Raw genomic sequence first — 51,141 nt, 5'->3', positions numbered from 1 at the left:
TAGGTTAGGTTAAGTAAGGTTAGACTAGATCAAATCTCTCTCTCTCTCTCTCTCTCTCTCTCTCTCTCTCTCTCTCTCTCTCTCTCTCTCTCTCTCTCTCTCTCTCTCTCTTAAGTTAAGTTAGGTTAGGTGAGACTGGATCAGATTGGGTTTGTTTAGGTTAAGTTAGGTAAAAGTTAGGTTAGGTTAGGTTAAGTAAGGTTAGACTAGATCAGATCTCTCTCTCTCTCTCTCTCTCTCTCTCTCTCTCTCTCTCTCTCTCTCTCTCTCTCAAGTGGGCATAAATCATCGGTAACATCAACAAAAGATACCTAACTACCTTCTCCTTTCTTCCTTCTCTAACCTCTCTCTTTCCCTCCCTCCCTCACTCCCTCACTCCCCAGCTAGTTAGGTTAGGTCAGGTTAGGAGAGGAGAGAATAAGGAGACAAAGTTTGAGAAAAATGAAATAAGTGAGAGGAAAGGGAGAAGAGGGAAAGAGATTTTTTTTTTTACATCTAAGGAGACAGTTCAAGGGCTCAAATAAAAAAATAAAAAAAAGGCCCGCTACTCACTGCTCCCGAACAGAGGTCAAAGGAGTGTTCAAAAAGAAAGAATGAAGGAAGTGTGAAAAAACAAAGAAGGAAGAGGAATTGAGGGTTAAGGTTAAGTTACATCAGGTTAAACTCAATAAGATTAATGTAAAGGTTAAGTTTGAAGCATACGCTATAGCTGCGCGTGGCGGCGGTGCTCACATCCGTCCCTTTGGTCCTTACAGCCTGTTTTGGGAAAGAGTTCAACCCGACACAGGGCCAGGGCAACATCCGGGTACAGGGCCAGGGCAACATCCGGCTACAGGGCCAGGGCAACATCCAGGTACGGGGCCAGGGCAACATCCGGGTACAGGGCCAGGGCAACATCCGGGTACAGGGCCAGGGCAACATCCGGGTACAGGGCCAGGGCAACATCCGGGTACAGGGCCAGGGCAACATCCGGGTACAGGGCCAGGGCAACATCCGGGTACAGGGCCAGGGCAACATCCGGGTACAGGGTCAGGGCAACATCCGGGTACAGGGCCAGGGCAACATCCGGGTACAGGGCCAGGGCAACATCCGGGTACAGGGCCAGGGCAACATCCGGGTACAGGGCCAGGGCAACATCCAGGTACGGGGCCAGGGCAACATCCGGGTACAGGGTCAGGGCAACATCCGGGTACAGGGCCAGGGCAACATCCGGGTACAGGGCCAGGGCAACATCCGGGCTACCACAGTTTACCTTCTCCAGGTTTCCCCAGGTACCGTACCCAGTTATCGACTAGCCCAAAAGGAAGGATGAAAAGGTGAATGGGCTGCGCGCCGACTACTCAGACCGGGCTTCGAACCAAGGCCAGCAGATTCGCAGTTAAGCATGCCAACCACTGCACCACGGAGACGCATGATCACATTAGGTCAGGTCAAGCTAGGATAGGTTAAATTAGGTAAGGTCAGGTTGATTTAGGTTAGGTTAACTTAGCACCCATACGATAAGTGGTCAAACGCATCATGATCAGATTAGGTCAGGTCATATAAGGTCAGGTCAGGCTAGGATAGGTTAAAGTAGGTAAGGTCAGGTTGATTTAGGTTAGGTTAGCTTAGTCCCCATAAGATGAGTGGTCACACACATAATTTATATATAATAATAAATAATGAGACCATACACTGTCCCTCATGGCCCCCAGCATCGACACACACACACACACACACACACACACACACACACACACACACACACACACACACACACACACAGAGGGGGGGGGGGGGGAAGGGGGGAGGATCTACATAACAACAGCAGGAAAGGAAACCCAACACATGTGGTTCCTCGCTAACACTAACGGGAAGAAAGAAGGAAATGAGACAAAGATCGAGACGCGGCGATGAGAGGGGCAGGTGAAGAGGAGGAGGAGCAGGCGTTAAAGAGGAGGAGTGGGAGGAGGGAGAAACTGCGGTTAGTAACGAAAGTCGAGAGGTCGTGGGGTCCATCGGAGAGAGAGAGAGAGAGAGAGAGAGAGAGAGAGAGAGAGAGAGAGAGAGAGAGAGAGAAGGGATAATGAGGGGAGGAGGAGGCAAGGCTGAGGGAAGAAAGGGAGGAAGGGAGGGAGGGAGAAAGGAGAGGAAGACAGGGAGAGGGTTTTAGGGGCTGAGGAAGAGAAGGAGGAGGAGGAGGAGGAGGAGGAAGAGGGGGAGGAAATATTACCTGGGTGGAGGTAACAAGCTCCCATTTTGTCACCGGCTGCCTCCTCCTCCTTCTCCTCCTCCTCCTCCTCCTCGTCCTCCTCCTCTTCCTAATCCTCTAAGTCCTACTCTTCCTTCCTCTTCTTTCAACATCATCCTTTCCCTACTTTTTCCAACGCTTTTTCCTCCTCCTCCTCCTCCTCCCTCTCTTCTTCTTCTCCTCCTCTTCTTTCACCATCATCTCTTCCCTACTTTTTCCAACGTTTTTTCTTCCTCCTCCTCTCTCTCTCCTCCTCCTCCTCCTTCTTCTTCTTCGCCTCTTCCTCCGTCACCTTTCACCTCATACCTATCTTCTATTCTTCCTCATCTATCATCACGTTCTTCCTTCTTCTTCTTCTTCTCCTCCTCCTCCTCCTCCTCCTTTACAACCTAACGAGAGTGGAAAATACCCGCGCACGCCTCTTACGCTATCGAGAGAGAGAGAGAGAGAGAGAGAGTTAAAGGACGCCTCACAAGCCTCCCTCAAGAGGTGCTTAGGACTCCTCTCACCTCCATATTCTCTCTCTCTCTCTCTCTCTCTGTTTTCCTCTTCCCTTCCTTCCTCTCTTATCTCCCCTTTTCCTTCATTCCCCATCTTTATTTCCTCCCTTCCTTCCTTCTCTCTCTCTTCTTTTCTTTCTTTCTCTCTCTCTCCCTTCATTCTTCTTCTCTTCATCTTCTTTTTATTCCAGTCCTCCTTTCTAACCTTCTTCTTTAACCCTCAACTTTATTTTTTACTCTTCAACAATCTCTCTCTCTCTCTCTCTCTCTCTCTCTCTCTCTCTCTCTCTCTCTCTCTCTCTCTCTCTCTCTCTCTCTCTTTTCTTTTCTTTTTTTTCATGCTTTCTCTTCTTATTCTCTCCTTCTCTCCACCCTTCCCTTTCACTTCCTTCATTCTCACATTTTCTCTCTTCATTCAATCCTCCTCCTCTCCTTTTTCTCTCCTCTCCTCTCTTACAGCAGTCCCCCTCCCTCCAACCCCTCCCCCCATAACAATCCTAAAGGGCGTTGTCAGCAGGGTGGCAGGGGAGGATGTGCCTGGCAAGGGTGTGTATCTACTATTACGGGCCATTACCAGAGTGCCAGCCGCGTCAGCCGTGCCCATGTACCCTGGCCGCCATCTCTGTCCCAGCCGGGGAAAGACTTGCCTGGCCTACACTTTTTCCCGGCGTTGTTATTGTTGTTGGTGGTGGTGGTGGTGCTGATGATGATGATGGTGGCATTCAAGGGGACGGGCAGGTGGCCACGCCGCGAGCCACGTGCCGCCGCCCACCGCCAAGGACCTTATGCTTCCCAGGGGCCGCACGCAACGCCCGCCAAGGCCTCGCTCCCTGTACTCCTATCATCATCATTATCATCATCAGGAGCAGCAACAGCAAGCATTACGGGTCTATTTCAGGACACAGGCCCTTCCCAAGTGTTTTGTTTCTTTCCGTGTTGTTAGAGTGCTTCCTCTGCCCTGGCGAAGGTCACGCGTCCATCCCTCCACCTGGCTCTCCCTCCGCCCTGCCCTTGATACCCAGGCCGCCCAGCCCGCCATGCCCGGCACTGTGGCTCCCCGCGACGACCCGCCAAATGTCTCCTCATGGTTTCCGTGCCGGGCTGGGGCAGAGCAGGCCGGGCAGGGGCAGGCTGGGGCTGGCAGGGACGGGCTGCGTCTGAGCGGCAGGGTGGAGGGGCAGGGGCCGCGGGCCTCGACGCACCCGAACATAACTTAAATTTTTATTCCCCGGCGACGGTACTCCGCGGCACGCCCGTCCTCGCCCACCACAATATTCAAATTTCTCGGGTAATCTTGGAGGCGAAATTCTTCAGCCCGCGAACTGCCGCGCGAGCGTCCCTCCCGGCTGCGTGGCAGCTCGGGCCATTTGCTCCAAGGTTACGGGGACAGAAATCTTCAGACTTTTCTTGCAACGAATCAACGTTGAGCATCGCCCCAACCATACATTCTGACGTCTCGCCACAGCCTGCGCCGCGCCCCCCGCAGCCTGCTGTCTGGTTGTCTGTGACAGGGCGGCACAGAGTTGTCCATCGCTGGACGTGACCTGTGCTATGAAGAACTGTGCTGGAAACCGACGGGCGGCGCCTCGCGAGGGCTGGGCCACAACGAGCTCCGCTGTGAGGCAGACCTGCCCCCGAGGGCCTGCACGGAGCTATGCCTGCTGCTGCCCCGCCTCGCCATCTCGGGGTGGAGGCAAAGCCCCGCCTGTACATTTCCATGCTGCGGACACTCAGAGCCGCTGCCCAGACTTACAGCGCCGCGCCCACCACCGCCGCCGCCTCAGGTGAGCCAGGACCCCCTTTCCCCGGAGTTATGTCATCGCGATGCACGGTGTCCTGCGCCTGAGACACACGCCCTCGCCACGTCCACGTCCGTCCCTGAGGCTGAGGCTGCCGACACGTGTGCCCCCCACCCCCCACCGAGGCTACCGAGACCCCTATGTGGCGACTCATCGTGGCGACTCAGACAAAGACAAGGCGTTACGTGCCTCAAGACTGTCCCAGAAAGCACACACACACACACACACACACACACACACACACACACACTCACACACTACGCAGTGCTAGGGCCTGCACAGTGCATGGAGCAGGCACGGTCAGGCCGGTACGTGGGGGGGGGGGGTTAGTCATGTACTCACCACCACAGGAACACACCTGTCGCCGAGTACTTACCTGGAACAAAGGAGAAACACATTAGTGACTTGTACATAAATATTCCGATACATAATAAAAGAGCGTGAGGCAAACTGTACCCAGACAAAGTAACCGCCCGCCAATAACGGGCCGGGCTGACCCGCGGCCGCCAGCAAGACCTAGCGGGGCTGTGTGCGGGTATAATGAGCGTTGCCTACACTGACGACTGTCGCCGTGCATACACAAGCAAGGAAAACCACACACACACACACACACACACACACACACACACACACACACACACACACACACACACACATCCAGTGGTGAAGGTACATTTTTGTGGTGACCGGATATCGGATATCCGGTCTGGCGAAAGAACCGGATGTGCGGGCCATCTCGCGAGGCAGGAAGGAACCCCCGCCAAGGGCCGCAGGCTTCGGCGGCGGCCTAGTGTGCCGCGCCCCACATGTCGGTGCAGCGCTGCGTCACTAGGCGCCTTGGTCACTGCAGGTAACTAAAACACGCAGCGATGAGGAAGAATGAGGCTGAGGCGAGCGTGCAGGTGTAGCTACGTGGAGGATGATGGGAAGAGCCGCCGTGGACTGGTAATGGCTGCTGCTGTGACGATGACGGTAACTATAAGCAGGGCACCGATCACCGGCCTGCTTCGCTCGGCGTGGAGGGAGTCTCCGCAGCAGACCCACGGCCCCACCCTTCACACCGCCCACCACCCACCTACCATCTGCCCACCACCCACCACACTCTACCATCCCCCGCGACCTGCAACCCACCAACCACCCCGCACCCCCCCCCCTCACCCTCCGCCTCCTCCAGATGTCCAGAGACTCCGTGCGCGGTGTGAAGTGTGTGACGGTGAAACCCGGTGAGAGAGAGAGAGAGAGAGAGAGAGAGAGAGAGAGAGAGAGAGAGAGAGAATTAGCCACACATGCAGGCCACATAGACGGCTAATGGGCCCCCGTGTATGGCCTCAGCGACATGTTCTGTACGTGAATTTATAAACGATCCAATTAAATGACCGACTCAAGGACACACACACACACACACACACACACACTAGCCATGTATACGTAAACTCTCTCTCTCTCTCTCTCTCTCTCTCTCTCTCTCTCTCTACGAACCTGATTTTATTTTGCCAACTTTTTATTATTATTATTATTATTGTTATTGTTATTGTTATTATTATTATCATTATCTTCACTGCCAGCATGTTCTTCTCCCAAGGTAGTGTAGTGGAGGAGATGGGAGGGAGAGAAGGGGAAGAGGGGAGAAGGAGGGGAGGGGAGAAAAGGGGGAGGAGGAGGAGCTGAGTGAGATAACGACGATGGAGCATAAGAGGGGAAAGGGAGGAAGGGAGGAGAGGAGGAGAGGGGGAGGTGGAGCTGTGAGATAAGGAAGGTGGAGGATAAGGAAGGAGTATAGGGGGGGAAGGAAAGGGGGGAGGGGGGACAGGGGGGGAGGGGGGGAGCATGAGGTGAAGGTGACTCATGCTCCTTCTCACCTGTGTTAACTAAATCAGCTGGCCACACACACACACACACACACACACACACACACACACACACACACACACACACACACACACATCTTACCCCCTTTTTCATATCCCTCCTCTAGCCATAACCTTACACACACACACACACACACACACACACACATCTTACCCCCTTTTTCATATCCCTCCTCTAGCCCTGACCATACACACACACACACACACACACACACACACACACACACACACACACACACGGTCTGACACAAATATTTTAATAGCGCAATGACCAAAAAAAAAATATATATAGAAGTACTTGATAAAACTAATAAACACACACACCAAAAAAATAAGGTTAGTGAGAAAAAAAAAAAAAAAATTCCACCTACGCAGTTGACGTCTTTCACACACACACACACACACACACACACACACACACACACACACACACACACAATCATCCTCTCAGTCATTTTCTATATTTTATTTTTTGATTTTCTTTCATTTAGTTCAGTTTAATATTTCAGTTTTATTATATTTTTTTAACTTTTATTTTTTTGTTATTATTGTATTTTTTTCCTTTATTTTTTATCTTTTACCTTTTTTTCGTCTTTATATTTCACCCTTCTCTCTCTCTCTCTCTCTCTCTCTCTCTCTCTCTCTCTCTCTCTCGCGTCCGCCATAATTTCCCCGTTTTTTCAGTTCATTTCTTTCCTTCTTTCTTTTTGTAGTTTTGCATTGACGTCCTTCCTTCCTCAATGATGATATTTCCGTATCTATTAGCTTATAAACTGAGTCGCCATTTCTTATTAATCTAAGCTGTTTACACTCATTTCTTTGCTTTAAAATGCGTGGGTCTCAGATTCGTGAAGTTCCATAGCAGTCCCGATTATGTAATATATATGATTTTTGTTTTAAAGTCATGTCTGATTCGTCCTTCATTCCTCAGTCTCGCGAATTCTTTGATTGCCTTGTTAACCCGTCTGCTGCGATTGGCACGGATTTGGCCTTCACTGGTAGCCTGGTAACACATACTCCCAGGTCTTTCTCTGCCTCTGTGATGGATAGTGGAGTGTTCCCCATGTGGTATTGGTATGCTGGATATCCCTTCACTGGTAGCCTGGTAACATATAGTCCCAGGTCTTTCTCTGTCTCTGTGGTGGATAGTGGAGTGTTCCCCATGTGGTATTGGTATGCTGGATATCCCTTCACTGGTGGCCTGGTAACATATAGTCCCAGGTCTTTCTCTGTCTCTGTGATGGATAGTGGAGTGTTTCCCATGTGGTATTGGTATGCTGGATATCCCTTCACTGGTAGCCTGGTAACATACAGTCCCAGGTCTTTCTCTGTCTCTGTGATGGATAGTGCTCTGTGGTGGATAGTGGAGTGTTCCCCATGTGGTATTGGTATGCTGGATATCCCTTCACTGGTAGCCTGGTAACATATAGTCCCAGGTCTTTCTCTGTCTCTGTGGTGGATAGTGGAGTGTTCCCCATGTGGTATTGGTATGCTGGATATCCCTTCACTGGTAGCCTGGTAACATATAGTCCCAGGTCTTTCTCTGTCTCTGTGATGGATAGTGGAGTGTTCCCCATGTGGTATTGGTATGCTGGATATCCCTTCACTGGTAGCCTGGTAACGTATACTCCCAGGTCTTTCTCTGTCTCTGTGGGTCTCTGTGGTGGATAGTGGAGTGTTCCCCATGTGGTATTGGTGTGCTGGATATCCCCTCACTGGTAGCCTGGTAACATATAGTCTCAGGTCTTTCTCTGCCTCTGTGGTGGATAGTGGAGTGTTCCCCATGTGGTATTGGTGTGCTGGATATCCCCTCCCAAGGTGCATGACTCTACATTTTCCTTCACTGAATTGTAGCAGCCACTTTTTGTTCCATTCCTGTAGCTTGGTGATGTCTTCTTGCAGGAAATTCGCAGTCATGGGATTAAACTCAAAATACCTGTCATCATTACATTGTTTCTGATTCATCCACTTTATTACGTGTTTTTACATGTTTTATCTTTGGGTTTGTGGCGTCATTCATTCCTTACTCTCGTGCCGTCTTTGTCTCTTAAGGTCATATTACAAAACATATCGCTGCCCAAGAACACATATTTGACAAGGCTTTCGTAGGAGTTGTGGGCATTTCCAGGGGTAGTTTTATGACCCTGGTGGTAGTCTGACCCTTCTTATGTACCGTGAACCTGAAGAAACACTCATTAGAACCCGACTGATCCCCTCTTTGACCTTTAGAAATAGCTGATGTGATATAGCCCGAAACTGACCTATCTTTCGGCCACCTCTTTGGATTCTTTTTAGGAGCAGTGAGTAGCGGGCTTTTTTTTTTATTAATGTTTGCTTTTTGTGTGCCCTTGAACTGTCTCCTTTGCTGTAAAAAAAAAAAAAAAAAAAAAAAAAAAAAGTGTCTTGTAAAACCAGCCAAAGTTTAGCCTCAGAACTTAAGTCTCAGTTTCGTTAAGTTCTATATTCGTTTCGTTTATTTCATTACGTTATTTTCTTATTTTACATTCTCTGTCTGATTCGCCATTCACTGCTCAGTCTTGTGGCTTCACTGGTCCACTTCTCAGCCTTTAAAATAAACCTAATACGTCTCAGTTCCATTAAGTTCTATGTCTGTTTCGTTCATTTAATTACGTCATTTTCTTATTTTACATTCTCTGTCTGATTCGTCATTCACTCAGCCTTTAATCTTCTTTTCTTTATTTATTTGTACATTTTCTTGTCATATTTTTTTAACAGTTCTTCTCCTTCTTCTTTCGTCTTTCTTTCATCATCTCTTCACATTTTCTTTTTTATGAGTCTCAGTTTCGTTAATTTATATATCCGTTTCGATTATCTTATTACGTCATTTTCTTATTTTACATTTCCTGTTTGGTGAGTCATTCACTGCTCTCTCGTACCCCCTTTGGTTCGCTTCTTAGCCTGTTCGTTTTTTTCATTTCTTTTTATATTTCATCTTTTTCTCCTTTTTCCTTTTTCTCTGTACATTTTCTTTATATATTTCTTTTTACAGTTCTTTTCTTCTTTTTCATTTTTCTTTCTTCTTTGTATATTTTCTTTTCATATTTCTTTTTACAGTTCTTTTCTTCTTTTTCATTTTTCTTTCTTTTTTTGTATATTTTCTTTTAATATTTCTTTTTACAGTTCTTTTCTTCTTTTTCCTTTTCTTTCTTTTTTGTATATTTTCTTTTCATATTTCTTTTTACAGTTCTTTTCTTCTTTTTCCTTTTTCTTTCTTTTTTTTGTATATTTTCTTTTCATATTTCTTTTCACAGTTCTTCCTTTTCTTTAATCTTTTTTTAGATTTTCTTTTTTATAGTCATTCAGTCCTCAGTCACGTAAGTCTTTTTCGTTTATTTCCTTTTTTTCACATTTCATCTTTTCTTTTTCCTTTCAATTTGTCCATTTTCTTTTTACAGTTCTTCTTCTTTCCTCTTTCTTTCATCACCTCTTCGCAATTTCTTTTTATAGTCCTTTTTACAAGTCCTGTCCGATGCGTCATTCATTCCTCAGTCACGTAGGTTATTAGATTCCCCTTCTTCATGCTTAAAACGCTTCCAACGTCAGCTATTCATGCGGCCGCCGCGTGATCCAGCCCGCACCTGCCAGACTCTTTATCAGTCACCTTAGTCACCGTGGCTCAAGTGTCCACAATTACCCAGGGGCGTCAATGACCTAGATCAACACCTAGGAGGGTACCCGTGGCTCCCCCGGCCGCGTGTGTCCTTGATTACCGCCGGATCAAAGGCGCTGACTGATACGTGTGGGGGAGAGCTTCGCGAACTCTTGCATTGGGAAATTGGACGATACGACGATATGGTGAGTTTGAGGAATAGAAAAACGCCTTCAAACAGTTATTTAAAGGAGGAAGAGTGGAATTGTGTCACAGAACGATCGCATAACAGGGATAAGTAAGTAAAGTAAGGATAAGTAAGATAAGCAAGTAAGTTCGGTAAGGATAAGTAAAGTAAGCAAGTAATGTAAGGGTGAGTAAGGTGAGTAAGTTAGGTCAGGACAAGTAGAGCAAAAAAGAATACAGGAAAGAAAGGACAGAGAGGAAGAGGAAGAAGGAAGGAAGGAAGGAAAGAAGAAAGAAAGAAAGGAAGGAAGAAAAAAAGAAAAAAGAAAGAAAGAAAGAAAGAAAGGAAAGAAGAAAGAAAGAAAGAAAGAAAGAAAGAAAGGAAGAAAGGACACGAGGCAAAAACAAAACAAAAAACAAAAAAAAACCATAAACAACCAACAAAGGCGAAGCAAGTTAATTAAGTAAGGACAGATAAGTAAGACGAGTAAGTAAGTTAAGTAAGAAGTAAGCTCCCCACGGCCACTTAAGAGACACATTGAAACAGGCTCACCTTACACTACCAAAACAAACACAGATGGATATTAAGGTCGGTATTATAAAACTTTCATTTCTCACATCAGCTATTTCTAAAGGTCAAAGAGGGGGTCAGTCAGGTTCTAGTGAGTGTTTCTTTAGCTTCACGGCACAGAGGAAGGGTCACACTACCACCAGGGTCATAAAACTACTCCTGGAAATGCCCACAACTCCTACGAAAGCCTTGTCAAATGGGTTTTCTTGGGAGGCGGAATGTCTTTTAATACGACTCTTAGAACCTTCATCAACCTCAAGTCCAATCTACAACGCCTCTTTGCCTCACCGTTGCCAAGTTATCGTACTGAACATTGCAATGACCATTTTTATGCCCCAAAACTCCCGTACCTACACAAACAATGGTAGTCTATTAAAGTTATCGTTGAAACTGTTAATACTGATGAGTTTTCCTTTTTTTTTGCAAGTTATCGGTCAGAAATTACGAAAGTACAATACGCTGAGTACGATAGTATGGCAACGCTGATGTTTGACGGGTACTAAACACACACACACACACACACACACACACACACACAAAGCTGCCTCTTCAAGTTAAGTTTCTTTTTTCTGTTCAAAGTTCTTCAAGTCTTCCTTTCCTCTTCCCCTTCCCCAGCACCACCACCGCCACCTCGCATGGAGTCTCGTCTGTCTGTCTGTCTCTGTTTGCTCGGGTTTCGCCTCAGCCCTCTCAATCAGGCGGTGTCAAGAGGCTCTCTGGCCCTCCTCCACGGGGGTGTTCACTTGTGTGTTTATACCTCTGAAGCGTTTGCCCTGCGCCTGCTGCTGGAGGAGGAGGAGGAGGAGGAGGAGGAGGAGGAGGAGGAGGAGGAGGAGAGATATAATGGAAGAACAAGAAGAAAAAGTAGAAAAAGAGTTAGTGTTAGAAGATGGCAAAGACTAGAAAGAGAAAGAGAAAGAGGAGGAGGAGGAGGAGGAGGAGGAAGAGGAGGAGGAGGAGGAGGAGGAGGAGATATAATGGAAGAACAAGAAGAAAAAGTATAAAAAGAGATAGTGTTAGAAGATGGCAAAGATTAGAAAGAGAAAGAGGAGGAGGAGGAGGAGGAAATTTAATGGAAGAACAAGAAGAAAAAGTAGAAAAAGAGTTAGTGTTAGAAGATGGCAAAGACTAGAAAGAGAAAGAGGAGGAGGAGGAGGAGGAGAAAATATAATGAAAGAAGAAAGAAGATCGGAAAACACGAGCCGAAGGTCCGTATTTTTAAACGTATCGGGGTCCCATTACGAATATATTTTAAGGCCACAGAGAAGATTAACCGGGCTCTCAAGGGTGATTTTATAGTTCAAGGTGAAGAAATCGTATAAAACTATCACTAACATCACAAAACAGTCCATGAAAAGCCGAGCAATTTATACAAGGGGCTTCTCACACAGGCGAACTTAGGCGCCGGTACTCTTAGGGGCGATTACACTGGGCAAATTTTCCGTGGATCTTCAGTCAAACCACGATTTCCGTTAGCGTGGTTTTCATTTGTTTCTTGTTATTGCTGATGATGATGATGGTGAGTACTACCGTCGTCCTTCAAGGAACTCTACCGTAGCCTTGGAAGATCGTGGACGCGTCAGAAAACCACGGAAATCTGAGAACCACGCCAGCGGAAATCGTGGTTTGACTGAAGATCGACGGAAAATTTGCCCAGTGTAATAGAGTCGTATTTTAAAACATTGCGTCGCCCAAGTTCACATATTTGACATGGCTTTCGTAGGAGCTGTAGGCCTTTCCAGGGGTAGTTTTATGACCCTGGTGGTAGTTTGACCCTTCTTCTGTGCCATGAACCTTAAAAAACACTCATGAAAAATAGATTGATCCCCTCTTTGACTTTTAGAAATAGTTGATATGAGAAGCGATGGTGTCTTAAGATACAGCCCATAGCCCCTTAAGAATACTCAGACGAAGGGGTAAGGAATTTAGTCCCCGTTGCAAGGAGGTAAACACGCAGTCATCATCATCATCATCAGGCTTAAGTTCTTCCAGCCAACGCCCTCCATCGACCATCTTCTTTAGGCTCAAATTAAAGCTTCGACTATTTTGCTCAACACTCGACTTCCGGGTTTGGCTGGAATGGGCTTACTCTCTCTCTCTCTCTCTCTCTCTCTCTCTCTCTCTCTCTCTCTCTCTCTCTCTCTCTCTCTCTCTCTCTCTCTCTCTCTCTCTCTCTCTCTCTCTCTCTCTTTACTTCCCTTCCCTTCCTTCCTCCTTCGTCTCTCCCTTATTCTTCCTCTCCCTTCCATTCTCTCTCCCTTCCTTTCTATCCCTTTCCTTCCCTTCCATTCTCTCTCCCTTCCCTTTCTATCTCTTTCCTTCCCTTCCATTCTTTATTCTCTCTCTCCCTATTTTCATTTCTCTCCCCCTTTGTTTCCTATCCATATCCTCCCTTCCATTCCCTTTCCTTGCTCTCTCCCTTCCTTCCTTCCTTCCACCCTCCCTTCCATTCCCTTTCCTTTCTCTCTCCCTTCCTTCCTTTCTTTCTTCCTTCCTTCCTTCCTTTCTTTCTTTCTTTCCTTCTTCCTTCCTTCCTTCCTCCCTTCCCTCCTCTTCTTCCTTCCTTCCTTCCTCCCTTCCCTCCTTCCTTCCTTCCTTCCTTTCTTTCCTTCTTTCTTTCTTCCTTCCTTCCTTCCTCTCATCCCTCCACACAATCTTCATCACATCCTCCTTCACACACACACACACACACACACTCACACTCACACACACACACACACACAAACACTTATCACTCTCATCACACCTTGCTCCCCCCTCCCCACCCCTTCCCATCCCTCCCCACGCCCCCATACATACCTCCCCATCCACCATTACCTTCTCCCCAATCACCCCTAACGTTCCCCTTCACCCCTTCACTCCTCTCCCCGTCCCCTTCCTTAAGTCTCCCCAAGGCCTTGTATGCTTCCTCCTTTTACCCCACTTTCTCCCCAGCCTGTTATGTCTTTCCTTCACCCCACACACCCCTTTACAGTTCTCCCCTCTCACCTTAAACGTCACCCCATCACCCTCTTCGTTTCCCCTTCACCCCAAACGCCTTAAATCTTCTCTCCCCATCACCACAGAATGCCTCCCTGTCTCCCCTCCTCCCCTCTTCACCCCACTCGTTTCTGTAAGTTGTCACCCCACTTGTCTCCCCCTCCTCTTTCTTCTTCTTCTTCCTTCTCCTCCTCCTCTTTCTTCTTCTTCTTCCTTCTCCTCCTCCCCCTCCTCCTCCTCCTCCTTCTACTCTTTGCCATTCCACTACCACCTCTTCTTTCTTCTTCTTCTTCTTCTTCTTCTTCTTCTTCTTCTTCTTCTTCTTCTCCTCCTCCTCCTCCTCGTCCTCCTCCTCCTCGTAAATTAAGTTCACGCGGCATCAAGAAAATTGGAAACCACCTCGATGAGTCTTCCGAGGAGGAGGAGGAGGAGGAAGAAGAAGAAGAGGAAGAAGAAGAAGAAGAAAAAGAAGAAGAAGAAATAGAAGAGAGAAAGAATGAAAAAGAACAAAAACAAGAAAGAAAGAAGGAAAGAAAGAAAGAAAGAAAGAAGAAAATAAAAAACAAGAAGAAGAAGAAGAAGAAGAAGAGAATAAAGAAAATAATGAAATAAAAAAATGATAATGGAATAGAAGAAAAAGTAGAAGAGAAGAGGTACCAGTGGAAGATGGAGAGGAGTGGAAAGAGGAGGAGGAGGAGGAGGAGGAAGAAGAAGAGGAGGAGGAGGAAGAGGAGGTATGTAGCAGCCTTCCTTATCCTGTTTCCAATACTACTAAGGAAGAGGAAGAGTCCCTTGAGGTACACTTGTTTGGTCGTGCTGGGAAGAGGAAGGAAGGAAGGAAGGAAGGAAGGAAGGAAGGGAGGAAGGAAGAAAGGATAAGAAGGGATGGAAAGAAGGAGAAGGAACCAGAGAAAGAAAGGAAGAAGGAATGAAGGAAGGAAGGAAGAAGAGAAGGAAGGGAGGAAGGAAGAAAGGATAAGAAGGGATGGAAAGAAGGAGAAGGAACCAGAGAAAGAAAGGAAGAAGGAATGAAGGAAAGAGGAATGGTGGAAGGATGTTATTAAGGAAGAATTAAAGAAGGAAGGAAGGAAGGAAGGAAGGGTGAAAAGGGAAAAGAAGGAAGGAAGGAACAATGAAAGGAAGGGAAGGACAGAATGAATGAATGAATGAAGGAAGGAAGGAAGGAAGGGTGAAAAAGGAAAAGAAGGAAGGGAAGGAACAATGGAAGGAAGGGAAGAAGGACAGAATGAAGGAAGGATGGAAAGATGGAAGGAAAGGAAGGAAGCATAAACAAGGAACGGAAAGGAAGGGAAGAAAAGAAATAAAGGAAGGAAGGAAGGAAGGAAGGAAGACAGAAGGAAAAGAAGGAAGGAAGGAAGAAAGCAAGATAGAAGAAAAACAGTAAGAAACAAGGAAAGGAAGGAAGGAAGGAGAGGAAGGAAAGAAAGAGCGAAAGAGGGCAAGAAGGAAGAATTGAAGGAAAGAAGGAAAAGACTGAAGGGAAGGAAATAGACAAAGATGCAAGAAAATAAGAGGAAAACAGGCATCTAGGAAGGAGGAAAAGAAGGAAAGAAATAACAGCAACAAATGAAGGAAAATAAAATAAATAATAACAAACAAACAAACAAATAAACAAACGAGAAAACACGAAAGCAAATACAATAAGACGACAAAATGAAAATGAAAAAAATAAATAAATAAAATACCGCACCCCCCAAAATTATCCCTTAAAAATAAAATACCCCAAAAATTTATCCCTTAAAAATTCTCCCTTAAAAAAGTGACCCCCTTCAAAAATTATCCCTTAAAAATAAAATACCCCAAAAATTTATCCCTTAAAAAATGACCCCCCTAAAAAATTCTCCCTTAAAATATAACTCCCCCAAATCATATAATAACCCCCCCAAAAAAATATTCTCCCTTAAAATTTAATAACCCCCCAAAAAAATCTCCCTTAAAATTTAATGACCCCAAAAATTCTCCCTTAAAATTTAATGACTCCCCCAAAATTCTCCCTTAAAATTTAATAACCCCCAAAATTCTCCCTTAAAATTTAATAACTCCCCCAAAAATCTCCCTTAAAATATAATAACTCCCCCCATAATAACTCCCTTAAAAAATACAACCCCAAAAAATTCTCCCTTAAAAACAACAACCTCCCCAAAATTTATCCCTTAAAAAAACCCCAGCCTCCTAAAACCCTCCTCCTCCTCCTCCTCCTCCTTTTCCGCTCACCTGCGCCACGAACCTTCATTTCCTGACCCTCCGTGAGCCAATAGGAAGCTGTAGGCCTTTCCTCCCCCCTCTCCCCCTCCCTTCATCCTCCCCCCCTTCACCTGCCTCGACCCCCTCTGAACGAGAAAAAAATCATCACTCACACAAACCATTTCATAATATATAAAAGCATTTGTGATTAGTTTATGTATCATCTATTTGTGGGGGGTTATATCATGGCACAAATTTGGCCCGTCGCTGCTACACGGTAAAGCCACAAATTTGGCCCGTCGCTGCTACACGGTAAAGCCACAAATTTGGCCAGTCGCTGGTACACGGTAAAGCCACAAATTTGGCCAGTCGCTGGTACACGGTAAAGCCACAAATTTGGCCCGTCGCTGCTACACGGTAAAGCCACAAATTTGGCCCGTCGCTGCTACACGGTAAAGCCACAAATTTGGCCTGTCGCTGCTACACGGTAAAGCCACAAATTTGGCCCGTCGCTGCTACACGGTAAAGCCACAAATTTGGCCCGTCGCTGTATTACTTTGGTTGTCCAGGTTTTGTCAGATCCATAACCCTCACTCATCCAATTTCACCTCTTTCAACCATTAAACCGAAGACCCTTAACCATGGCTCCTGTGTTCCATTCTAAAAACTCTGGCTAACTCTTCCTCGCCCTTCACTGCCAACACCTCCAGTACTCTCTGATCCATAACCCTCACTCATCCATTCTCACCTCCTTCAACCATTAAACAGAAGACCCTTAACCATGGCTCCTGTGTCCATTCTAAAAACTCTGGCTAACTCTTCCTCGCCCTTCACTGCCATCACCTCCAGTACTCAAATTCATTCAACGACAGCCCCCGCCCATGCTTCCCCTGTTCCCTCGCCGATATCTCAGAGGGACTAACTTTTCCACGCCCTTCACCTCACGCCAGGAACTTCAGAGCTCCCGTAGAGGCTCCACAACGCGGCCAACTCTTTAACCTCTCTATTATTTCTGAATGGCGCCGAGGAAACTTTGTGGCGTTTGCTGCCCCGGTAACTTTATTTCTCCTCCAGATGCAGCCTCGCCAGTTAACTAACTAACTAACTAACTAACTCCTCCTCCTCCTCCTCCTCCTCCTCCTCCTCCTCCTCCTCTTCGTTCTTCTTCTCCTTCTCCGGGTTCCTGTAGTTCTCATCTCCCTATCTCCTCCTCCTCCTCCTCTTCTTCTTTTTCTTCCTCCTCCTTCTCCTTCTCTTCCTCCGGTTTCTCTTTCTAGTCTTTGCCATCTTCAAACATTGCTTCTTCTTTTTAGTTTTTCTTCTTTTTTGTTCCTCCATATTTTTTTCTTCTTCTTGTTCTTCTTCTTCTTCTTGTTGTCCTCATTTATCTTCTCTTTTTCTTCTTGTTCTTCTTTCTTCTTCTTTCGTTATATTCTTCATCTTCTTTTTCTTCTCCTTCAAATTCTTCTTCTTTCATTACATTTTTTTCCTTCTTTCTCTTCTTCTTCATCTTCTTTTCCTTCTCTTCCTCCTCTTTCACCTTGCTCTTGTTCTTCTTCTTACTCTTCTTCTTCTTCTTCTTCTTCTTTTCTTCTGTCCTCAGCCCGCAGCATAAGGAGTCGGGTGGGCAGGTCCTTTCTCCGCCTTCTTCATTCTCTATAATAAAGGTTATCAGAGTGACCATTTGGGCTGAGTGGGCCTAGGCTTAGAGGCAGGCCAGTAACCCGGAAATGTCCCTCCCCTCACCCCCCACCCCCCGCACATATGGGTAGGATCGAACCTGGCTCACTGGTATCGTACGGTCAGTCGCGTTGCCAAGGGAAGAAGAATTGAGGGGATATTTAGATGAGGGGAAGGAAGGAAGGAAGGAAGGGAAGAAAAAGAAGGGGAGAGGGAGAAGAAAGGAGAAAGGAGAATCATTGGTGTGTCTGGAGGAGGAGGAGGAGAAGGAGGAGGAGGATGAAGCAGGTTAGGTAAGGCTGAGAAAGGGGGATGGAAGGGCAAGGAGAGTTCTGTTGTATGAACGGTTAACCAGCGAAAGGGGTGAAAGACTATTGACCCTTGCTCTTAATTCTTGCACTAGAAAGTTGGATAGGATATAGGGATGAGTAGAAAGTCCTGTGCAGCGGGGCCATGGGTGGAGGGGGGGGAGGGGCCTTGTGGTTGGTAGGTTCATGCGGTCCAAGGCGTGAGTGGCCAAGGAGGGAGCAATGGTAGGTGCTTCGAGGGGTAACATTCGTAAAAAATTCAGCGCCCAGACACACACATTTGACAAGGCATTCGTCGGAGTTATGAGCATTTCCAGGGGTACTTTTATGACCCTGGTGGTAGTTTGACCCTTCTTCTGTACCGTGAACCTATAGAAACACTCATGAGAAATCGATTGATCTTCTTTTTGGCCTTTGGGAATAGTTGATGTGAGACCAGAGCGTCTGAGAATATCAACCCGGCGTCCCATATCGAGTGTGTGGGCCGAGTGCTCGACGCGCCCAGGCTGCTCCCGGGGATAAGATCTACTAGGGCTGGTATTTTAAGACACTTTGGCCTCTCACATCAGCTATTCCTTAAGGTCAAAGAAGGGGTCAATCGGGTTCTAATGGGTGTTTCTTTAGGTTCAAGGTACAGAAGAAGACTCACACTACCACCAGGGTCATAAAACTACCCCTGGAAATGCCCACAACTCCTACGAAAGCCTTGTCAAATATGTGTTCTTGGGCGGCGATATGTCTTGTAGGACGACCCCTAGTGTGTGTGTGTGTGTGTGTGTGTGTGTGTGTGTGTGTGTGTGTGTGTGTGTGTGTGTGTGTGTGTGTGTGTGACCCTCGACCCAAGGACTGCCTGGAGGGGCCGTCAAGTGTTCATCATGCCAGCCCATCCTGGACCTTCCCCCCGTGGACATTTTCTCCCAGACTTGTTCCCGTCTGGACACTTCCCTCCAGACGTGTCTCCCGATTCTTATCTGTTTATCACAAATTTTCAGACAGATCAACCCCGGCCAGATGCTATCACCTTTACGAGACAGCGCGTGTGTCTCGTCATCACGGCGCAGCGGTGGTGAACATATATTTTTTTTACAGCTAAGGAGACAGTTCAAGGGCGTAAAGAAAAATGTTAAATGAAAGAAAACACCCTCGGGAGTGAATATCCAGAAGGAAATCCATCGGGGGAATCTGTACAGGGAAAAAATGTTACGGGAAAATATTAACCAGAAATTGTCCTTCCTTTTGACCACTTCTCTCTACTTTTTTTTTATATGAGCAGTGTTTGGCGGGCTTGTCTTTGTTTTCATTTCATAGGGGCTGCTTCCTTAACTGTAAAAAAGTAAAAAAATAAAAAAATCAGAGTACTACGACTGGTCCTCGCTCACTCCCCCTGGTGGAGCATCAACACATGTGGCCACCGCAGGAGTGGTGGACGAAGGCGCCGGCGGAAGAGCCTCAGCGGGCAGGGCGGGCGGCGGGCGTGGGGCCGTGGAGGAAGTGCGGAGTCAGTGCACGGCGTGACCCCGGCACGCGGCGGGTTGCTACGGGCCGAAGCTGCCGCGCGGAGGGGAAGGAAGGGAAGGGAGGGGGCAGGCAGGTACCACGGACCCTTCACCAATCACACCTCTCTCTTTGCTCCCCCACCACCATACACCTCCCCTCCTCCCCCCCTCAAACCCTCAAGTCCCCCCCCGCCTTGCCAGACCCGCCCGGCCTGGCGTGGTAACCTGGCACTGCCACAGGAACGGCAAACGACTAACATTAGTTCAGATTCTCCTAGGCCTAGCCCGCCGCGCCGCGCCCCGCCTCCACGCCCTGGCAACACGCCCCCGCCACGCCCTGCACCGCCCCGCGCCCACGCCCCGCCGTCACACGCCCCCCGCTCCGAGGACAACACGGCCGCGGTGCCCTCGACACGCCAATTAGTAAGGTAATGAGGTAGATTTAGAGTAGCGGGGCGGAGGCTTCAGCGCGGCGCCCCTCCCCGCCCCTCCCGCCTCCCCGGCCGCCGCTGCTGCTCCTCGGCCGAGCTCGAGTCGTACTTAAGTTTCTTTTATGTGTTCAGGACGGAAGACATCTGCCCGCGACCTGAGTGACGCGATGCACCGCCGACACGCCGCCGCCGATACGCGAACCACAGCACCGACTCTGACACACACACACACACACACACACACACACACAAAGGAATACTGTACCAACTTAAAGCGTAACAGTATACACAACAAACCCGAGGAACCGACTCGATAAATTATAATAAACTATGAGACATTACGAGCGTCCATTCGGCCCCACTAGAAACAAACAAACAAATAAACAAACACACAGAGAGAGAGAGAGAGAGAGAGAGAGAGAGAGAGAGAGAGAGAGAGAGAGAGAGAGAGAGAGAGAGAGAGAGAGGAAGGGAGAGGAGGATAGGGTGAAGTAAGGGAGAGAAAGAAGGGGAGAGGGAGAATAAAGAAGAGAATCCATTGGTGTGTCAGGAGGAGGAGGAGGAGGAGGAGGGAAGCTGTCGGTAGGTAAGGCTGAGAAAGGGAGGAAGGGAGGGAGCTCTGATGTATGATTGGAGAGAGAGAGAGAGAGAGAGAGAGAGAGAGAGGAAGAGACAACCCCTCCATACATCACAGAGAGAGAAGAAGGGAGGAGAAGGGAAAGGAGGAGGAGGGATGAGCCATATGTGTGGGAGGAAGAGAGAGAGAGAGAGAGAGAGAGAGAGAGAGGATGGAGAAGAACTGGGAGGAAATGGAGGCAGATGGAGGAATATTCTCTCTCTCTCTCTCTCTCTCTCTCTCTCTCTCTCTCTCTCACGAGAAGCAAGTGACAAATGATTTAAACAACAGATATGAGAGAGAGAGAGAGAGAGAGAGAGAGAGAGAGAGAGAGAGAGAGAGAGAGAGAGAGAGAGAATAAATGGGAGAATGAGTGAGTGAATGAGGAAATATTGACACAACTTATATTTTTATTTTTATTACTATCATTATTATTATTATTATTATTATTATTATTATTATTATTATTATTATTATTTTCATCAATTTTCCTCATCCCACCTGACCCGCTCTCAAGGCGATAGAGAACACACCTTGCTTGGCCCCAACGACACGAGAGAGAGAGAGAGAGAGAGAGAGAGAGAGAGAGAGAGGTGTGTGTGTGTGTGTGTGTGTGTGTGTGTGTGTGTGTGTAATGAATGCCTCAGAAACTTAACCCATGTCACTTATACTTACTACCACTACTACTACTACTACTACTACTACTACTACTACTACTACTACTACTATTACTACTACAGGAAAAACGACCCCATCTAAAGGCCATTAGCAAACACACACAAAAATAACATAAGAAAGATACTGCAGAAAGCGAAGAAGGAGAGAAGGAGAAGGAGGAGGAGGAGGTAGAGGAGGAGGAAGAGGAGGAGGAGGTGGAGGTCACTCTTGTTATGCTCCCTTTGTGTTTCCTGAGGTGCTGGTCCTTACACTAACCTCCTCTGGCAACCCTTGATTCCCTATTCCTATCCCTTTGTCTTCAGGAATAAGCAGGTCCTCATCCTTCAGACCTCAGCCATCAGGTCCTATCCGTGTAATCCTATTCCTAGTTCCCTGTTACAAGTCTTACGGCCGTATTTTAAGACACCACCGCTTCTCATATCAACTATTTCTAAAGGTCAAAGAGGGGGTCAGTCTGGTTTTCATGAGTGTTTTTTAAGGTTCATGGCACAGAAGAAGGGTCAAACTACCACCAGGGTCATAAAACTACCCCTGGAAAGGCCTACAGCTCCTACGGAAGCCTATGTGAACTTGGGCGACGAAATGTTTTAAAATACGACCCTCCCTATGCACGAGGCCCTAAAATGAGGAACTACCCATCTGTTCCTATTCCTAGTCCCTGTTACAAGCCTCCACTGATTCCATTCTCCACTTCTTTGTCTCCAGGAATCAGCCCCCAGCCCTCAGTTCTTGGCCACCTGTTCCCATTCCTAGTCCCCTATTCCAAGCATCGTCCGTTAGTCATGAGCCCCCAAATCCTAGTTCCATTTCTCTATCCTCCGTCACTAGCTTCTATGTAGTCCCCAGTCCGGAGATTAGCGCTATATCGGCCCTTAGTCCTCGGTTCCATGTCTCAGGGCCATATTTTTAAACATTTCTGCGCCCACGAACACGTAATTTACTAGTCTTTCATGGGAGTTTAGGGCCTTTCCTTGGGTACTTTTATGACCCTGGTGGTAGTCTGAGCCTTCTTCTGTACCGTGAACCTAAAAGAACACTCATTAGAACTCGATTAACCTGCTTTTTGGCCCTTGGGAATAGTTGGTGTGAGTCTCAGTCTCTAGCCCAATATCACAAAGCCCCAAAGGTCTCGTCTACTCCCTTCATTGGTATGTGTCCCCAGTTCGAACCCTTCTCCTATAGCCGCCATCACCTCTCGTCTTTCAGCCCCTCAGCGTTCAACTCCTAGCCTTGTATTGTCTCCAGGCCCCGTTCCGCCCCGCCAGGCCCCAAAACTTTCTCTTGACTCCTGACAACACAGACTCAGCGACGCCACACACACACACACACACACACACACACACAGTAATAGGGCGAGAGGGGGGAGGGCAGGAGGGGGGTATAAATGTGCATATAAATCAAGGTACTTCATGTAAGGGGTCTTGGAATGTGTGTGTGTGTGTGTGTGTGTGTGTGTGTGTGTGTGTGTGTGTGTGTGTGTGTGTGTGTGTGTGTGTTTGCTGCAGACCTTGTGTGAAGCGCCTGGCAACATGCCCCTCCCTACGACACACACACACACACACACACACACACACACACACACACACACATTCTGGATTCGTGTTACATCGACATATAGAAAGTAGCGGGATGTGAGGTGAATTTATTATTATTATTATTATTATTATTATTATTATTATTATTATTATTATTATTATCATCTATTGTTTCCATTATTATAAGCTCTTTTCTTATCTCTGCTACTACTACTACTACTACTACTACTACTACTACTACTACTACCACCACCCACTACTTCTACCTCTAATACCGTCCTTTCTTTCACTGTTCCTTTCTGTTACTTTCAGATATACAAATCATCTACTTTGGAAAGACCTCACAATTCTAACAACACATAACACTCAACACAGTAACACGAACACAAAGAAAGTCAATACCAACACTTTTTATTCTGTTTCTGAGTAGCTCCCTTCACCCAAGTCCTTTGTCCTAAGTTCTCCTTCCTACGACTTGAACGCTTGTCGTGGGCGAGTCTCCAAGCACCTCTAGAACTGATATATTTGGCTGTTCTTCAATTGGCATTTTTTAGGGGTAAAGTTGGAAAGTTTCGTTTAGTCGGCGCAACATCTGTGGTCATATGCCGGAAAGAGACAGAAGGGGGAGGAATTATAGGAGAAGGTAACAGACCCCAGGAGACGGGACACAACCCCCGATTAATACCTGGTACCCATTCACTGCTGGGTGGACAGGGGCGTAGGGTATCGGAAAAGCCGCACAAATTTTTCCACTCCGCCCGGGAATCGAACCCGGGCTCTCTCGATTGTGAGCCGAGTGTGCTAACCACTGCACCACGAAGCCCCCATTTGATTTTTTTTAGGGGTGGGTGGGAGAGTGTTTGGGGGGTCCTTTTCTCCTTATAAATTTGCTTTTTCTTTGGTCTTTGTTTTCTGAGTCGTAAAAATGGGAGATAGGAAAGAGTTAAAGACAGACAGGTAAACAGACAGACAGACGAGGACGAGGAAGAGGAGCCGTAGACAGACAGACAAACAGACACAAGACACACAGATGAAAAGACAGACAAACAGACAGAAAGAGAGAGAGAGAGAGAGAGAGAGAGAGTAGCGGCGACCTTGTGACACTCGCTGCTATAGGAAAGGAGACGAAAGAGGAAGGGCGCGGGGCTCGAACCCTTGACCCCAGAAGCCGCTAGTCACGGGTCAGAAGAAGAAGAAGAAGAAGAAGAAGAAGAAAGAAAATGAAGAAGAGGAAAAAGAAGAAAAAAGTAAAGATGAAAAAGAAGAGGAAAAGGAGAATAAAGAAAGAAAGAAGAGAAGAAGAAGAAGAAGAAGAAAGAAAATGAAGAAGAGGAAAAAAAGAATAAAGAAACAAAGAAGATAAAGAAGAAAAAAAGAAAAAGAAGAGGAAAAATGAGATGAATGACCAAGTGAAGAAGAAGAAGAAAAAGAGGAAGAAGAAGAAGAAGAAGAAAAAGAAGAAGAAAAAGAAATGACTAAAGAAGATAAAAAAACAAGTGAAGAAGAAAAAGAGGAAGAATAAAAAGAAGAAAAAGAAGAAGTAAAGATGTTACTAAAAATGGATAAAAGCCAAGTGAAGAAGGAGAAGAAGAAGGAGAAGAAAAGGAAGAAGAAGATTAAGAAGAAGGAGAAAGAAGGAGATGCATAACTTAAAAATAAATAAAGGCCAAGTAAAGAAAATGACAACAACAACAACAACAACAACAACAGCAACAACAACAACAACAACAACAACAAGAGACAAGTGGCAGGCGGGCGGGCGGTGGGCGGGGCTCGAACCCTTGACAAACTCTTGACCCCTGGAACCACAAGTCGCCGGAGCCAGTCACTACACCTAGCGGCCCCACGGGAAGGAGGAGGAGGAGGAGGAGGAAGAAGATGAAGAACATAACAGAAACAAAAGGAAACGGAAAAAGAAGAAGAAAAGGAGGAGGAGGAGGAGGAGGAGGAGGAGAAAGAAGAAGAAGAAGAAGAAGAAGAAGAAGAAGAAGAAGAAGAAGAAAAAGAAGTAGAAGTTCAATAACAGAAACAAGGCGAAACGGAAAAAAAGAAGAAGAAGAAGAAGAAGAGGAGGAGGAGGAGGAGGAAGAGAAGAAGAAAAAAAGAAGAAAAGGAAGAAGAAAGAGGGGAATAAGGATAAAAACTAAAAGAGGAGGAAGAAGAAAACATACAGGAAGAGAAAGAAGATGATGATGATGATGAGGAGGAGGAGGAGGAGGAGGAGGAGGCCTTATTCTAGCTATTTCTAGGTCTGTTCTCGCGCAAAACACAGCCACAAAAACGGTTCACAAAAGCCATATAGCTCCTCTATACGCCGAAATCTTGCTACTGATGATGATGATGATGATGATGAGGAGGAGGAGGAGGAGGAGGAGGAGGAGGAGGAGGAGGCCTTATTCTAGCTATTTCTAGGTCTGTTCTCGCGCAAAACACAGCCACAAAAACGGTTCACAAAAGCCATATAGCTCCTCTATACGCCGAAATCTTGCTACTGATGATGATGATGATGATGAGGATGATGATGATGAGGAGGAGGAGGAGGAGGCCTTATTCTAGCTATTTCTAGGTCTGTTCTTCCCACACCAAGACCCCGGATTAAAAGACCAACCTGCCGGACGTCTCCTTTGGGATCACAGCAGCTATTCTATCTTTGTTGGATCTCCTGTCTTGCTTTGAGGAGGGAGAGAGCAGCACTGTCGCCCATATCACATTTCTATCTTAGAGTTTAAGCATTCCCGTCTCTGGAGCTCCATTCACGTGACCTCAGCTGCTGTCTCTATTTCGAAAGCACAAGTATTCGTTTCTCTCGTATATTCTTTCACGTGTTCTTTCTGTCTATCTATCTATCCATCTCCAAAGCAACTCTTCTCCCTTCCTCTCAAACAGTTCCATACGTTCACCTCAATAGAACTCTCCTCCTCCTCCTCCTCCTCCTCCACTGTCGCCCACTTCACTCTACTTAGCCCTGGAGTCTCATTCACCTTTCAGCCGCTCTCCTTCGTATGATTTGTCCTCTAATAAGGTGTGTCTGGCGTACCTCAGGGCCAGGCTGCCACACACTTCACTGTTACTTATGGCGTTGGTGTATTCGTAACCCTGAAGTCCCGTACGAGTCCCATTCACCATTAAACAAGCCTAACTTTTTGTATTTTTTTGTTTTTTCATCATTATTTGTTCACTAGATATGTGTGGTGTTCCTGTAAGGGTATTTTTGGTAACACGGTTTATGTATTCTCAGTCCTGGAGTTACATGGTAGTTCTATCCACCCTGAAGACTGCCTACCCTCTCTGCTCTTAGGATCTCATAACAATCATCTGTTCACTGTTCATAAGCCTTTTTCCTGCAAGTTATTTCTTCATTTACTTTCTACGATTAAGTATTCCAGTCCTGAAGTTACATGGTAGTTCTATCCACCATGAAGACTGCCTAACTTCTCTGCTCTTAGGATCTCATAACTATCATCTGTTCACTGTTCATAAGCCTTTTTCCTGCAAGCTATTTCTTCTCTTACTTACTACGATTAAGTATTCCCAGTCCTGAAGTCCCATGGTAGTTCTATCCACCCTGAAGACTGTCTAACCTCTCTGCTCTTAGGATCTCATCACTGTCATCTGTTCACTGTTCATAAGCCTCTTTTCTGCAAGTTTTTTCTTCTCTTTCTTACTACGATCATGTATTCTCAGTTCTGAAGTTACATGGTAGTTCTATCCACCCTGAAGACTGTCTAACCTCTCTGCTCTTCGGCTCTCATAACCCTTAGAGCAGGGAATGAAGTTAAGTGGGTGGCAGAAAAGACCCTCAGGAACACCACCCAAACGTTTCTTGTAAATAAATAGTGTTGAGGCAAAATGTAGAGAAGTTAGATTGAAGGGAATGGGGATGAAATAGATCTTGGTATTAAGGAGAAGTAGGTGACAGAAAAGACTAACTTAGGAACTCCTCACATTCATAATTAGTAAACAACAATGTGGGACGACAGGCAGAGAAGTTAGACCATCTTAAGTCCTATTGCAACCATATACACACTTAATTTGGCAAAACGTTTCTGTCTTTTTCCTTTTCTATCACAATTTGTCCACTAAAACGTGTGTGCTGTTTCTAAGGGTTTCTACTTTCACTCACTTCTCTGTTATCTATTAAGCTTATGTGTTCCCGTGCAAATTTTAAGTCCTATTGCAACCATATACACACTTAATTTGGCAAAACGTTTCTGTCTTTTTCCTTTTCTATCACAATTTGTCCACTAAAACGTGTGTGCTGTTTCTTAGGGTTTCTGCTTTCAGCCACTTCTCTGTTATCTATTAAGCTTATGTGTTCCCGTGCAAATTTTAAGTCCTATTGCAACCATATACACACTTAATTTGGCAAAACGTTTCTGTCTTTTTCCTTTTCTATCACAATTTGTCCACTAAAACGTGTGTGTGTGTGTGTGTGTGTGTGTGTGTGTGTGTGTGTGTGTGTTCCTAAGAGCCTCCGCAGTCACCCACTTCACTCTTTGCTTTTTATGTTTACCTGGAGTCTACGTTCAAGCCCCGTTCACCATTAGTCTGGTATAACGTTTCCTTTATCCGTCTTTCATCGCTCTACTAAAACGTTTGTGATGTTCCTAAGGGGCTTCGCTGCCACCCACTTCACCATTTACTCTCTGTGTTTATATATAACGCGCCCTGGAGTCCTATTCTAGTTCTATATACCCATAATCTATTGTTTTTTTCTTCTTTCATTACTGTGTGTCTACTACAAACGCGTGTGTGTGTGTGGTGTTCCTAAGGGGCCTTCGCTGCCACCCACTTCACAATCTACTTTCTCTCTTTATATATTACACGCCCTGACGCCCCATTATAATTCCATTCACCCATAATCTACTCTTACGGTTTTGGAAAGTTGGAAAGTTTCGTTTAGTCGGCGCAACATCTGTGGTCATATGCCGGAGAGAGACAGAAGGGGAGGGAGTTATGGGAGAAGGGAACAGACCCCAGGAGACGGGACACATCCCCCGATTAATACCTGGTGGACGGGGGCGTAGGGTATCGGAAAAGCCGCCCAGATTTTTCCACTCCGCCACGAAGCCCATCTCTTACGGTTTTCCTTTTTCGCCCTTTATTACTGTGTGTCTACAAAAAACGCATGAGTGTGAGGTGCTCCTAAGGGCCTCCACTGCCATACACTTCACCATTACTTATTGTGCTTACCTGGAGCCCCCACGTTCGAGCCCCGTTCACCATTAATCTGGTATAACGTTTCTTTTTTCAGTCTTTCATCACTTTACTAAAACCGTGTGTGAGGTGTTCCTGAGGGCCTCGCTGCCACCCACTTCACCAATACTTATTGTGTTTACCTGGAGCCCGCCGTTCGAGCCCCGTTCACCCTCAAGTCGGCGCGTAACTCTACTCCACTTTCCTCGGCGCCAGTTGGCAGACGCTCCACTCGGCACCCCTGCAGGTACTTCAATTATCTCCGAGGGCAACGACGGGAGGCTGCCTGGCTTACGTGCTACCCCCTCCCTTCCTCTCTCTCTCTCTCTCTCTCTTTCTCCCTCCCTTTGCCCGGCTGGAGAGGCCTTGGAGTGGCTTTGTTCCGTGCGTGCGTGCGTGTGTGTGGGGGGTTGGGTGGTGGGGGGGAAGAGAGGGGGGGTAAGGAGGTTGTGTGTGGGGGTGGGGTGCTAAGGGTTGTATGTATGTGGGGTGGGGGTTGTGTGTGTGTGTGTGTGTGTGTGTGTGTATCTCGACGGCCTCTCTTTCTTCTTTCTTTCTTTCTTTCTTTCTATCTTTTCTTCCTTCCTTCCTCAGCGTTTTTTTTTTTCTTTCTTTCCGCGTGTTACAAGATTTTTCCACTTTTTTTTGTTATCTCGTTTTTATAATATTTTTTTTTCCTTCCTTTTGTCTTTTGTTGACGTATTCCGACTTTCTCTCTCTCTCTCTCTCTCTCTCTCTCTCTCTCTCTCTCTCTCTCTCACGTGACCCTCCATGGATTCACCTCATCTTCAATAACCCTCCGTCCTTCCCCCTCCTCTTCCTCTTCCTCTTCCTCTTCCTCCTCCTCCTCCTCCTCCCCCCCTCTTGCTGACCCTTCACTAAGACGCCTCTCGCAACGCTGAAGGGGAGGAAGAGGAAGGGAGGAGGAGGAGGAGGAGGAGGAGGAGGAGGAGGGAGGGAGGGAGGGAGAGTTAAGGGGGAAAACATGATGAAAAGACTTGTAAATGACTTGTCCTTCCCTGCAACACACACACACACACACACACACACACACACACACACACTGCCCTTCTATCTCGCCATCCTTTCCTTTCCTCTTTCCTTTCCACACATACACACACATAGACTGAAGGAAGAAGAAGAAGAAGAAGAAGAAGAAGAAGAAGAAGAAGAAGGAGTAGAGGAAGAAGAAGAAGAACTGGAGGAGGAGGAGGAAAAAGAAGAAGAGGGGGTCATGGGTGGTTCCTTCAACTCTCTTTTACAACCTCTACTTCCAAAGGGCTGAGAGGAGGCGCCGATCACTCGTCCCTCGCTTCTACGCAATCTCTTCACGTCCACCGCATCACTTTTATTCGCCTGTAATTACCGACACCATTCCCTTGACCCGCCTCGCTAAACGCTTCGTCCCGCGCGGCACGGACTGAACGGCTACCATGTCTTTTTGGCCCACCAGAGACACGAGGCAAGGCTACTCCACGGCTAACATGTCTTCTTGGCCCACCAGAGACACAGGCTACTACTCCACGGCTAACATGTCTTCTTGGCCCACCAGAGACACAGGGAAGGCTAAGTCTGGTTCATATTCTTTAACGAGTCGCGGTCCAATTAAGACAACTTCCCAAGGCCACAGAGCTCCTTCATCATGCCCAAGCCGATGCCCTGGTATTTAAAAGTTGTGTATAGTATTCCGTGCATGTCTGATCCTTAACTCGGTGAATACTTGGTCCACGCTAACAGAACTCACAAGCTGATCTCTCCACGTCTCACCCTGACATTTTAACTCACTCCGGGGACACGAAACTAAGTTGAGGCTCTCTGGGAAACCACGCGGAGATAGTACAGGCTTAAAACTCCCTGCTCGGTAACTATTTCGTCCATACTGACAGAACTTATTTTTTATGGGTAAGGCTGATGTCACCCCCTTAAGAGTAGACATATTGAAGGCGGTCCTAATACATTTTTTTAGCCTTTTCCCTGACTCTCCCGCTCTCCATTCTAAGGCATGAGTTAAGGGTAAGGCTCCAAGGTCAGCCCCTCAGGAATATAAGTGTTTCAATAGCAGTCCTTTCGCTCTTTGTAGGCAGCCCCTTCGTAGGACCCTCCACCCCTCCCTCCCCAGCACCCCCGACCCCTCAATTTTTTTTTTCTTTTTTATATATCAAATTTCTTTCCTTCTCTAGTCTTTTGTTGATGCATTCTGACTCTCTCTCTCTCTCTCTCTCTCTCTCTCTCTCTCTCTCTCTCTCTCTCTCTCTCTCTCTCTCTCTCTCTCATCATCATCATCACCTTTCCTCATTTCCTGCATTCCATGCAGTTTTTCCATGCTGCATGGTTCTTTCCTTTCCTGCCAGCTTTGGCTGGAGGGATGGGTGGGAGGAGCCTTCGCCTTTGCTGTCCTTCATCTTCCGTTAGTGTAGCTTGTCAGCTCGTAAGGACCAGCAGGTCTGCTGTCTGTTCTCTCTCTCTCTCTCTCTCTCTCTCTCTCTCTCTCTCACGTGACCCTCCATGGATTCACCTCATCATCTTCAATAGACCCGTCCGTCCTTACCCTTCCTTCCCTCTCCTTCACCCCCTCCCCCACCCCTCCCCTCGGTCCCTCAAGTGTGTGTCCGCCGCTCGAGACCCGGCAAGTCGTTTCCCCTTCGTAAGCACAGCCGGCGGTTCGGAATCACCCACATGTTGCCCATTACCATTCGTCTTCCTTTATGGCGCCGCGTCAGAGTAAGTGGCGGGCAGCAGGGAACCCAAGACGTGATATACTATGGGTCATATTATAAAACATTTCACTGCCCAAGAACACCTATTTGACAAGGCTTTCGTCGGAGTTGTGGGCATTTCCAGGGGTAGTTTTATGACCCCGGTGGTAGTTTGACCTTTCTTCTTTACCGTGAACCTGAAGAAGCACTCATTAGAACGCGACTGACCCCCTCTTTGACCTTTAGAAATAGTTGATGTGAGAAGCGAAAGTGACTTAAAATGCCGACCATAAAGACGCGGCCAGCTAAGTATACCTGTGTGTGTGTGTGTGTGTGTGTGTGTGTGTGTGTGTGTGTGTCCGCTCTGATAATTGACTTCGGGCTATTTTCGGACACCTTTTTTTCCTCTCCCCAAAAAAAGAGAGAGAGAAAGAGATCGCCCCCAAAATGTCATAAAGCTTCGGTCAATGCCAACCTCCTTCGGCGCCTTCCTCGGGGTGTGGGTATGTGGGTTTGACTCTCTCTCTCTCTCTCTCTCTCTCTCTCTCTCTCTCTCTCTCTCTCTCTCTCTCTCTCTCTCTCTCTCTCTCTCTCCCCCTAGGCTCGCCCTGGACGCCCTTCACCCCCAATAATCTCTACTTGGACACTTTAACGACCACCCTTGGACCCCTTATAACCTCCCTTTCCCCAGTTTATGTACCACCTCCCTCCCCCGGCCCTCCCTACCTCTCCCCCCCTTCACCCCTCTCCTCCTCTCCCTCGTCAGTGCCCCTCCTCCTCTAAACCTCCACCTTTATGCTCCCTCCCCTCCTCCTCTCGCGTTCTCTCCTTCTCTTCTATTCAGTCTAAGCGTTCTATACCCAGCCTATGTCCTTCCCTCCTCCCTCTTTTCCTTCTCCTTCCCCACCTTCCCCACCCCCTCCCCCTCACCCCCCCTTCTTCCCTTCCCTTCTCTTACCTTCCCATCACACACGTCCCTTCCCTCTTCCTCTTCCTCTCTCTCCCGTCGTATACCTCTTCCTCTCCCTTCTTCAACTCCCCTTCTCCCTTCCCTCTTCGTCTCCCTCCTCCTCTTCCCGTCCCGTCAGCCGCCCTCGCCCCCGGCCTGGCTAGCGGGACTGAGCGGTGAGGAAACAAAAACAGGAGGGAGGGAGAGCGGTCGGGAAGGAGCGGTCGCCCGGGTACATGACGCTGCAAGAGAGAGCCATTACGAGCGGCATCCCAGAACGCAGCCGCCGCCCCCGCCGACCACGCAGCCGTGTACTGGAGTTCGCCCGGCCAGGCCACGCCAGCCCGCCGCGGGAACACCTTCTCTGCCGCCGCTGTCTCCCCGCCAGAGTGAACAAGGACCAATACGGGGTTTACGCTATTGTGGTTTTCATTGCTAAACTTTGCAATGACCTTTTTTCTCCTGTTTTTTTCCTTCTCAATGCCCTTTCTTTTCTTGTGTTCCTTCCTTAGCAAGATTCAAAGGCTTTCGTCGCTTGAGTTGACCAGTAGCTTCGTTCTCTCATCCATCCTTCACTGATGAACTTTGCAACAGGCTTTTTTGAGTGTTCCTTCTCTTTTTCTTGCGTTTCTTCCTTCCCTCCTAAGATTCAATGCCCTTCCGCCGCCACTACGCTAAAGTTAACAAGTAGCTTCATTCTCTCATCCATCCTTCACTGATGAACTTTGCAACAGGCTTTTTTGAGTGTTCCTTCTCTTTTTCTTGCGTTTCTTCCTTCCCTCCTAAGATTCAATGCCTTTCCGCCGCCACTACGCTAAAGTTAACAAGTAGCTTCATTCTCTCCTGTGGCTTTCATTGATAAACTCTGCTTCGACCTTTTCCTTTTCCTCTTGTTTCTTGTGCTTCTTCCTTCCTTCCTAAGATTCAAAGCCCTCTCGCCGTCACCAGTACATTCATGCTCTTTGCTACAGACATTTTTTCTTCCTTCCTTTCTTTCTTTCCTTCCTTCCTTCCGTCCTGCTATCTCGCCGCAATCAGTCAGCCAGTAGCTTCTTCATTCTCTCCTCCTTTCACTGATAAACTTTGCAATAGCCTACTTTTCCTGTTTTTTTCTTCCTTTCTTTTTTCTTTCCTTCCTTCCTTCCTTCCGTCCTGCCATCTCGCCGCTATCAGTCAACCAGTAGCTTCATTCTCTCATCCCTTCACTGATAAACTTTTCAATAGCCTACTTTTCTTGTTTCTTTTTCCCTCCCTTTCTTCCTTCCTTCGTCCTGCCAACACAACAACTCAATGGTATCTTCTCCTACTTCCTCGTTCCTACACACTGCCATCCTCCTCACAAGTTGCAGGCGTTTTTATATCCCTTTGTTTTGCCCATCTTCTGTACAGCATCCAGAACCCCGCATCCCTCTAACGTCTTGTCAACTCAATGGCATCTTCTTCCTCTTATCTGAACTTCACCAACCTCCTTTTCGGGTAGCAGGCATGTTCATATCCTTTGTTCTGGGCATTTTCTTAACAGCATCCAGTATTAACCAACCCCTGAACACCTTGTCAACTCAATGGCATCTTCTTCCTCTTATCTGAACTTCACCAATCTCCTACCAGGCATTTTCATATCCCTTTGTTCTGGGCATTTTCTTAACAGCATCCAGTACTAACCAACCCCAGAACACCCAACCAACTCAATGGCATCTTCTCTCCTCTTTATCAGCACACCATCCTCCTCCTTCTCCTCCTTATCCTGCACGTTAAACAAATATAATGACAAGACGCAGAGGGAGCAAGGACGAAAACAGATTCCAACGGACTAACCAAGGAGGCGAAGCACACACGGAAGACATAAACATTGACAGTGGTGGTGGTGGTGGTGGTGGTAGGGGGAAGGGATGGAGGCGGCGGCAGGGGTCACAGTAGCGGCCAAGGATCAAGTATACCCGCAAGAAAAAGGTTCGAGGAGCGGCACAGCTTTTGGCCACATGTCAGGATTCTCGTCTCGTCTCGTCTTCTCTTCGCGTGCGTCTTGCCAGCGTGATCCGAAGCTCTCAAACACTTAGCGCCGTTAGTTCGACTCTTTCTCTGTACTGTGAACGTAAAAAATCACTCGTGGGAAGCCAATTCATCTCCTTTTCGGCCTTTGGGAAGAGTTGAGTGTCTGGGAAGGGAGGGTTTTGGGCATAGGGATATAAATATATATTCTTCAACATTTCGGCACCCAAGTACACGTATTTGACAAGGCTTTCGTAGGCGTTTTGGGCATTTCCAGGGGTAGTTTTATGATCCTGGTGGTAGTCTGACCCTTCCTCTGTACCATGGACGTGACAGAACAATCATTAAAACACGATTAATCTAATTTTCGGCTTCTGGGATTAGTTGATGTGAGAGGCGACCTTATACCACATCATCATCATCATCATCATCATCATCATTATTTTCATTACCATCATCATCTCCTTCCGAAATTGACCTCTCTTTCGGCGACCTCTTTTGATTTTTTTTTTTTTTAGGAGCAGCGAGTAGCGGGCTTTTTTTATTATTATTATTGTTTCCTTTTTTGTGTGCCCTTGAGCTGTCTCCTTTGTTGTAAAAAAAAAAAAAAAATCATTACTATCCATTATTAGTTCACTGCCGGTCAAACGCTTTCTCAACACCCTCTCCCTCTCTCTGTCTGGCGTTAGTGTTCTTCCTCTTAATAACAGCAAGGGAGGCGGCTCAAGGGCAAACAACAAAACCAGCAACATAAAAAGCCTATTAGCCGCTGTTCTGACTAATGAGAAGCAGAACGAGAGAGCAGAAGAGATGACAATTCCGAGGCTGGTGTTAGTGTTCTTCCTTTTAATAACAGCAAGGGAGGCGGCTCAAGGGCAAAAAACTAAACCAGCAACATAAAAAGCCTATTAGCCGCTGTTCTGACTAATGAGAAGCAGAACGAGAGAGCAGAAGAGATGACAATTCCGAGGTTGGTGTTTGTGTTCTTCCTCTTAATAACAGCAAGGGAGGCGGCTCAAGGGCAAAAAACTAAACCAGCAACATAAAAAGCCTATTAGCCGCTGTTCTGACTAATGAGAAACAGAACGAGGGACCAGAAGGGATGTCAATTCCGAGTGGGGCAGCGGTAAAGGCTCCAATCTTATATCCTTGCTTCTCTGTCTCTCCTCCCTTCTCTCATATTCCCGGGCGCCACTCCGCTACTGTGGGCATCCGTCTGTTATCAGTGCCACGCAAAAGATGTAAATTCTGAGTGGAGCGGCGGTAGGCTCCGATCTTATATCCCTGCTTCTCTGTCTTTCCTCCCTTCTCTCATATTCCCGGGCGCCACTCCGCTACTCAGGGCATCCGTCTGTTATCAGTGCCACGCAAAAGGAGATGTAAATTCCGAGTGGAGAGCGGTAAAGGCTCCAATCTTATATCCCTGCTTCTCTGTCTTTCCTCCCTTCTCTCATATTCCCGGGCGCCACTCCGCTACTCAGGGCATCCGTCTGTTATCAGTGCCACGCAAGATACGGCCGCCTAGGTTCACTTAGCACAAATCCTCCCAAATCGCCGTTAGCTGTCAGGCCGCGGCGTGCCGGGCGTGGCTGCGGGGAGAGCGTTACATGACTCGCCTTTGCGCCTCACCGTCAAACGAGAGTTCTTCACACTACGGTTCACGATACAGGACATTAAGCCCTTATTTAAAGAGTTAATTACCGAGAAGTCATTACATCCGCAGGTACTAACAGGGAACACGGTCCTGCACTAAACAAATGTATAATATATTGTTTACTTTAGTTAATACTGGTCTATCGAATGTAAGTGTAAATCACTGCTAATAAAAAAAGTTGAATCAAATAATAGGAAGCCATCAGGCCCCTAAGGAAAGACCACCGGAGCTATTGGCCAGAACGTAAATAAAGAAGAAAAGAAGTTATATGAAATAGGTTCGCTAGGTTTGTACAATTCAATAAACCTAACTTATTTTCGATCAACCCAGGTTCACTAAGCAATGGGTTTAGTGTGCTTGGTAAATAAAGAAAAAAGTTACATATAAAATAGGTTCGCTAGGTTTATACAATTCAATAAACCTAACTTATTTTCGATCAACCCAGGCTCACTAAGCAATGGGTTTAGTGTGCTGGGTAAATAAAGAAGAAAAAAATTACAAATAAAATAGGTTCGCTAGGTTTATACAATTCAATAAACCTAACTTATTTTCGATCAACCCAGGCTCACTAAGCAATGGGTTTGGTGTGCTGGGTGGCGACACACTACTCTCTGGGTCGCCATTTCACAAGCAGAGCCTAGACACCCCGCGGCGGGAGGCACGCGCCCCGCAGCATCGCTATGAAGGAGCTTTGCAGTACCGAGGGTGAGGCTCACAACACACCTGGCTCCATATTCGTAATCGTACCGGGCCCCCATTGTGACCACTTTCCAAGGTCACAGTGAAGATTACCCTGTTTTTCATGGGTGGTTTTTCCGTTCAAGTCGCATAAGTCGTGTAAATCTATCACCCCCATCACAAAACAGTTCATGGAAATCCCGATAGCGTCTAGGGGCCGGTTTCACAGTCATTGTTTGTATTGATCGTTACCAATGGCGGGGATCGACGCTATAATTTTCCACGTGAAACTGGCCCTAGGAGAGGGTTTTCAAAGAGGCGAACTGAAGCGCCGAGACGTTTGAGAATACGGGTCTTGGGCAGCAGGAAGAAGAGTCTGAACAACGCCTATAGGGGGTGGGCAGGGGGCCGCTTCCCGTTTTAAGAGGCCAGGGAAGGGGAGGGTGGCGTGGTGTCCGACAAGGCGGCGGTAACACCTGCCGCTTGCTCCTCGGGTGTGTTTCCCGCTACACTTTCCTTCCCTGCCCACCAAGGCCTCGGCTCGTCTGCTTCCGCCCTGCTGCCTGACGCAACACACCGCTGGCTCCGGCCTGTATTTCCTCCTTCATGCCAACGCAACTCTGAATAGCGGGGCATCAAGGCACCTCCGAGGCAGTCTGATAATCTCTTCCGCAATCTTCCGTTATTGCCTTTACATAAGTTGCTATTTGGTAGACTTTTTTTGCTCAGTCATCGGCGAGGACCAGCAATGCGGTGCTCTAAATAATTATGGTAATGAAAAATCTTCTGGCCTGTGAAATAAATAAATAGTTAAGAAAAAAAAAAGAATAATTCACTGCTCGGAAAATAGCAACTCCAGGCCCATTCTCAAACACACCCACATTTGGTAAGACTTTCATGGAGGTTGTGTGCATATAGTACATGGGTAGTTTAATAAGCCTAAGAATACTGTGCGACAAGTTCTTCCCTTACCATGAAGGAGTTACGGGTGTCCGACTAACCTAACCGAACTTAACTGCATGCTCATTTTTCCTACGCAGGGACGCATCAGTGGTGTCCGCCTAACCTAACCTAACCAAACCTAACCGAACTTAACTGCATGCTCATTTTTCCTACGCAGGGACGCATCAGTGGTGTCCGCCTAACCTAACCTAACCTAACCTAACCTAACCTAACCAAACCTCACCTAACCGAACTTAACTGCATGCTCATTTTTCGTACACAGGAATGCATCAGTGGTGTCTGCCTATAACCTAACCTCACCTAACCTACCCTACCATACCATAACATTCTCTACCCTAACCTCACCTAACCTACCCTACCCTACCCTACCATACCATACCATGCTCTACCCTAACCTGACCTAACCACACCTACCCTACCATAACATGCTCTACCCTAACCTGACCTAACCTAACCTACCATGCTCTACCCTAACCTGACCTAACCTAACCTCACCTAACCTACCCGACCATGCTCTACCCTAACCTGACCTAACCTAACCTAACTATACGATCCTTGCTCTCCTCCCTTGAACGCGTCGCAGCTGGCAGACTCCCGCGTTGGAAGGGCCGAAAGGTCAAGGACACGCCCTGTCCACTCTATTATACATGACGAGCGAAATGTTATGATGGAACGCTACACGGCTAATCCATGAACGCTCTCTCTCTCTCTCTCTCTCTCTCTCTCTCTCTCTCTCTCTCTCTCTCTCTCTCTCTCTCTCTCTCTCTTCTTTTCCGTCCCATCCTTTCTTTCCTCCTTTTTCCTCTCTCCTGCTGCTCCTTCATCTCTCTCTCTCTCTCTCTCTCTCTCTCTCTCTCTCTCTCTCTCTCTCTCTCTCTCTCTCTCTCTCTCTCTCTCTCTCTCTTCCGTCCCATCCTTTCTTTCTTTCTTTTTCCTCTCTCCTGCTCCTCCTTCATCTCTCTCTCTCTCTCTCTCTCTCTCTCTCTCTCTCTCTCTCTCTCTCTCTCTCTCTCGCTCATTTTCACACATTCGTCACAATCTTCTCCGCGCCGCAGCTAACACACACACGCTGCCACGCCGCCCCCCCCTGCCCCCCCCCCCCCACCCGCTCCCTTCCCCCCCCTACCCCCCCCCCGTCTGTGGCTTTGTTTCCGCCACCTCCCTCAGTTTCCCGTAAATCATACCGTCGCCTCACCACCACCACCACCACCATCAACACCACCACCACCATCAACACCACCACCACCACACCCATTCCTCCTCCTCCTCCTCTTCCTCTTTTTTCCACAGTTGGTTATATTTCTCTTCCTCCCCCCCCCCTCCCCCTCTTCTGCTCATCCCCATTATCTTTCTTCTTCTTCTTCTTTATTTTCTTCTCTTACATATATTAATTCTTCTTCTTTTTCTTTTTCTTAATTTTCTTATTCTCCTACATATATTAAGTCTTCTTCTTCTTCTTTTTCTTAATTTTTTTCTTCTCCTACATATATTTCTTCTTCTTCTTCCACCTCCTTCTCCAACTCCTCTTCCTCTTCCTCCTCCTCCTCCTCTTTCTCTTCCCTCCTTCTCCTTCTTGATTCATCTTCTCTATTCTTCCTCTTCCTCTTTCCCTCTTTACATTTTCGTTCTCCTACTACATATAATTCTTCTTCTTCTTCTTCTTCTTCCTGCTCCTCCACCTCCTCCTCCTATTTTTTATCTCCTTTCTGTATTCTTCCTTTATTTCTCTACGTCCTCTTCTTCCCCCTCCTTCTTTTTATTCTCCTCTCCCTCCTCCTCCTCCACAACGACCAGCAACCACCATGACCTCCTTACCTCACACACACACACACCCAGCTCTGACTCACCAACCCACTCCCTCCTCACACCATGTCTAGGCCTACGGGTAAGCTTGCTCGCTGGCCGGCTCCCTCGCTCGCTCGCTCTGCCGTGACTGGAGAAATTTACGATATAGCCTTTACTGACACACCTCCCCACAGTCTCATGTTCCCAGGTCTATATACGCACACCTGTCCCATAAGCAGAGTCGAGGTATGTTATTTATAGTTAATTATATTGGACGCCTCGGTAAGGAATGATATAGGGGGGATACTAACAGAGCTCGCCATGATGGGTTGGTTAGTAAGCTCCCTAATACCAATACCAAAGACTACGAAAATTCCTGGTATAGTGTTTGGTGTTCGTGTTGAAGTTCAGAAGTTTGAGTGATGATTTCTCGAGTGATGAAACTTGAGTGATGATCATAATGGCTGGGGTAGTGTTGTGTGGTGTGGTGTTGGTGATACTGGTGGTGTGTTAGAGGTAGTGGGAACAGTGGCGGCAGTGGTAGCAACAGAAGAGGTGGTGGGTGGTTTTGTCTCCCTGGTCCAGTATGCTTGGGAAATCTTTTAATGTGTGTTTGGTGGCGAGTAAAAACATCACCATCATGGATTGTATGGGATTGAATAGTTTCGTACGGGCTGTTACAAAAAGATAAGGTGTTGGAATGTGGAACTGGGTGAAAGAAAGAAAAGGGGGAGAGTGGATTTTGCCTCCCTGGTCCAGTATGCTTGGGAAATCTTTTAATGTGTGTTTGGTGGGGAGTAGAAAATCTCACCATTATGGATTGTATGGGATTGTATAGTTTGGTTCGGGCTGTTACAAAAAGATAAGGTGTTGGAATGTGGAATTGGGTGAAAGAAAGAAAGAGAAGGAGCGTGGGTTTGTCTCCCTGGTCCAGTATGCTTGGGAAATCTTTTAATGTGTGTTTGGTAGTGAGTAGAAAAATCTCACCATCTTGGATTGTATGGGATTGTTTAGTTTGGTTCGGGCTGTTACAAAAAGGTTAGGTGTTGGACTCTGGAACTGGGTGTGAAAGAAAGAAAGAGGAGGAGAAGGAGGAGAGGAAGAGGAAGATAACGAGGAGGTGGTGGAGTAGCGGGAGGAAGAAGGAAAAGAAGAATGTGTAGGAGGAGGAGGAGAAGGATGATGAAAAAAGAAAAGTAGAAGAAGAGAGGAAGACTGTGTGTGGTGGGCTATCGTTCCTCCTCCTCCTCCTCCTCCTCCTCTTGCAAATCTCCCTTTTCCTCCTCTTCAACCAGATTTTCCTCTTCTTCCTCCTCTCCTCTCGTCTCCGCTTACTCTTCCTTTAACTCCTCCTCCTTTTCCTTCTCCATTTCCATATATTCTAGTTGACCTTTCGTAAACATGTCTAACTTTTATGTACATGCTAAAACTATACTGAAGTTTGAATGATCACCTTCCTTATTGTAAAGTGTGGTGAAGTGCTTTCTGTGTGGTGAATAAAGTAACTAAGGAATGAAGTGTGTGTGTGTGTGTGTGTGTGTGTGTGTGTGTGTGTGTGTGTGTGTGTGTGTGTGTGTGTGTGTGTGTGTGTGAGGTTCTAAGGAAATTAAGCTTTGAATCCACTACGACAGCTTGACACGAGACTTCCAACACAAGTTTCTGAGAGTAAAGGAGGACCAAAGATTCCTGAGTATGTGGTGGTGGTGGTGGTGGTGGTGGTAGTGGTGGTGGTGATGGTGGTGGTCGGCCAGGGTGAGTTCCAAGACTGACTAAGGGGAGGGGTCGTTGCCCTGCCTCTCTGTCCCCTCGCCCCCATCACCTCCCCTCTCCCCTTCACTTTCCTCGCCTCCTCCTCCTTCGCCCCCTCACCTTTCCTCTATCCCTCACCTTCCCTCTCCCTCTCACTTTCCTAGACCCCCTCACCTTCTCTCGCCCAACCCTCGCCTGGCACACGTAAGGAACAGAACGCCTTTGCTTATCGCCTCCCGCTTCCTTCTACGGTGGAAAAGACCTCTGTCGGGCGCTCTCTCCTGCCAAGCCTAACCCCGAGCCTAAACCAGCCCCTCCTCCCTTCTCTGCCCATCTCAACCAACTCAACCTGCGCTCCGATGACTCCCTCTAACCACTTCAGATCATACCCATCCACCACCACCTTCTTCAACATACACACCTCGTCCACTCTACCCACTGTGCCCTTCCTGCCCCCTTCTTCTCCCCTCGTTCCCCTTCCCCCTCCTTCCTTCTCTCACCGTACCAACCATTTCCCTCCTACCTCAATCCTTCCATCCCTGCCACCACTAACCCCCTTCAACTCATGCCTACCGACCACTACCATGCCCACAACCGTATGCAACCATCACCGAAGGAGTATGAGTGAATGAGTGGATGAAGGTGAGGTGAGTGAGTGGAGTAAGAGTGGAATGAGTGTGTGATATATAAGTGAGTGAGTGAGTGTGTAAGTGTGTGTATGAGTGACTGGGTGAGTGAGAGTGAATGAGTGAGAGTGGACTGAGTGTATGAGGGATGGGTAAGTGATTGAATGACTGGGTGAGTATATTATTGAGTGAGTGAGTGAGTGAGTGAGTGTGAGTGGTCGCGAGGGTCAGACCACGGACCATCACCACCACTTCACGAGGAACAGAAAACCTTGATGGAAACGCGGGCACACACACAAAAAAAAAAAAAAAAAAAAAAAAAAAACGGCGAAAAACCGGAGTGGCGGGAAAGGGGAGACGTGCGGAACATCACCTGGAGGCTGGGGGGGAGGGGGGGGGGGAGAGGGGGCTGACCTTTTACCCACCGCCGCCACCACCTCACGGAAAAATAGGTAAGGTAAGGTAAGGTAACGGTGGACGAGGGGACGATGACACCACCACCACCACGACCACTATTACTACTACTACCACTACTACTACCACTACCACTACTACTACTACTACTACTACTACTACTACTGCTATTACTACTACTACTGCTACCACCACATTTTACATTTTTTTTGGAATATCAGAGCTCTCTCTCTCTCTCTCTCTCTCTCTCTCTCTCTCTCTCTCTCTCTCTCTCTCTCTCTCTCTCTCTCTCTCTCTCTCTGTTTTATTCTCGTACCTTCTCTCTACTCAATTTCACTCTATCTTACTCCTATACTGTCCATATAAATAATGCAAGAGTTAACCCGAATCTTTACTCTTTCATCCCTTTCTTCAGTAATAAAACTCAGTAACGCCCTTCCTTCCTTCCATTGTATTCTATTACGGACAACTTAAACTCTCATCATAAGAAGGGGAGAGAGAGAGAAAAGGATAATTAAGCAACTGGATGGAAACTTTCACATACTTAAATATTCCTCTTTGTCCTTGTTTTCGAATTACTTATTGTTTGTTAGGTTATGTTTTTTTTTTTATTGTTTAATTTTTCTCGGCGTCGTTGGTCTGTTTCGCTGTACCGTAAAAAAGGAAGAAAAAAGAATCGTCTAGGCTACCGTGTACACAAACAATGATGATGACGATGATGAGGATGATGACGACCTTTGAGAGTTGGTCTGACTCACTATACCGTACAAAAAAAATAATAAATAAATAAATAAATAAATAAATAAATAAATAAATACCTCCGTCACCACCAGAATAGCATTACGGGGACTCGAGACCGACATAAAAATAAATAAATAACAGAAACGGAAGAGTCCCACTTGAAACCGGAAGTAGAGAACCAAGTCGGGAGGAGAGAATAATACTGATTGATACCGAGGAGGAGGAGGAGGAGGAGGAGGGGATGCTGAAGGGACAGGTTAAGAATGGATGGGGGAAGGGCAAGGAAGGGAGAGGAAGGGCGCGAAGGGAAGGGGAAGGGACTAGCGAGGGAGAGGAAAGGGATAAGGTTAAAAATGGAAAGGGGCGGCAGAGGTGCATGGGAGGGGAGGGGAGGAAGGGAAGGAGGGGGAAACAGCGGCGACCAATACCGGGGACATCAATACATCCCCCCCCCCCCCCCCCGATGTTTTCTAGGACAGGTGGACACAAAGAGCCGCCTCGTTACCAGGAAGACAAAACACACACACACACACACACACACACACACACACACACACCACCCTGCCTCGCGGCCTCCCCGGCGAGGGGCTGCCCAGTCGGGCATGCAGCACCCACGGGCGGGGCCGGGCGGGGCATGGTGGGCGGGTCACCTGTTACTCACCCCCACAGCCACACACCAGTCGCCGCGACATACTCACCTGCAACAAAGGAAAGACACATTAATAATTTGTACACGGCGGAAATTCCCACAATTAAAAGTAATTATGTGTGGGCAGACACAGAGGCAGGCACGAGGCACAATACCTCCCCATAAACAATAATAGAGACAGCCAGGCGACACTCACCACAGACACACTGACCAACAGATAAACACAGACTTGGTCAATACCTGCCTGCCAGCATATTTCCTGAGACATAAATATGGCGGCGAGAGAAATAGCCGCTAAAGTAAAGGTCAACGGCCGCCACTCGGAGGCGGGGAGGGCTGTGACCAGCGTCACCTTTAGTCCCTTCCATCGCGCGGCGCCTCGGCCACAGCTGTGCCAATAAGCCCCAATCAGCGCCACCTGTGCGTCACACAAGGGCACCGCCGCCCTCAGCCCCGGCCCGGCTCCCGCCAACCTTGACACGCCGGGCGCGGGCGCGGCATGCGTGTGCGTGCGGCGCCCAGCATTCTGAGGCTCACACTAAATTATTGACTTGACACAGATCGACGTGTGCTCGGTCACTCACCTTCCTCTTGTGCTGCTTTGTTCACGGTCACCGACCTTCCTCCGCCCCGCGTCATGCAGGCTCACCAAGCGTGTCTCTGGGGGAGCTGTGTCGTGTGCCGTGTGTTTGTGTCGCCCTAACGAGCCGCCCCCCGGCACACGGCCGCCACAGGTGTGCCGAGGCCAAGCCAAACATTCATGAGAAACTGCGTGTTTGCGCTTCAGCCAGCGGCAGCCACAGCCTCCAGGCGGCGGCGGCGAGCCCGGCGGTGCATAAAGCATTGGCCGAGGCGTGTCCTTGCTGTACACACGCGGCGGTCAAATGTGTAACTCTTGCCCCGCTTGGCTAACGACGCTCCAAGGAAGGGACGGCGGCGGAGGCCCGGAGGGGGGAATGGGCGAAGAGAGAGAGAGAGAGAGTGTGTGTGTGTGGGGGGAGGGGGACGCGACCGACCACTGCTGGCAGCGAGTCAGCTGCAGAGCGTGGGAGCAGTGGTCAGCACAACTCTTCAGCGACACCATCACAGAGAAGACAAGGATGGGGGCCTGGCGGCTTAGTGCTTCAGTGACTGGACAAGGACAGCCTCAAGTCGGGAGAGATCCGCCCCTGGTGCCAGTGCTACCTTCTCCTCATCCTCCTCATCATCATCAGCATCATCAGTCCAGTGCAAGACGAAGACCTTCTCAACCTCCACCTCCTTTCCTTGTGTTATAGTGAAACCAAATTGTCGAGACCGTTTTGGCGTTGGCTCCGGCGGGGTCCATTTCTCCCCTCTGCTCTGCCACACAGTCCCGACACCTATTTTTTCCTCTCATATGTTACCTATAGCTTACATATGAGAGGAAGGGATAGGTGTTGGGAGTGTGTGGCAGAGCAGAGGGGAGGAAAGGACCCGCGGGAGCCTATGTCAGACCGGCCTCGACATATTGGGAAGACTATAGTGTACTCCAAACTGCTCCGGCAAAGGTTTTAATTTCGTCTCTCCGCCTGGTGTTGTGTCTCCAATGACTTCTACAATACCTGGAGTGTCACTGTTACTTCGGTTGTCCATCACTATCAGTTCAACACGTGATAATAACGACATGCCCGAGTCCATTTGAACATCACTAGAGTACCTTCAACTCTCGTCTATTCCTTAATTCAATGGCACTCCCTTCCTACACCTGCTGATGGTAACTTTCATAGTCCATCGGTTATCAGTTCCACGCACGATAATTATAAGTCCGAATCCACTTATAACTTTTAACAATCACTAGAGTACCTTCAACTTTCGTCTATTCCTTAATTCAATGGCACTCCCTTCCTACACCTGCTGATGGTAACTTTCATTGTCCATCGGTTATCAGTTCCACGCACGATAATTATAAGTCCGAGTCCACTTACTCTTAACAATGACAAGAGTACTTTCAACGTTCGTCTATTCCTTAATTCAATGGCACTCCCTTCCTACACCTGCTGATGGTAACTTTCATTGTCCATCGGTTATCAGTTCCACGCACGATAATTATAAGTCCGAGTCCACTTCTAACTTTTAACAATGACTAGAGTACTTTCAACTTTCGTCTATTCCTTAATTCAATGGCACTCCCTTCCTACACCTACTGATGGTAACTTTCATTGTTCATCGGTTATCAGTTCCACGCACGATAATTATAAGTCCGAATCCACTTCTTACTCTTAACAATCACTAGGGTACCTTCAACTTTTGTCTACTCCCTAACCCATGACGCTTCCTTCCTTTCCCGCGTGGTGACGGTGACGCCCTTCATTCCCTTCCGGTAGCAACCCAACAAGGTCTCCAGAGTATCCGCGGCGCACATCACCACCACCACCGCCATCATCGCTACCACTGACACTAAATTTATCACTAACATCACCATTACTAACACACTACCAATAGTTCCATAGCACTACCACCGCTACTACCACCACCACCACTAACTACCACGACTGTCATCACTATTCTCAACACCAACAACACCAATATCACCACTACCTCAAACACTAACAACACCAACACAACTACCACCTACCACTAACTACCACGACTGACATCACTATTCTCAACACCACCAACACCAATATCACCACAGCCTCAAACACTAACACTAACACTAACGCGCGGACTATGACCATCGCCACAACGGTCACTACCACAAACACCAACACTAATCAACAACTTCTGTCCACCAACCGTCCTGTGACTGTGACCCTCCCCGCGGCATCTCAACTCCACCTAATGAGACACACGTGGAGAAGGAGGAGGAGGAGGAGGAGGAGGAGGAGGAGCAGAGAGAGGCGGGCGATGAAGAAGTGGAGGTCATCAGTTCCTTCCCTCCCAGGACCTTAACCTCTCAAGAACATTTGCCTTAAGACTTCTTCCAGAGGACTTTTCTTCTCTTCGATGTTCCTCTCCCTTTTTTCCTCCACACAAGTTCCTCTTTCTCTCTCTCTTCCCTTTCTCACAATCATGTTCCTCTCTCTCTCTCTCTCTCTCTCTCTCTCTCTCTCTCTCTCTCTCTCTCTCTCTCTCTCTCTCTCTCTCTCTCTCTCTCTCTCTCTCTCTCTCTCTCTCTCTCTCTCTCTCTCTCTCTCTCTCTCTCTCTCTCTCTCTCTCTCTCTCTCTCTCAAGTCTCTCTCTCCTCTCTCTCTCTCTCTCTCTCTCTCTCTCTCTCTCTCTCACTCTCTCTCCCCCTCTCTCTCTCTTCCCCTCCACACAAGTTCCCCTCTTTCCCTTCAAACACGCTTCCCTCTCTATCTCTTTATCGATTCATCGCCAATTTTCGAACTAACCAACCACTGAGCGAGATGGTATGTCCAGGCCCCTCAAATTAGTAAACGAAGCGACCAAAATAGCTTAGGGGCGAAAACTCATAACCTAGTCCCTCTAAAATAGCGACCAAGCCTCAAAAAAACATTAGCGACAAAGCCACCCAGTGTTTCGCCATCGTAAAACAGTGTACCCAATTACATACACGTACAAAAATGTCAATAGGTTAAAATGGCTTGAGGGGAGGACTAAGACCACCAGGGAGGACTCAGCTAAAGGGGAAAAGAGCCACGGGGGGAAAGGGTCCAAAGAGGGGTGAGTGTGACCGCCCCCGGGGATGCCCAAGGGTCCGCCCCGGGTGCTCTTCGGCCCCCTGGAAGCGACGCCCCATCAAGTTCTTCCGTTACGACCTTCCCGAGGAGAGTCTAGGAGAGTGTGGCTGAGTCTGCGTTTTGAGAGAGAGAGAGAGAGAGAGAGAGAGAGAGACGAATCATGGAGGTGGGGGAGGGGAATGGAGGGAGAGAGGGAGGAAAAGAGAGGAGGAACGGAAAAGAAAGAGAGAAATGGGAAAAGGCGAAGGATGGGAAAGAGGAAAGAAAGAAAAAGGGAAGGAATAGAAAGACATGGAAAGGAGTCAACAGAATATAGAAAGAGGGAATTTTTAAAAAGCAAGAAGATAAAGATTAGAAGAAACAGAAAACGTGCAAGAATGAGTGAATGAAAGGAGGAAGAAGAAGGCAAAAAAAAAAAAATCACAAACGAAGAAGAAGAAGAGAGGGTAGAGCAAGAGGAAGAAAGAGGAGGAGGGGAGGAAGAAGAGGGGGAGAAAAAGAGGTCACAGAGAAGGATGGGAAGAGGAAGGGGATGATGAGGGGGGCGGGAAGGGAAGAGGGGAAGAGAGGGGAAAAAATGAGGCCACGAGTGAAGAAAAATGCTGAGGATGAGGAGGAGGAGGAGGAGAGGAAAGAGATAAAAAATGGCGATTAGGAGAGAGAAGGGAGGGAAGGAGGAAGAGAGAGAGGAGGAGGGAGAAAACTGTATGGAGGAGAAAAGGAGGAGGAGGAGGAGGAGGAGGAGGGAGATAAAAAAAAATTAAGTCGGAAGGGGTGCAGTGTAAAGAAGGGAGGGGGGTGAAAGAGGGGGGTAAAAGAGGGGAGATAAGGGAGGGGTGAGGGGTGTAGGGTGTCCTGGGCCGGATATATGGAAGACACACGACACCTCACCACGCCCCCGCCACGCCCACTCACACCTTCCCTCACGCACGCCTCCTCCTCCTCTTCCTCTTCACTTTTACAATATCTGCCTCTCAACTCTGTTTCCTGTCTTCTCTTCTTCCTTTAAGTGCCGTTTTAGTGTTTTCTTAAACCTGTCCGCTGCGATTGGCACGGATTTAGCCTTCACTGGTAGCCTGGTAATATATAGTCCCAGGTCTTTCTCTGCCTCGGTGGTGGATAGTGGAGTGTTTCCCATGTGGAGGTCTTTCTCTGCCTCTGTGGTGGATAGTGGAGTGTTTCCCATGTGGTATTGGTGTGCTGGATATCCCTTCACTGGTAGCCTGGTAACATACACTCCCAGGTCTTTCTCTGCCTCGGTGGTGGATAGTGGAGTGTTTCCCATGTGGTATTGGTGTGCTGGATATCCCTTCACTGGTAGCCTGGTAACATACACTCCCAGGTCTTTCTCTGCCTCTGTGGTGGATAGTGCAGTGTTTCCCATGTGGTATTGGTGTGCTGGATATCCCCTCCCAAGCTGCAGGACTTTACATTTTTCTTCATTGAATTGTAGCAGCCACTTTTTGTTCCATTCCTGTAGCTTGGTGAGGTCTTCTTGTAGGAAATCCGCAGTCAAGGGGTTAAGTACCTAAATAATAATAATAATAATAATAATAATAATAATAATAATAATAATAATAATAATAATAATAATAGGCTCAGTAACATTAGTCGCTCCAGTCTTTGAGTTCCGAACTAACCCACTAACTAGGCCTATTATGCTCCAGTGGGCTGATGATGATGATGATGATGATGATGATGATGATGATGATGATGATGATATTCAAGCAAGGCGATGCAATACAGACATATACAGTAGTTTGTGTATCCCTCATTTCGTCATCCGTCACTACAACAAGCTTCCTGTAGGAGTCATCAGTGGGAAAACCATTAACTCACCGAAAAATCTAAATATTCAATTCAAAGTTCAAGGTTCCTGTGTCTATAAGTGTTTAAATAATTGCAATGTTCACTACTTATAATAATGCAACGCTCACTACCTACTACAGATATTCACTACCATACTGTCCGCTACTACAATCTTCACTACACTTAATAATCTCAATGTTCACTAATTTCTTGTGTGCATTATTGTTTATGTGCCTACAAGTGTTTACTTATAATTGCAATGTTCGCTACTTATAATAATGCAAAGTTCACTACTGCAAATATTCACTACTAAACTGTTCACTGCTGCAATGTTCACTACTCTTAATGATCTCAATGTTCACTAATTTCTTGAGTGCATTGTTGTTTCCTGCACCTACAAGTGTTTATTTATAATTGCAATGTTCGCTACTTATAATTATGCAAAGTTCACTGCAATAAATATTCACTACTTCAATGTTCACTATTCTTAATGATCTCAATGTTCACTAATTTCTTGCGTGCATTATTGTTTGTGTGCCTACAAGTGTTTATTTATAATTCCAATGTTCGCTACTTATAATAATGCAAAGTTCACTACTGCAAATATTCACTACTAAACTGTTCACTGCTGCAATGTTCACTACTCTTAATGATCTCAATGTTCACTAATTTCTTGAGTGCATTGTTGTTTCCTGCACCTACAAGTGTTTATTTATAATTGCAATGCTCGCTACTTATAATTATGCAAAGTTCACTGCAATAAATATTCACTACTTCAATGTTCACTATTCTTAATGATCTCAATGTTCAATAATTTCTTAAGTGCATTATAATTTCCTGCTCCTACAAGTGTTTTAATAAGTTCTACAAGTCCTTAAATGACCTGATATGAATTGACTACTACTACTACTACTACTACTACTAACACTACTACTTCTGCTGCTGTTGCTACTACTGCTACTACATCAATTTCACCACTACCACCACCACTACCACCACCCAACCACCCGCCAGCAGTCTTCCTTGATTACCATGACCACCACAACCCACACTGCCCTCTCCACAAATATATCAAACCACTAAAGACAGTCTCATCCTCACCCAACAGTCTTTCCGCTGCCTAATCTTCCAGGGTTCCATGTTTCTTTCTCTTCATGTCTTCAGTGCGAGGTTGGGAGTGCAGTATTTTCTTCCTTATTATTTTTTTTAATATGAACTTTTTAAGACAGGTCACGTTCATCCCAAAGACCGTGACGGCTAATGTGGAACCCCTCGCAGTGATGATGACGATGATGATGATGATGATGATGATGATGATGATGGTAATTTTTCAAGCGTGGCTCCGGGAAACCCAAGTCTGCTGCTCTTCACATGTACAAGGATGCTAAATACCTCCTTCTTCTCCTCCTCCTCCTCCTCCTCTTCCTCCTCTCCCTCCACAAGTTAATTCTCCTCTCCTCACATCCTTTTCCTGTTTCAACTCAACTCCTCCTCCTCCTCGTTTTCCTCCTCCCTTTCCATTTCTTCCTCTCTCTCTCTCTCTCTCTCTCTCTCTCCTTTTGATATTTATTCTCTCTTCTTACCATCCTCCTCCTCTTCCTTTCCTTGTTTCTCCTATCTTGATTTTTGTTCAGGAGCATCGGGGGTCAGCATGGGCCAAGCAAGGGGTAGGCGGTGGCTGAGTGGTTAGCGTGCAAGCCCCACATTCACTACGCCATGGACAACGTCGGTTCGAATCCCCACGCTACCACCTGGGATTTTTCAGTCACCGCCGAGTGGCCTAAGACTACCCAAATGCTGTCCAGAAGACCACCATCAACCCGGAGTCTAGAAGAAACCGTCCCAGTGAATCATATATGAGTTCCGGGGGGCAGCATGAGCCAAGCATATACTGGCGCCACTATAAAAACTGCCTGCGACATGACGGGCTTGGGTCGACCACCAGGCCCCTGAAAAAAGCCTACCGGCGCTATAGGCGATGCAAAAAAAATAAATAAATAAATAAATAAATAAAAAAAACATAAATAAAATAAATAAATAAATAAAAAAATAACGGCAGCCAATGTTTATTAAATCATTGCAATTCGCCTCCCCCACTAACGAGCTGAGACCGTCGAAGAGGCCCCTCAAGAAAGCCTACATAAAAAAAATAATAATAATAAAAATAAAATAAATATATATATATGACAGACTGTAGTGATTTTTTTGTAGTGTCAAAAGATATTGGGATCGACGCTGCAATATTCGATTTTTCAATACATACATATTTGGCAACTAACCGTGTAGCAGCGACGGGCCAAATTTGTGCCATGATTTTAACCCCCAAAAATAGATGATACATAGGGTCGTATCATAAAACATTCCGTCGCCCAAGAACACATATTTGACAAGGCTTTCATAGGACTTGTATGCATTTCCAGGAGTAGTTTTATGACCCTGGCGTTAGTTTGACCCTTCCTCTGTACGGTGAAACTAAAGAAACACTCATTAGAACCCAACTGACCCCTTCTTTGACCTTTAGAAATAGTTGATGTGAGAAGCGAAAGTGTCTTACAATGCCAACCATAATCTGATCACAAATGCTTTGATATATATTATGAAAAGGTTTGTGTGAGGGGTGATTTTTTATAATTTTTCTCGCTTAGAGGGACCATTAAGAAACATGATCCCCGCTGCTGCCGATGGAGTTAGCATTCTCGGATTTGCATAAAAAAGGAAACACCAATATCTGTGAGAGGGAATGTGTGTTAGCCATATTCTTTTTTTTTTGTTAGGATAAGTCTGGTTGTGAGCGTTTTCTGACCACACACACACACACACACACACACACACACACACACACACGTTCCTGGAGCTGCAGCGACTTTCAACAAATGCTTGAACAAA

At 47.1% G+C, this 51,141-nt stretch overlaps 1 long non-coding RNA gene across 1 annotated transcript; it reads left to right on the top strand.

The window, feature by feature from the left end:
* The first annotated feature begins 7,073 nt into the window (after window positions 1-7,073).
* LOC126990846 (uncharacterized) lies at window positions 7,074-8,782 on the top strand. Its single transcript, XR_007744864.1, has 3 exons — window positions 7,074-7,618; window positions 7,834-7,932; window positions 8,141-8,782. It is a non-coding gene; the product is annotated as an uncharacterized LOC126990846 (long non-coding RNA).
* Window positions 8,783-51,141: the final 42,359 nt, after the last annotated feature.

Source organism: Eriocheir sinensis, chromosome 6 (genome assembly GCF_024679095.1).
Source record: "Eriocheir sinensis breed Jianghai 21 chromosome 6, ASM2467909v1, whole genome shotgun sequence".
NCBI classification, from domain to species: domain Eukaryota; kingdom Metazoa; phylum Arthropoda; class Malacostraca; order Decapoda; family Varunidae; genus Eriocheir; species Eriocheir sinensis.
Note: the sequence above shows the minus strand (reverse complement) of the source record. Positions and strands in the feature narration are given on the sequence as shown.